The sequence below is a fragment of the Octopus bimaculoides genome, chromosome 1 (assembly GCF_046866305.1).
Source record: "Octopus bimaculoides isolate indiv1 chromosome 1, ASM4686630v1, whole genome shotgun sequence".
Taxonomy (NCBI): Eukaryota; Metazoa; Mollusca; class Cephalopoda; order Octopoda; family Octopodidae; genus Octopus; species Octopus bimaculoides.
Window position 1 is genome coordinate 173,900,098 of NC_142928.1, and position 72,089 is coordinate 173,972,186.

At 34.2% G+C, this 72,089-nt stretch overlaps 3 protein-coding genes across 6 annotated transcripts in view; 1 reads left to right on the forward strand and 2 right to left on the reverse strand.

The window, feature by feature from the left end:
• Window positions 1-6,592: 6,592 nt before the first annotated feature.
• LOC106874524 (large ribosomal subunit protein uL18) lies at window positions 6,593-16,403 on the reverse strand. Its single transcript, XM_014922288.3, has 8 exons — window positions 16,275-16,403; window positions 15,661-15,730; window positions 15,414-15,529; window positions 11,964-12,098; window positions 11,621-11,823; window positions 10,629-10,806; window positions 10,256-10,344; window positions 6,593-6,733 (listed from the first exon to the last, which is right to left on the reverse strand). The coding sequence occupies exons 1-8, from the start codon at window positions 16,275-16,277 to the stop codon at window positions 6,637-6,639; spliced, it is 891 nt and encodes a 296-aa protein (XP_014777774.1). The 5' UTR covers window positions 16,278-16,403; the 3' UTR covers window positions 6,593-6,636.
• A 153-nt stretch (window positions 16,404-16,556) lies between these two features.
• LOC106874523 (uncharacterized) lies at window positions 16,557-57,805 on the forward strand. Of its 3 annotated transcripts, none has more exons than XM_014922286.3 (29): window positions 16,557-17,004; window positions 18,795-18,942; window positions 20,104-20,195; window positions 22,191-22,319; window positions 23,311-23,377; window positions 24,097-24,197; window positions 25,415-25,515; window positions 26,147-26,349; window positions 27,120-27,265; window positions 27,988-28,100; window positions 28,983-29,203; window positions 30,303-30,554; window positions 33,567-33,701; window positions 35,403-35,597; window positions 38,597-38,764; window positions 39,052-39,194; window positions 41,509-41,672; window positions 42,963-43,060; window positions 45,033-45,148; window positions 46,712-46,811; window positions 48,058-48,174; window positions 50,370-50,513; window positions 50,664-50,861; window positions 52,243-52,386; window positions 53,368-53,580; window positions 54,264-54,436; window positions 55,411-55,517; window positions 55,716-55,782; window positions 57,360-57,805. In XM_014922286.3, the coding sequence occupies exons 1-29, from the start codon at window positions 16,886-16,888 to the stop codon at window positions 57,475-57,477; spliced, it is 4,092 nt and encodes a 1,363-aa protein (XP_014777772.1). In that variant the 5' UTR covers window positions 16,557-16,885; the 3' UTR covers window positions 57,478-57,805. The 3 variants fall into 3 exon arrangements, with proteins under 3 accessions (XP_014777772.1, XP_052828577.1, XP_052828581.1); XM_052972617.2 differs by lacking the exon at window positions 57,360-57,805 and adding an exon at window positions 56,892-57,238; XM_052972621.2 differs by lacking the exon at window positions 20,104-20,195 and having other exon boundaries at window positions 16,568-17,004.
• A 1,517-nt stretch (window positions 57,806-59,322) lies between these two features.
• LOC106874525 (syntaxin-binding protein 1) overlaps window positions 59,323-72,089 on the reverse strand; it is a 77,097-nt gene continuing 64,330 nt past the window's right edge. For both annotated transcript variants that reach the window (XM_052972671.2, XM_052972670.2), the window contains 5 exons: window positions 66,850-66,963; window positions 65,061-65,146; window positions 62,167-62,321; window positions 61,979-62,057; window positions 59,323-61,001 (listed from right to left, as the gene is read on the reverse strand). In XM_052972671.2, coding sequence (XP_052828631.1) covers window positions 61,993-62,057; window positions 62,167-62,321; window positions 65,061-65,146; window positions 66,850-66,963 — 420 coding nt within the window. In that variant the 3' untranslated portion in view covers window positions 59,323-61,001; window positions 61,979-61,992. The remainder of the gene's footprint in view (window positions 61,002-61,978; window positions 62,058-62,166; window positions 62,322-65,060; window positions 65,147-66,849; window positions 66,964-72,089) is intronic.

The window sequence follows — 72,089 nt, forward strand, 5'->3', positions numbered from 1 at the left end:
GCCTTTCGTCTTTCTGACATCGATAAAATAAGAACCAGTGGGGTCGATGTAGTCGACTTACCCCACCCTCAAAATTGTTGGTTTTGTGCCAAAATTTGAAACAAATGTTGGATCTTGCAGGCATGAAGTGGATTCGATCCACCATAGCCAAATTTAAATTAACAGTTCAACAGAACTTTGCTCACGGTGGAACAATGGTTTTTCTCTGACAGCAGTTTTACATTTGCCAGATTGCTTTTAGCTCGGCCGAAATAATGTCTTCACCACTTGATCCTTATAACTTCTTCTACTTCACCAAAAGCTAGAATAGAGATATCACAGTACCACCAACGAAGCCCATTGTTCTCAACGATATGTCTATCTTTCTGGATAGTTATAAAAGCAAGAACCAGTAGTCACTTGGTGACAATTGAGTGAGTCAGCTCGTGACAACTCAATCAGTTAGGGAACGGACTGTTAGAATCATGATCACAAGCAAGGCAGATACTAATGACAATAGTCAGATAGGAAAATGAAATTTACTGTCAGCAATTGTGAGACAACGTCCATCAACCCTACAAATTTCACTAGCTCTATATCTGTTCTCTTACAACATCATTCTATCGCTATCGGTGGCTTATTAAGAGAACCTGTACACAAAACTATACAAAGAAAAATTCTACCACATCTAACTTTCTTTCGCGTGCTCTCAGATTTTATAACCTGCCCGACGAGGCAAGGTATTTTCAACGTAACAGTAAATAAATACTTTTTTAAAACTTCATGCATTGTTCATCTTTCACATCCTACAACATGCCGTTATAACAACAAATTTTTATCGCTACAACTGCTGACTCTGACGTTTCATATTATTGTGTACCTAATTAATTTTAAGTGTTACAATTAAATTTCAACCGATACAAAAGTAATCTTTAACCGTTACACAAATATTACGTCATTTGCCACTTAGTTTTCTCGGTCCATCAATTACCATTTGCCTTTCTCGGCCCATCTTTTAACACAAAACATTATATCGTTTATTTTCCTTAGTTATGTAATATATAGCAACACTACTGATATTTTTGATTGCTCAGTGTTTAACCTCTCATTTCCTATAATCCTTAATATATTTTAATACATTTATACACTCATTCATTTATATACGTGTACATGGGTTTATATCTCTATACTAAAGTTTTAATTAGAAAGAGACAAATTTCAAGGTCGATAATACTCCTCATCAAAGCCAACATATATCTAAAGCCATCATAAATGTGTGAACATATAACATATAAAAGCATATATATATGTAGTGGATCTTGCAGGCATGAAGTGGATTCGATCCACCATAGCCAAATTTCAAGTTACAGTTCAACAGAACTTTTCTCACGGTGGAACAATAGTTTTTCTGTGATAGCAGTTTTACATTTGCCAGATTGCCTTAGCTAGGCCGAAATGTCTTCACCACTTGACCTTTCTAACCACTTCTATTTCACCAAAAGTTAGAATTAAGATAACAAGACCACCAACTAAATCTATTGTTCTCAACGATATATCTATCCTTCTGGATAGTTATAAAAGCAAGAACCCCCCAGCAAAAATCAGTTAGTCGGCTCGTGACAACTCAATCAGTTAGTTAATGAATGACAATTCAAGTCAGAGGCAGCTACCATCAGTTAGGTAGCGGAATGCTAGAATCATGTTCACAAGCAAGGCAGCTACTAAAGACAATGGTCAAATGGAGAAATGAAATTTACTGTCAGCAGCTATGAGACCCAACTTCCCATACCTTCTCACTTTGTCTTCTCTGCACATTACCATATTTCTCTCTATGGTTTACTACTACAATAAGAACACACAGGCCTAAATCAACTTTTTTTTACTTCGCACGCTCTAGGATTTTTATCACCTGCCCGTCGAGGCAAGGTATATTCGATGTAATGGTAAATAAATATTTTCTTCCCAACGTCAATCACTGTTCTTTCATCTTTGCATAATGAAGAATCTCAAACCTTTAACAAATCAATCACAACTGTAACAAACTCAATTTCAACCGATACAAAATAATCTTCATCATTACATATACACATTATAGCATAATTCCGTGCTCAAATCAAAGTCGGATGAAGAATTGCATAAATACAAATCCAAAAAGAGAAGTCCTCAAACGAATCCAATAAATACGAAAGAAACTTACGGCCGTTTCCAGGAATGTGCGAAGTGTGTAGGTAAATCCTTTTCAACTTCAGTAAGGATTTACCTACACACTTCTGCAACAACTGCAGCAGAAGAAAGAGGCCAGTAACTATCTCGCCCATGTTTGCAAGTATGAAAACATCATTAGGATAACTAATGAACTTGAGGAGAGAGATTAAATAAAAGCTGATGCATATCTATTCCCGAGGAGCATTACTAAATTCTATTTATCTGAAAAAGAAAATTTTAAATGCACCAGTTCATTGAGCAAGCAGTGCATGTGTACTTGGCACGAAAGACATAAGCTATAGAGGGATTAAATCATTTAACCGATTAATGTCCGCCTTCCATGCTAGAATGGGTGGGACGGTACCACAAGAGCCGGCCAGCACCAGACTTCTGTGACTGCTCTGGCAGGAATTTTACAGCTGGACGCCCTTCTTAACACCAACCACTCAGCAGAGTTTACGTGGCACAAGCACAAGCGAGGTCAGTTTTGGCAAGGTCTTTAAGTTGCATGCCCTTCCGAACACCAACCACTTTACAGTGTGGACTGGATGCTTTTAAGTGGCACCTGCACTGACAGGATCACCAAGTACTTGCAAGACATTAAAAAAAAACTTTTAAGAGGGAGGAGGTAATGAGGAAAAGGTTATAGTGTGACAGATACAGGTGTCTTGCTGTAGAGGAAGTACAAGGTTACCTGGCCAGAGAAAGAAAGATCAGGAATGAAGACAGAAACAGGAGTGCTACCGCAAATAAAATACATGGTTACCCAACCTGAGGGAAGTGCAGGAGAGGGGGAGAGAGAGTGAGAGACAGCAGGATAGAGATGGTGGCAAAATCCCGGACATACTCACAAGGGACGGGTATCAGAATATAAATGAGATGGTTCAGTAAAGGAAGAGAGATAGATAGATGGTGACAAGTGCCATAATATAAGCAGCAGGGTATTGTGAAGGAAGTGTGATTAAAGAGTAAGTGGCAAAAGACCTGGGTACATAGAGTTGGAGGGGCTACCAGATAGCAATGATACAGAGGAACAGGATTGGGGAGTAAGAGCTAGGCATAGTGTATGAAGGAGGAAATGTGAGAAAGAGATGTAGATTGATTTGTTGTGATAGGGTAAGCGAAAAGTTTTCTTGTTACGTGTGGGTGGAACGACCAGCGGGGGCTAGCAGATAGCAATAATACAGTGAGACAGGGTGTATGGGTGGAACACAGAGGTTGGGGGCTAGCAGAGAGCAATCATATGGTGGCACAGGGCCAAGAGGACAGCATTGGGGAGAGGGAGGTAATAATGTTACATGAAGCGGAAATGTGAGGAAGAGAAGAAATGTAGAGACATAGTTTGGTTTGTTGTGGTAGAATGTGTGAGCTGTTAAGTGTGGATAGGACACACAGTGCTTCTGTACAAATATCCAACCTGTCTCTTATAGAGAGAAAGAAAAAAATAAGGATACACATAACTGAATCTAATACACCATAAGTATAAAGAAGTCTAACAAATTAAAAATATTTATTGCATCTGAGTGCTTCTACAGCAGCTTCACCTCACCGGTTCCTTAAACAAGGTCCATAAAATTGACCACGAAAGACATTTAAAAAAACACTTAGCATGGAACACTGAGAAGTTTATGACATCCCACTTTTGAAGGCTACCTCCATGCAATTCAAGAACAGATCCCCACCACCACCACCACCAAGTAGCTGCAACATAAAAGGCAGAAGACATTGACAGAAAACGAATGTAAGCTGTGTAAAACTAAAACTGAAGACATCAACCACATTATTGCCAACTGCGAGACTGTCTTGTAGATATCTTCTATCAGGCATGATGTGGAACAGAATAAAAAAAAGGAAATACCAACAGACTGTTAACTATACGGAGAACAATGGGCAAAAAGAATATAGGTGGAAATTAAAATTTAACTAAAACCACCACAACCAGTCAGATATTGTTGTTAGGGGCAAGAAAAAAAAATGCTGTTGTGAAAAGCAGGTATCCTCTAGACACCAGTGCGGTTAGAAACGTACATGAGAAAGGCACCTGTTGCCCATGGATAAGGATTTTGCAAATCCAATATCCAAGGTACACTTTTCAGTTCCATACCACTTACCTTTCTCACAACTTGGAACTGTTCCACTTTATACCCATACTACATTCTCAATACTGTCCCTTCCACCCACATTTTACGTCGATCACTCTCCTGAGCCACCAAATATCTCATCCACCTTGATATAACTTTCAATTTCCTCATTCACTACGCTTTCTCCACTCTCGCAACCTACCCAACCACCTATCTTTCTCTCCGTCATCCGTTCCATCTACTGTATCATTAGGATTCTGTCGCTTTTTACCACCATTCTTTCTGCACTATTAATCCTTTCCTCCAACCCATGTGTACCATTGGTCACTTTCTGATATTCAACACCTTATTTCTACAGTTGTCCCTATTCTTTCTTATTCAACACTTGTTCTTCGTTACATTCATCAATCACTCTTCCATATTCTTTGCAATCTCCCTCCACCTACATTCTCTGTTCTTACCATTATTTTCATCTTTCCTGATCTATTCCCAACTCTTCTAGAATGCGAGTCGGCACATAACAGCAACAAATTCTGTTAAAGTCCTTAGTCTCCCTCTTCATTGAAGCCACTTAATCTAAGGGGATCTTATGGCAACCTCATTTGTGCTGGTGTCACGAGAAAAAAAAAAAGCACACGACCTAGTTGGCTTTAGGAAAAGCATACCAAACTGGATATGACATCAATCAAACAATACTTCTTGAAGCTCTTCTTGTTAACTATTGTTTTAGCATAGTGGATGTTTTGTTTATGAGAATAAATAGTACCACCACTTCAGTGGTATCAAGATACAAACTACCAATATCACAAATTTATCAACCTAAGACTACAGAAAATACTTTCTCAAGATGCCATAATCTACACCCCAAAATAGCAACTTGCTTGTGCTTACCTATAATTTCGTTGTGTCCTCCTCTTCACGATGACAGTTTTAATCATCTATTCAAATATATTTTAATACATTGTCACCAATTTATACTTATTTTCCGAAAGAAAAAAAAAAAAAAAAATTTCACCCATCTTTCCAAGATGCAGAGCTGAAAGGTACTTTTTGCTCCAAGAGTATCGACTGAAGATGCAGAATGTAAACATCAACACGAAAGTATTGGTAGGCAGTAGCTATGCAATTTAGTCAGCCGTTTTATATATCTCAATGCTGTTTGTGTCCGCAAATATATTTGGAATCCAATCACATGGACATGCATGTGCATAATTTCACCTCCCAACCACATTGTTTCATGTTCAGTACTATTGCATTCTGAGCTTGAGCTTTGCACATAGATTTGGTAGAGTAACTGAAAACTTATGTAGGTTTCCACTAACATTCAGGTAGTGCCACTTATCTCCAATTTCCATACCATGAAGAAATACGAGGTAAGTTGGCAACAAAAGAGTATAGTTACAAGAAAATCACCTCAGTGAATTCTGCTCGTTGCAAGTATGGAAAAGTAGACATTAAAACGGTACGGACATCACAGTTACTTGGAATGAAACCCATCAAGAAGTAGTAGTTCAGAGTAGTCTGCCTCAATTGGAGAGAGAGGAGAAAAAAAGTGTTTCTGTATCAGTTTTAATGTCAACTTTTCCATCATACTTGCATGGACCAAAGTAGGAGGCAAATTTTCTATGGAGGTAGTGAGAGGGATAACGGCTGTGAAGAAAGGGATGCCTGACCACACTACTTTATATGGAAGCTATTACATTTGTAATGAAGCAGCATTGTTACAAAATTTATTGCAAAGATAAAAATGATATTTAAATTTTTATTTTCATACTGGTATAAACACCATAAAAATTCAAAAATAAAATTGCATCTTTGGCATATTGCCTATCATTCACAGTGGCAAATGTACTTTTGATTTTACTAGCCATCTGAAAACAAATTTTTATTTTTTCATTCAATGCAACCTTCTCACCTACTTCCAATTTCCATCTTTAAACTTTCAAAAACCATTCACATATAGAGCAAATCAAAATACTTGCACATTTTGTTTAAAACCTCATTTCACTTCGCTGCTGACAGAGCAGTTTTCATAGTGCATTAAATACTGGAGTTTTAACCAAATTTAAGTTATGTCTTTTGGCCTAGTGCTTTGGCTCAATATAAAATTGCAAATTTATGCAAACAAAAAATTAATGTAATTGTCTTCCAGAAACACTGAAAAACTCATCTCCCCAGTTATTTTTATCCATCCAGCCACAGCAAAACTTGACTAGACTACCCCCATATATAAAAATCACATCTGGGCGTCATTTGTAGGGAGAAAAATAATTATAATAAAATTTTAAATATGCACAATGACTTGCTAATAAAATACAAATAAAATATTGATGCAGTAAGTTTTTATTGACCCCGGTCATAAGAAATAAACTTAATCATCATCTTTCTTGAGACTTTTCATAAATTCACTCTTCTCCTTTTGAATACGAGCCTTGCGCTGTTCCAGAGTAAGTTTCTTGGCATTGTGTCTGCAAAAACAATTGAAATACAGTTAATCTTAAAATTTCTAATTAAAACTTAGATCAGTTACAAAAACTAAGATATTCAGACTTACCAATTCATCTTTGTCATTAGACTGGCTATGCTGGGGGAATTGCCTTGAATTTTTTTAATTGAATGAATCAAACCTCTATTTTTTTTTTTGCCAAACCAGTACATTACAGGGATTTAAAACTCACCAACACCATTTGTCAAGGAGTGGTGGACAGATACACAACAGGCTGCTTTCTGTTCCCATCTACGAAATTAACTGATAAGGCTTTGGTTGCCCTGAAGCTATAGTAGAAGACACTTGTTCAAGGCAGCATGTGGTTGGGAAGGAAGCTTCTTAGCCATGCCTGCACTATCTCAATCAAAGAATATTTTAGATTACTTGTAACAGGTTTGAGATAATGTCATCGACAGTTATAACATGATTGGAGAATCATCAGAATAAATCAAACCCAATGAATCACCACGAATCAAAACACTTAGAAATTTCTTCTTTTGTTCTAATTCAAGTGTTCAGTTTGGCCATCATCGTTTAACGTCCACTTTCCATGATAGCATGGGTTGGACAATTTGACTGAGGACTGGTGAGCCAGATGGCTACACCAGGCCCCAATCTGATTTGGCAGAGTTTCTACAGCTGGATGCCCTTCCTAATGCCAACCACTAGGAATATAGCCTAATAACTAATATGGTGATATTAAACAGCTTTACACTACATTGATTTTAAGAGTAATTAAGAGAAAGTACGAATGCTTTAAGTATGATTCAAGTCTATCTTTAGTGTATTCTATCTCCACTTTTTCATGCTCATAAGTTGAATAGGGCTTTCTCTTTCTCTAAAAATCACAGTATCTCGTGTAGCAATTGTGTATCTTAATGAAGTAAGCTATCAACTGTACCAGTGGTACACCCTATAGTATGCTACACAAATTTTTACATATTCTTTTCCTCAGCTCATTCAGTCTGTATATGACCCCCTTGCATCTCTTGTAGCCATGGTTTACATTTGTATACTAAACAATTCACTTTTGTTACTATATTTCTAAATAAAATACACACCTTATGTAGTTCAATTAAATTCTAAAATAATCAAGAATTTAGACCGCTTTAACCCAGCCAAATATTGTTCTATGTTCAAACTAGCCAGATGCAGCCTTTCATACCTATCCTACAATGTCATTCTAAAGATAAGGAATCACATGAAAATCACAAAGCTACAAGATTAATTAAAAACAACGAATAAGCAGAGTAATCTGAATGCTAAAGGGTTAAAGCTTATAGACTTGTAACCTTTGGAATACAATTTAAGATTCTTAACCAAATCTTGTTTCATAATTTTTATCTTCAAGCAAATCTAATTACAGGAAAATTCAAAATATTAATTTTAATAGCCATTATTAAATGACTATAAAATTTGAGAAAAAATTGTTCAAAGTACTGGATTATTAAGTTGAAGTTCATGTATCATAATGGTAAAAAAGCACAAAGAAATAGGTGCACTATAACCCCCCCCCCCCCCCGAAAAAAACACAAAGTGCCGAGATTTGAAGAAAATTAGAAAAGGAAATAAATACACAGAAACATACAATGATTCACAAATCAAACTGTTACACATCTCACAAGTAAATAAAAATATGGTAAATTCAAAAATATTTAGTCCTTCCCTGCAGTAATTGATTCAAAGAAAAATTAACCTAAGTTTTGTTCCCTCGGGGGTTGTGGGGAGAGAAGACTAACCCAAACTTGCTTGACAACATGAAACTGGTAACCACCCTTTGCCCATAGTGAAACATTTCAGAAAATCAAAATTGGAAAGAATCTATAATTTGCAGTGCTTACGTATGTTCAATAATGGAAGACAATGTAACTCAAGTATTTACATGAAACATTTTCAAAATTTATGAGATTTGTGCTGAAATTAAAAATATCAGCAGGCTATTTCAGCCAGACTGGTAATGAAAGGGGTTAAGCATGGTCACTTCCTGTAAGCAGTATACTGTCTTTCCAGTTAACTGAATACTTTGCTTAAGTGTAGAGGATTCAATTCTAGGCTTTGCCTATACATATGGAGTTGTTGTTGGCAGATTCAGCTATGAGAGCTAAGTTACTGACATACAGTAGTCCTCATGGTCAGCTGGCCAAAACCCATTATGATTAGCTGAAGTATAACAAACTGGAGTAGGGACGAAGAGGGTTTTAAAAATGAGCCTTGCGACGTCCATTTGCTTTTGAAATTCCTTTAAAAATACCAACAGCATCTCGAATTTTGACAGTCATCTTCAGTAAGCTTGTACTGATTTGCTTTTGACAACTGGACTATATAACGAGTCTCCAAGATTGACAACTGTTAAGTATAGTAGCTTATTCTTTGCAGTCCACGTGATTAGAGCAAAAGCAGGAGAAAGAAAAGGAGAGGGAATGTAATTGTAATGCTTTCATGTGATTACTTGAAGGGAAAAAGGATAAGACAAAGAGAGATGTATCCATGAGATGGGAGGGGGGGGATGTTATATATATATTACATGGTTAAAGTTAAAAGGTAGAGGGGGAGTTAAAAATATAATTTTAGCAGAGGGGCAATGTTCTGATGGTGAGGTTAAAGGGAGTGGGAGCAAGAAAGATGGCGGGTGGATAGTTAGAAGTATCTAATTGAACAAAGCTTTTTTTATATCACTTAACACACAAGTGCAATTCCATGAATTAGTCACGCTTAATTATGTAGTACATACATGCAATTTAACTAAAAGCTGTATCATGTACAGGATTTGTTTCTGGGAAAAAGAGCAAATATTTTGCGTGTGCTGTGCTGTGTGTTAAGAATATAAAATTGCGCATTAAGTAATAATTGTATTCCAATTTCTTTCACTTTTCAATGAATAGCAAATATCTTAAAGACTATGCTTTCTTTTGGATAAAGTTTTCAGAAATAACCCAATAGGTTTACCATTAATTCCATGAAATGGTCACAGTTCCTGCTAGTATATGCTAATCTTAATTAGTTGTGCTATAAATCCAATGCATTACATTTATAACAATCAATTTGTTCATTCGAGAATGTTTGCCCTGGCAACAGTTAATGCTACAGCTATATGAATTGTTGTACAATACCACGTGCCCTGCAATGTATTTCCAGTATCTATCCCTTTTGGTCCATCTGCTGTTATTGCTTTACTATCTTTAATTGCACTTGCAGGCTCTTGTAACATTTTCCATAACTTTCTTAATGATGGTGCCAGCAAATGTCATTATCAAGACAGTTTTTTGCCCAATTATGTCCAATTCGCAATGACAACCTGTTTTAGCTTATTTCTTTGTTACATATACATGATATCTATTGCACCTCATTCTTTCCAAGCCACCTTCTATATCATTCTAACACTGTGTCACCCACCACCCAACTGAAACTGCCCCATTCACATACATGGTTTATGCCCTACAGTTATTTTTGAAGCTCAAACTGACAAAGGAACCTTTGAACAGTGGCAATAATAGTTGCTTACCTCTTTTTCACAACAGTTTTCTTAGGCGCAGTTACTGGTTCTGGATGAGAACGGATTGCTGCATGTGCATTTTTATACTGCTTTTCAATCTAAAATTTAAAAAAGTTTCATTTTAAGGATAGACAGTTGCATTCCAAGGAAACTATTTCAACAACCATAAAGTGCCATGCTTTTTTTCTCTGGCAATAACAATTGTTCTTCATGGATAATATCCTCTAGATTAATTTGTCTTTAAAGTACTCCAATTACAGGAATTAACAAATTAACATGACCACATCTACTTAAACCACCATTAACAATAAGTGCTTTCCACTGTATAAAATATATATTTTATGCTTAATGAAGTAAGAATTATAGAGATAACAATACTCACTGATTCGGGTGTTATGCCTAGTTTAATATAACGCGAGAACTGTTTTTTGTATGTTTCTTCATTTTCTTCTTGAAGTGTAGACATATAATTTGCGACATGTTTGCCAAAAATATGATCCCTATGCACCTCAGCTTTAAATTCTCCACTTTCCGCATCATAACCTGGGAAGCGCTTAACACTGTAATAAAATACATGAAGCTTAAATTTATCGTAATCACAAAATTCCCACGAAAACAGTGTACACAATGAATATGACTAATTTTTAAAAGAAACCCAGTTGGACCTAAAATCCATTGACTATTCTCACTATTCCATAAAATATTGGACCAATTATTATGCAAAATATAAAGTGGACAAAAATCAAGGCATTTAAGCAGCTATAATATTGGCTAATAAAATTGTGATATTTCATTCCACTGGTATGACATGGATACCCTTTCAAATCCACAAGCCTCCTATAGTAAGCAAACCAACACCCTACATGTGTTGTGTCCATTTGTTCTCAGTAGCTATTCTTATAAGCATATTTACCAATGTTGCCGGTTAGACTTAACACTGATGACAATATTAGTGCAAATACAATCTAGAATCAAGTTCATTAAGCATTCCTGTAGTACAAGTTTACTCATAGAAACAGGCAACATACTACATATGCAAATGTGCTGAAATATGAAGTTATGAAATTAAAGAGAAAAATTTGAATCATTCAAATTCATCCAATTCAGATGTTAGTCAACCCCCCCACCCCTGTAACTGACAATTTAAGAATTGGGACTGGATTTAAGCATTTTGGAATATTTCCACCTCCCCCACTGCATACTTGCAAACATCAACCATGCCAGTAGTCTGAGAGGGTCTGCAAGTTACCAGCACAGCCACTCCTGTGACTTAAGTCTTAAAGAGTTAGTTTAAGATTAAAAACAAATCAGACGTTTCAAACAAGTCGACCTCCACCCATAAAGTCTAGAACCTGTAACTGAAAAGATTCTTACTTGTGAGGTATCTCCATACCACCATCAACAGCACCTTTCATTGCTCCAAAGACTCTTGCACCAGTTGTAGTACGGCTGAGTCCAACGTCAAGAAATGCACGGAAGGCTCTGGGTTTACCTTCAATGTTCTCAACATTATACTCCTCTCCAGTCACATCAGTACAACCATCATAGATGGTGTCCAAGTTGAACTTTTTCAATATCTGAAAACAAATTTTGATGAATACATTAAAACTAAAATGATTGAAGGAAAAAAAAAAAAAAAAAAAAAAAAAAAAAAAAAAAAATCAGAAAATATTTAAATGTTTTTGACAACATACTAAAAAAACAAAAAGTAACTTACTCTTCTGGCAAGAAGAAGTCCTGTGCAATATGCAGCAGCATAGTTGGTCAGCCCTACCTTGATGCCATATCTAGGGAGCTCATGAGAGTAGGCCGCAACCACAATCACATCTCCCTCAATACGGGCATACGCTATCTAATAAAACAAAAAAAAAATTTAATTGTTAAAAATTCTATTTTGAAGTACTGATTAATTATAATAATTTTAAGAAATAAGACCAGTCAACATGGATGTTAGGACATTAGGAACCTATGTAAATCAATTACAATACAGTTCATACCAAAAAGTACAACTAAAGCAAAGTCTACATCAGTGGTTCCTAAAGTGGGCAGTGCTACCTCCATGGGGGAAGTGGAAAGATTCAGGGGGTGTTGAAGAAAAGTGGGACAACAATGGGATAACCGAAAGCAGGTGATGGTTGTAACAAAACTTCCAAAATAATGAATTGGGTTAAATGCGGTTTTGAACTTGCTGCAGAAGCTAGGAATGTGGCTCGACAGGCAAGGGGGCAGCAGCAGCCTGAAAATGTGTCAAAAACCAAGTAAAACGTTTCATGTTTTCAATATCTAAAAAGGTGACTCATCCGACATACCATGTTATATTTGACAATACTTGTATACATTCAGCAGCCACCACCAGGGGCATCTACAATTGCTCAATCCGCAAAAATTGCAATCAAATCTTCCAAATCTAACAATCTTAATCCTATTTAAAAGGTGTATATGTATGAAGCATCCAGTCTTGCTAATTGAAGCAAACAAAGCCACCCTTCTATATTTGTTAAAATAAACTGTCAACTAATTTTGGAAATTAAGAATTTAGTAAAATAACTCATTACACCGGTATCTGGAATAAATTTGATGGAATATATTGATCATGTTTACTTTGATCCGAGTGATATTACTAAATATTTCTACATGATTTTCATGCCCATTTTCAAAATGACAACCTTTAAAAAAAATTTATAGAAAGATTGAAAACTTCTAATTCTTAGCCAATCAAACCAGTCCATGCTTCTACAGCAACAAACAGACACTACAGTTATGATTGGCATTTCATCCAAAATTTCGACTGTAAATATTTTCATTAAATATTTACATTCTTAATATTTTAGCATTCAAACTGGCCAAAATAACTCGTTTTATATTGAAACGGGTCAGATCTGGCCTCTTACCACATCCTTTCAATTTCATTCTAAAACTAAGCAATAACATCAACATCTCCAAACAATATAATGCATGATTAATTTAATATAAGACAGAATCATCTGAATACTAAAGCATTAAAAGCTCAAAAGTCGAGTTTTCATGTCACAGCAAAGGTGAGGTGGAGGGAATAATGTAAGAATTTGAAAATGTTATTCTGCCCCTCAATTTTTAGGTTTCGGCATTTTCATAAAATGTTTATGAATTTGCGAGGACTAAAAAAATTCTTTGGTTAATTTTGCAAATCTTTTAAATCACAGATTAAAATAACAGCTAGTTCAAATATTTGGCTTAAATCCCAGCAGTAGGCCATCAAATGTGTTAGGGAGAAAGATCTTGAAAAACAGTGTTAGATGTGCTAAAGTAACAGCTCTTAAATTATGCATGAAATTGGTTTTGTTCTTGCATAATCATGAACTTCTGTGCAAAAAATACAAATTCGCAAAATTTTTCAGAAAATTCAAAAAAGCTACAGCATGTGTAAAGTAGGATTCCAATGATTAAAAAAGGTTTCTCTAAAAGCTTTCACTCATTCCTAAATCTCCCCAATACTTTGCCATCAGACAGAGTCATTAAGAACTGTCAATAACTAATGAAACAGCTTCAAGTATCATACAACCACTTCAGTACATCACAAAGGATACCAATATTTATGCAGTTCAAAACGAATTAAAAAAAACTTTAGTAACAGTGTATGCTACATTACAATAGTGCTCATACTATACTACAGGAGGAATTTGTAGTACATGTGAAGAGACAAGCTGGGCACAAATTACACTGCGTGGAATAGTTGTTTCAAAGAGCCAAATATATAAGTCAAGTTAGGCTTTGCTAAATTGAAATTATGCTTATGTATATCTAAGTGGAGATATTACTCTTATTTCAATATCAAGTTGTCAAATCATCACCGACATATACAGAAACTGATGTCTAGCAGGAACCACTGATAAACTAAGATCAGGAAGGATGCATTTGACAAGGTATAAAAATCAAAGATTCACTAAAACTGGATAGTCAAGAGTTGGCAGACTTTGGAAATTGCACATACTATTAATTACAACTGGTTCTAGTTTTTTTGAGTAATTATATAGGAGAAAGTAAGGATTGGCATACAAACTACCTTGCTTTGATTCAAAGAAATACACTAGAATAAGTGAAATGTTTGATTTTCTTTTAATCACAAATTGTACTTTCTGAAAACCTGTTTTTGTACATTAGGGTTCATAGCTTGTTTCCAAGTGTTTACATAAAGTCAACTGTTTCAGTATAAGTGGGATCCAAAGCTGATTAAAATTCATCTAGATTGTGGTCAGGCGTAAAAATAGAAATTGAATATTGCAATCTTCAATAAAGTAATATCTACAAATGTTTACTTGTTCTTAAAGCTGACACAAGTCCTACTGTAGATGGAAAAGGCATTTCTTCCTCACAGCAAAATAAACTATTGAAATGGTTGGGAAGAGAATCCAGCCAAAAACAATGCTAAAGCAGACTGGATTCTGGTGCAGTCTGGCTAGTCAACTCCTGTCAAACCACCCATGCCAGAATGGAAGAGGAACGTGAAATGAATTTATTTTCCTTAAACCAAGAACTATAAGTTTCTTTATACATTTTAACAATCATTTGCTGTAGTAACAATACTATAAGCATATTCGAATTTGGGATACAATGGTATGGGACAGCCGTGATACATGGATGTCTATTCAACCATGACCAGTCAGAAAACCATAAAAAAAATAAAGGATTTTAGAGTTAATATGCAATTATAAACCCATCACTGAACACATTTTAGAAACTAGCTACGAAATAACCTTATTACTCCTATTTATCACCACTGGAAGGAAGTTATTCATGAATATATTTCAAGTTTTTAGCCAGCACTGTCAGTCAGTTTATACTACATCAGTAGCTTCATTCATAAACATGTTACCGTAACACGTATGTAAGAATACAAAGAAATACCTTTCACAACGTTAAGTATTTTTCATTTATAAATTGGTATATAACTTTTAAAATAAATTTTCAACAATCTTATGTAAAACTTTGCATTGATATATATATATAGCTACCAAGTTATTGCTCGGGGAAAAAAGAGCATTATAATGGATTAACCTCGTGTACAATATAATAGTTAACCTCACCATTATTTATACTAACTACAGCGACTTTAAAATTACAACTGAATCCAAGTTCACAATGTTAAGCCTTTCAAATGGGTGGAGAATTCAAGAAAAGAAAAGTTCACCTGGCAAATAATATCCTTATTAGTGAAGCGAACTATCATTCGATATTTAGGTGTGTTGTACTTGTTTTTCTCCTGCACCACAAGACGTTTCCTCGCGAAGTAGTCAGTTTTTCCCTCTAGAAATAGAATTAAAAGTTTTAGCCCACTTTTCGAGAAGAAAAGGCGGTTATCTTGTAGACAAGTGTAAAAGATTAGCGAAGTATTACTATGTACATTTTGGTATGACTGGACTAGAAATTATATATACCTCTCCTCCTTCGGAATTTTACTTGAAACCTCTTGAAATAGGCCTTATTTTTTATTATTTTCACGAACACCTGAAAAAAAAAAAAAAATCAACCATTTCAAGAGTAAGTCTTGTTTAGGAATGTTGTAGAACTAATTACTTTATGAAGACAATTATTCAATAAAACTACTGTTGTGTATATATATACATATATATATATATATATGTATATAGATATATTAAAACAGAAATAATACTTCAATACAAATCTGTAAAGTTGCATACTTTTTAACGACTGATTTTGCCGTTGTTTATGGAGACCAACGTCACAGTTGCATTAATTTTTTGTCACATGCATATAAAAAAAAATTCAAGCTGGCACGATAAAAGAACCTGGAAGAACACTTCTTTTAAAATCTAAAACCAATATCAATGATTAAAATAAGTGAACGTCACATATTATAAACGCTGTCAACAACTTCCAGCGGGAGAGCAAGTGCGACTATTACACGTGTAGAAAATAAGCCAGGCGGTATCATTAATATATCGAAACCATCGAAGAGAATTTACTGAAAAATATCATTTAACAAGTTATAAGAATATAAAATATATTAAAATTTTTAGAGATTACTCACCATTTTGGTTTATTTTACAAGTCCAACAATCAGTGCCTTAATAATAGCATCAGTTGGGGGATGACTTACTATGAAAAAGGAAGTGGCTGGCACCGCTGCAGACAATTTAACAACTTTCCGGAAGTGCTTTATATAATATAATTTTTTGATATACATAATAAAATAAAATTTAATATAAATTAAAATTACCATAATTTAAAAAATATATGAGCGTTTATAAAAGTACTTTCACGTGATTTTGCTAATAAATATTAAAAAATAATTAATAACCAATCAAATGTCATGTCGTTGGTGCACTTAATTTGAATATATTTCATTGTAAACTTAATTTTCTGAAGTTGCTTGATGTATTTTATTGATTTTAAATTGTTTATATCATATTCGTTTGTTTGTCATTTGTTGTTTTTACCGTTCCATAAAAGAATTCCCCCTGTATTTATTTATCTCTAAAACTCAGTTTCAAAGAAAAACAAGTCACAACATGTCAACAAATATTCATTTCTCTTCACGTTTTCTCAAGTTTTCTGTATATTTTCATCAAAAGTTTCACAACGCTGATGATTAAACATTAACTTTACACGTAATAAGATGCTAACATTTGAATCTACATCATGGAATTGAGATTAAAAGAAGTTACACATCGTCTACAAGAAACAGAAAAATCTTTAGCAAATATTTATTTAATGGAGCAACAAGACTTAAAAGAAAAAGTATTCGGTGTTGATAATTTGTAAGTGCTTGTACATTTCTAGTTTAGAGTTCTTCAAAATGAAAAGGTATTGTTTGTAATTAAAAGATCGCACTCTATACGGTTCCCAAAATAAGTTGTCAATATTTTCTTTCTTTTTACTCTGTTGTCTAACTCCAATTTAAACTTAATTGGCGACTGTCACTTTCATCAATGGTCCTTGATAAAGCGACTACGTAGCTGTTGCTTCGTTGATTTATGTTAGATTTTGTTTTTAGTCAAGAGTGGTTAGTTAACTTAGGCAGTGTGCCTTCCGTTAAAGGATTTACGATCAAGAAGCAAGTGTTGTCATATTACAATATTTATAGAGCTAAATATTCTGTAATTAAAGTCGTATTGTGCCTTTCGAAGGTATTCTATGATCAGCCCACCTTTGTAAAGATACATAGAACTACTGTTTCCTTTAATATGTCTTGCTTGTTTAAAACGGTGGGGTGTGATTATATGGAGATTTCGCTTCTGTTTCTCGCAGGTCAAAGGATTCCAGAAGCTCATTTGGGCGAAAGTAAAGAATACGTACACCCAGTGTTTAGGGTTAAGTACTTTTGTTACGCCGAAAACTGTTGGTGTACGTGTTCTTTACCTCCGCCGCTCGTTTGTTGCTTGTTCTAATACCATACAAGATACAAAAATGAGTACTTAAAGCTGTTCGCTGTTTGTTTTAATTCCAGTATAATAAATGTGGTCAGTGTAACATTCATTAAACTCGGAAATGAATTGCCTTTACGTTGCGTTTAATAAATTTATATCGAGGAATGAAACTGATCGAATCTCCATTAAAATTATATAGATATTCAATTTTGTACTGCGTTGAAAAATTAACAGAATTATCTTTTTCAAACTCAGCAACATAGGAGGTTATGAAACTGAAGAAAAACCTTAATTACTACAGTCAATTTAGTTTTACAATTGGCAATAGCACAGCTTCAAATAGGTTAAAGTTCAATTTCTGTCGGTGTCAATTTCACTTTTCGTCCTTTTGGAGTCTATGCAATCAGCTATAAATCCCTTCTACAAAAAAACTAATATTTTACCAAATCAGAAAACATCTCACATCTAATCTAAGGGTTTGCCCGTGAAGTATACGCTATTTCATGCAATTAAAAAGCATTATGAGTAAAGGCATTCTTAAAAGGGTTTTGAGATTATTGGAACACCTTTTTAAAGAGTTGGCAAGATACTAAAGCGTGCCTACTCTCTCACTTGCTGTCCTTCCCAACAACACAGTTTGGCTCATAACACCACATGTTCTAAGAAATATTTTTTTTATTTTAAGAAGTAAAGTTTCCATTAAATCACTACATTTGTAGCTGGAATGTAAGGAGATAAAATAAATATCTTTAGTTTTACATCATATAAGACATAACTGCTTAACTCGATTTGACTGATAATAGATTCTATTTCATAGAGAAGAAAAATAGTTAGCATGGTATAGACAACTACCAGCCTGCTTGTCTTTAGTTGAAATCCACTTCAGGTTTTTTATTGTTTTAGGCACTACACTTCATTCCCAGGTTATTCACCTGTTCACAATAGGTGTCAGATCATCTTCAAATGTTATCTGAAATAACTGAAAATTTGCCTTTTCTATAAAATCCTCTTCACAATTGAATGGTAGTAAAGGCTTCCTATTCTAAGAACAATTGCTCCATAAAAGTCATCCCTTCCTTTTGTGTTAGCATGCAAAAATGGATATAAATATAAAAACATAAATAAGATTACTTCGATTTTTTGGACAATTTTTTATTTGTTTTAATTTATTTATTTAACAGATCTCAGGATTTTTGGTATAAAAATTCTTTGGACCAGATTAGATGGAATGACAGCAACAGTAATGTTTCAGAACAAAGTACACCAACTGACTCTCTTGGAATGGCCTTTAAAAACGATGACATGGTTGCAAGCACACCAAAAAAACATGTACTATAATTATTTGTTTATCATCATTAGCTTCTCTTTTTATATATGTCTATCTTAACATTTCACCTATCAGATTGCAGATAGATTTCACAAAAATGTTTTTTCAGTTTTAATGCTTATGAAGCTGGTGTTTATTGACATTTATTCTGTCACTTGATATAACATCATAACCTGCCACTGGAGTGCCTTTTGTCAAATATACTCTATTGCCAGTATTTGGACCAGGTTTCTAGTTTGAACATAACTTCCAGTTTGTAGATCCTGATAAAAGGTCAAGGACACTGCTTCTTCATTTTCTGACCAAACCATAAAATGTAAAAAAAACCCAAAAAAACTCCCAACTTAATTTTATTCACTTTAAACCTGGACAATTTTCGTGACAAACTTTCACCTTGATGGAGCTAATTTAATTCTAGCAATCTTAGAACTAACTTGCTAATAACACTAGCATAGCTAGAGTGTGTATGTGTGTACCGGTCCCCTCTCTCAGCTATGCTAGTGGCTAATAGAGAATATTTAATGACAATCTCAGAACACTTGCACTTTACACTACATTCACATATCTATTGGTCGTATTAAAGGTGTCAGGTGATATGAATGACATGACAGAGAATTGGTAGAGTTGTTTGAGAACTGGATAGAATAATGTCTTTCATTATTTGTATTCTGAGTTCAGATCATTGACTTGGCCTTTCATCTCTTTAAGGTTGACAAATAAAGTGCCAGTAGGGTACTGAGGCCATTTCACATACACACTTTTTCTCTCTGAATCAGTTATGTTTAAAAGGCCAAGAAAGGAGCATTCACATTGCAGTCCCCACCAATTTTTTCTCCACCACTCTCCAAACTTGCTAAGAAAGAATAAGTGAAACAGTATGCTATGGATATGTCAGTGATTTTACAGCTGAATGTCTTTCTTATCAGCTATCAGTATGACAGGGGGAACTACATATGTTTATCAGCATAACACCAACCCATCCACCTTAGCTACTGTCTTTTTATATTTCTGCATTTGTGTAATTTCACAATCATAGTGAATAAGATATATTCAAGAGAATATTTAATCATTGCACATAATCAAGACTGATTTTAAATTACATATTTTTGAATTCTGTCTTTTTTTCCTTTTCTTTGATTATGAAAAAAATATTTATTGAAAAGAATAAAAAATCAAATGAACCAATCAAGAATAAATACCAAGAAAAACTGGATCTGTTACAAACTGAATTGAAGATACAAGACCAGAGTTTGAGGTAAAATCTGTTAAACTTCAGAATAAATTTGCCAGTCTAAAACAGCTACATATTAAGTATTTGGATTTCAAATTAAAATGGCTTCTGTTATTGCAGTGATATCAACTGTAAAAACGGTTTAACTCCTGCATCTTTAAGTCTTCGTATTTAATTAAGGAATTATTATAATTAATATGTTCTGGTTACTATGTGCTTTTAGAAAGACTTGAAACCAAGGTAAACAAACTAACTAGGGTGCCTCTATATGATAGCTCAACTTGCTAGAAATTGCAGCCAAAGCTCTCAAATCATACCCTACTATTTTAAATGAAGAAGGCTAGATTAGACATTGTAGTTCTTGATGATCATTGGTAGACCTGAAAGTATACAAGAGCTGAGGTGAATCCCAGAAACAAAGTCTGTCTAGTCTAAACAAGATGTCTATTCAAATCAAACGATATATAATCAATTTGTTGCACAACTATTATTTATAGAGTGTCAGTTGAATTTTGACCAAGTAACTTCTTCAAATTAGTATTATGGAACTCTTTCAACTACAATTCTTTTATTCTTTTAGTGATTTCAGTCATAGGACTGCAACTATGTGGCAGCACCTACACAGACTTAGTCAAACACATTACCTTGTTGCATATTTCATTCTAGTACTTAGTTTTTTGATCTTCATTTGTTGAACTGCTAAGTTATGGGATGTAAAGGGACGCAACATAAAAATTTTTTTTTTTGACCAATGTAAACATAAATAGAATCATGGACCAACCCACCCACACACACATGCATATAAAATGTATATCAGCTAAAATTCAATATAAGTACACCTTACTTTTGTGTATTGTAAGAGGTAGTTAGAGAGTTCAAGAAGAACATCTGGCCATGAAACACTGACTCCAAAAAGTCCTAGCCAAGCCATGCCACATGGAAATATGCACATAAAAGCAATGATCATGATATATATAATCATCATCATCGTTTAACATATGCCTTCCATGCTGGCATGGGTTAGACAGTTTGACAGTAGCCAGCCAGGCAGAAAACTGCACCAGATTTCTGTGTCTGTTTTGGCAGGGTTTTTACAGCTGGATGCCCTTCCTAACACCAACCACCTAGCAGAGTGGACTATATATATATATATATATATATATATATATATATATAGGAGAGTATTGTAGTTCACTCTGCATTGTTGTGCCATTCAAGACATGTAATATATATATATATATATATATATATATATATATATATATATATATATATATACAAATAAAATATGAGTATATGCATATATATGTACATACCTTCATCTACATGTATATATAGATGCATATCTGGGTACATGCCTTTGCAAAAAAGCATGGACAAAATGATAAACAAGGTACAAAAAACACACAGGCCACATACAGAACATATCCTTCATCAGCTGCCACCATTATAACACTGGCGTTTCGAAGATATATATATATATATATATATATATATATATATATATATATATATATAGAGAGAGAGAGAGAGAGAGAGAGAGAGAGAGAGATTGGTAGATAGATAGGTGTGTGTGTGATGGGTTCCTGTACAATTTTCTAAATTCCACTCACAAGACATTGGTTATCCTGAGGCTACTGTAGGGGGCACTTACCAAAGATATTGAGCAGTAACATCAAACTTAGAACCACTTGGTTGTAAAAGGCATTTCTTAACCACAATCCACTAATCTTAAAATGCACTGCTTGTTATATTTTGTTGTATTCTGAGTTTAAATTCTATTCAACTACACTTTGCCTTTCATCCTCCTGGGGTTGATAAAATAATGGTTTTAGAATATTATTTTACTCTCAGTGGAAGCCTCTCTAATCTAAAACCATTGAAAGTGATGTCCTGACATGACAATAGCCCAATGACTGAAACCAGTAAAAATATAAATAAATAAAAGGACTAAATAAAAAGTTACTGAACCTTCTTTTACAAATAGTCATTGAAATAAAATTTCTGTTATTTCTACAGAGAAGCTGAAGAACGATATGAAAAGGCCCAGAAAAATGCAGCAGATGCTAATTCAGAAAAAGAGAACTTGCAGAAAACTATACACAACTTGAAAGATGAAATAAATCAAATAAAACAACGGAATTTAATGTAAGGATTTCCTTCATTTGTGAAGTTTCTGAATTTTAGAATCTTGTATTTTATATCTTATTTGTTACAAAAAGATATAGGATATTTTAAACATTTTCTTTTTGAAAGTGTTTTGTCAGATGTAGATCTGCAGTACATTTAGGACTGTATATTAGTTGTAAGTTTTTCAATTATTGAAGCATGGAATAAAGGAATCAGGACAGTGCACTGGAAAAAATCATTATTATCATTTTCATCTCTCATCCTCATCATCAGGGGAAGCCTCTATGTGGTTGTTCAACCTGCTGGAAATAGTAACCAAAAACTCCTCAAATTACACTGTGCCATCTTAAAACTAGAACACACCGGATAATGTAGTCTTGGATACATTGAGTGTAGGCATTGTGTTCTATTCATAATCAGAATCCTTACCTTGTGCACAAGCTTTACATTTAAATTGCTTTTCTATCGATTTGTAAATCTTGGTCAATGAGATGTATTTTCTTAGCTGATTAGAAAGGTCATCTAAATGCTTTTGTGCAAGTATTTATTTTCCAAATTGATCTGAAAACATATTGATGAAAGTCTATCTGAAATGTTAGAGAGTGATGTAGACGTGATATTGTACACCAAGTATTTACATAACTCTGTTATTATCTGGTAGCTGAGATGCAGTCTATATACACTAGACTTGTTAAGTCAACCTGCCTGTGTTCTAAATTGTCATATATATTTAATTCAGTTTCAGTTTGACACTGTCACACTCTCAACAATAATCTAGTTGTCTTATTGGTTTATGGTAAGTTAATTCTAATTTTGTAGTTATTATCTCCATACCAGATACTCTGTTAGAAGAAAATATCAAGTAATAATCTAAATAGAATATGTCAAAATATGACTCTTTTGTGTGATTCAAACAACGATTCAAAAAATTAATGACTTTCAGTTCTTGAGTGTAAGAACTGATATTTCTTCTTTTTAATTCATTTTTCCTCTTTTTTTTTTTATTTAGTGAAAAAGAAGATACAAGGAAACATTTTGAAAGCTACAAGAGAAATATAGAAGAGAAGTGTCATTTGGTTAGAAACTTTAAATATTTTAAAATATCATTATAAAGTTGCAGGTGTAGCTGTGTAATTGAAAAGCTTGCTTTCCAACGACATAGTTTTGGGTTCAGTCCCACTGTGTGGTACCTTAGGCAAGTGTCTTCAACTATAGTCCTTTGTGAGTGAAGTAGACAGAAACTGAAAGAAGTCCATCATATATGTTTGTGTGTTTTGTGAGTGTGAGTGTTTGTTTCTCCTTGTCTTGACATGAATTGATTTTTGCTAATGAATATCATTCATTTCCAATATTCTGTGAAAATATTTCTGGCCATAGGGAAATATTACCTTGCTTGAAAACAGATGAGGGTTTAGTTGTAGGAAGGGCAATCAGCTGTAGGAAAGCTACCTGAATAAACTCCATCTGATGGTAGTAACGATAATGATGATAAAAGGGTTCATAAGCAGTTCTTTCATAATAGAGCTGAAAATTGTTTCATAACACACACAAGGTAAAGTAAAGGAAATATCAGTAATAGCTACAATATCATTATTATTTTCATCATCAGTTTAATGTCTTTATGTCTATATACCTGTGCTTTTTACCGGCCAGCAATGTAGCCTCTTTCCATCTCAATTGTGGTCACCAATGTCATTTTTGTTAATTCTATCTTTTACTATAATTAGTTTCATTAATGTTCTTTGATTATGACATTTTATTTTTATATTTTCAATTATATTGATTTTCTTTTTAGCTGGAAAGCAAAATATTAAATTTGAATAAAGAAAGAGATAATTTGCTACAAAATATACATGAACTGGAATCAAACCTGAAGAAATATGAGAATCAGATAAGGTAAAATGGAGTTAAATTTAATATTAAACTGATAAAATTAGCACTCAACTTCCTTTTTTTAAAAGGATAGTATGATTTAAGTAAGATTTAGCTGCTATTTATAGCATGTCAGTGCCAATGACATTTTTCATAGCATTCAAGGTGGGATGAAATTATCCTCAGATTGAAGAGCTAGCCTAAATGCTTACAATGACGTGGACACTGCTAAAGACACCTACGTCTACCACCAAAGATTTAGTATCCTAAATATGACCATCCCATTTTTTCTAACATAGTATTTCTAAGACTGCATTATCCATTGTGCCCTTTCTTTAGATTATAAGATATGATATGAGGGGGATTTGGCTGCTTTTCATATATGCAGGTTAAATGACAATGTAGGAGCTCCCTAATTGGTTCACACACACACATATGTATGTGTGCATCGTGTTTCTCAATTTTGACCACATTAATTTTCAGACAATTTTTGTTGCTCTACACAAAAAGCATTTAAACCGGGCTCCAGGAAAAGTGGAATAAATTTATCAATTTTCAAATATTAAGAGACACTGCTGAGTATTGTAAAGTTGAAGATGTAAGCTCCTGGGAAGCAGACTCCACAATTTAGTTTTGAATTCTGGTTGGAATTGCTTTGTTTTTCTTGTATTATTTGTGTCCTTCAGAAACATGGTAATGTAATAAATCACACATCTAATACTTTATATCTAACTTTGGAAGACGACAGAAAGCTTCTTAAGTGTACTCTCTGTAGACATCTTGTAAGAGTCATAACAAGATCAATATAGAATTGAGATATGTATTTTAAAGGAAAAGGCGAAGATACTGAAATAGTGTTAGTTGTCTTCATTATTTTATGTCTATTTTTACCATACTAACAAGGTTGGATGTGTCTGCTCCAATACAGCATTTTGTTGCATGTTTCAGGCCTTTGCCATTTTCTTTATGAAGATCAACATTCTAAGATCAACCTTCACCATTTCTTCCTTTTCCAAAGATTCTTTCATCTTAATAATTCTTATTTGTTATAATTTGTGTGTATCTAGCTTATATGAAAACCATATCTTTGATCTGGCTTCAATTCATAATTAAAACCATTTGCCTAAAGTGTTTAATAACTTTAAAAAAAGCATATGGATTACAACTTCTGATTAACCTTTCTCCATAGATCTGAGACTTTGTATTTACATAATTGGCAATTATTTTTTGTTCTCATTCAGGAAAATTCACGATAAAAATGAACAAGAAATACAAGAAAAACATTCTCTGATAGATGAGAATGCTTTGTTGAAGAGAGAACTAAAATCAGCTAAATTTACAGGTAAATGAAATAAATATTTAAGAAAAGATAAATTAGTCACTGAAACAATAAGAATATATCTTGGGGAGTGTATAAATTTTCAAAATATAAATTAGATATATAAATTAGGCAAATAGGCGCAGGAGTGGCTGCATGGTAAGAAGCTTACTTCCCAACCACATGGTTCTGGGTTCAGTCCCACTGCATGGCACCTTGGGCAAGTGTCTTCTACTATAGCCTTAGGCCGACCAAAGCCTTGTGAGTGGATTTGGTAGATGGAAACTGAAAGAAGCCCGTCGTATATATATATATATATATATATATATATATATACACTTCTAATATAAGGATTAAATTTTTCAAACAAAGTTTCATCAGTGGCCAGCATATTAAAATACTTTTCAAGGTGAAAATATAAACAATTATATATAAGGACAAAAAAAAAAATTTCTTTGCCAATATGTTGAAGAATAGACTTTAGATTGTCTAACCACATACAATATTTTCCACTATAAATACACAGGACAATGGCATTACTTTTGCTTAAGTTCTTAAAATATAAATAATGATAAAAAATAATAATTGCCAGGGTGCTAAGGATTAATTAATTTTAATCTTTTTGCTTTTTCTATTTTCTATTTTTCCTTTTCAGCTTCAGTGATTGAATCAACGAGTTCAGAATTAGAGAATATGCGCCAGGAAAATTGTCATCTTCAATACAGGATACAGTTAAAGACACAGCAAGTTAAAGATAATGTAGCTGAGAAGGAATCTATAAAGGAAATCTTGCGAGAGTTTGTATGTCTTATCAAAGATGGATCCTCATCGAATAGTGAATCAAACCCTCCTCAACATGTATGTCTCTCAAAAGTACTGATACTTACATTTCAAAATGTTCTTCAATGTATTTTTTTTTATAATATATCTGCAATAGATATGCGGATTTAAAAAAATCATATACAACAAAGACTCTATCTATAATTTATTATCCATATCAGATAAAACATGAAGCAATTATAATATTCTTTTGACTGATTAATTTAATGTTTCTCTTTAAAGAATGTTTTTCATTTTATCATCTGATGTTACAGATAAATATGTTCAGATTTGCTTTCATTTTATACTTTTGAACATTCCATTTATAGTTAGTTTGATTCAATTAGAGATTTTTGCCTTCTAAACCTTCAACTTTTAAGAGACTATAAGTCCAGGTTAATAATTTTATGATATTTTTAGAGTTAGGGAAATCAACTTATCATTTGACTTGAGTTTCAGTAAACCTTTAGCATTTAAAGTGGCCATATTTGATCCAAATATTCTACCTATTTTATGTTGAAACTTGCCATATCTGGTCTCTTACATCTACCTTACACTATCATTCTAAAGGTATACAATCATATCATGAAATTTTCACAACTATGAGGCAATGTATGATTAATTCAAAACAGTGTGAATAAATATTACATTTAGCAGAATAATCTAAATGCTAAAGGGAAAGCTTGCTGACTCTCTCTCTCTCTCTCTCTCTCTCTCTCTCTCTCTCTCTCTCTCTCTCTCTTATGTGTGCACATGCACACACACACACGTACTGGTTTTCATTTTCTTTTCTTTTTTTATTTGTTTAGGTAACCAAACCTGAACAAAATGATAGTGGTATTTTGAGTTGGAGACCAGATTGCCAACAACCTCCATCTAAAGTCGTTTCTGAATTTGAAGCTTTACTACAGATTTCAGTTCCAACTGCATGTAGCTCTTTACTCACAGATATACAGTTAGTAACAAATTTACGACTATCTCTTTATCTATCAACAGAAATGTTTCATATCTCACAGGGAAATATCTCTTAGCTAATTCCGTCTGGTAGCCTTTATCTGTTTTCATTTATGATATAAATTCTCCTCTTTGTTGTAATTTTTATGGCTTAGTCAAAGGAGTAAGAGTAGTGCCCATCAATGTTTCTCACCACCTCTAGGGCTGGTGGAAGGAAGATAGGAAGAAAGCATAACTCATTGCTGCAGTAGGAAACAGCAGATCAAGATATTGACTTAACTGGAGACTTGATCTGAACACTTGCAATAGATTGGGCTCCACTAAAAGCACCCATAGACAAATGATAGTGATAAAAAAAAACAACAGATTAAATCTAAGTCTAAAGACAGGTACAGTCTAGATAGCAAGCTTCTAAGTTTCCATCTAATTTTACTCACAAGGCTTAGGTCAACTTGAGACTATAATAGAAAGCATTTGACCAAAGTACAATGAAATGGGATCATCACTTATAAAAATAGAAGTGCTTTTCAAGAAGCAGATTTATCTGAAATATTGTTTCAGTAGTTTTAGACATATTCTACATTTCTTATAATTGGAATGAAATTTTGACATTGACATTTTCTTTCCTTGATGTGTTTTTTTTACTTTTTGTAGCAGATAAATACTTGATATATATTGTTAAAATCTGAAGGAATATAATTAAATATTATTAAAACTCCACAGAAACAAATTTGCAGATAAAGAAGCTAAAATACAACAATTGCAAGCCTTTAACCAATCATTAGCAGCTTCAAAAGAAGAATGGTTGAAAGTAGAGAATCAAGAAGCTGATAATTGTAAGTTTCTTGTTTTATTGTGTTTTTTTTTTCAAACTGTAAGACTTTTAATTTGTAAAGGCTGTTAATTGGATTGTGTAATCAATTTCACCCTGGTAAGGATGTCAGTCTCTCATTGGTGGCATTCCCAGGAGATCTGGTTCTTTTGACTCCCAACTTTTGTGTGAATAAATACATGTCAGGGATTTGAAATGAACATTTGAGAGATTATGGTTAAATACAATATCCATCTGAGTTTTTCACCTCTGTTATATGTGAATATTTATTTTGGGGAAAGTAGGGTATAGACATAGCTATATGTTTAAGAAATTTGCACCATATGGTTTCAATTTCAGTATCACTTTTGCATTGCATATGTATGTCTATTTATTTAGCTGATGTAACTATTGTTGCCAAAAAACTAATCAACCAATACTTTCAAAGATAAGTACTTTGTGATACTTGTTCCATTCAAGCTACACAGACGGCTAAGAAGATAATGATGATGGTGATGTTTGAGGGCAGTGGATTGACAGAATCATTAAAGTATTGGACAAAATACCATGTGGTATTTAATTACAGCTCTTTACATACTGACGGCAAATCTAGCCAAGGTCAACTTTATCTTCCATTTCTTCAGAGTTGATAAAATAAAGTGCCAATCAAGTACTGGGTCCTACCAAATTTTTTGCTTTGTTCTTCTGTTAGAAATTATTACCATTGTTGTTGTTGCTAAGAACATTTTAGTGCAAGAAGTGCCTTGTGTACTGAGTTCCTATACTACTTTTGGCTTTCAACTGAAATCATTTTGCTTCATTTATGCTGTCATATCTTCCTTGAATACATGATTTTTTGTGCTTAGTAAAATCATTATTATCATTGCTGTTATATCTTCTTGTTTAGATAAAAGGAAAATAACAGAACTGAGTGAAAGTAATAATTACTTATCCAAACAACTGGATGAACTGAAAGAAAACTTTCAGAGTGTCAAATACCAGCTTGCTGAGAGTGAAGCTAAAGCTGAGAATTTAGATTTCTGCATCAGTCAACGGAATACACAGCTTGTAGAGCTTCAGGAAGAATTGAATAACAAAGAAAACAACATTTGCCAACTTGAGAAAAAGGTACATCCTTATTTTTGTTGTAAAATTTTATTAGTGAATTATTGTTGGCTTTGCACTATGGTAAATATGTTACTGAGACACAGATTTACTCTCTCAATGTCATGAAGTTGGTCTTAAGTTTCGTTGTATTATGGACTTTAGCACTTTGTTTTACATGTCTCTTCAGCTGATGAGGAATCTTTGCTCAAAAACTAATATTTGTGCCATCATAGGAACACTTCAACAAGTTCTTGTCATCCTTTTCATCATCATCATTTAACATCCATATTCCATGTTGGCATGGGTGGACAGGATCCAGTGGGTCCAAGGATTGTATCATGCTCCAGTGTCTGCTTTTGATTTCTACAGCTGGATGCCTATCCTAATGCTAACCACTTGTGTACTGGGTGCTATTTCATGTATCACCAGTACCCATGAAGTGAGATTACCATGCAGTTCACAAGACTACGACCTCCAAAAGTGGGGTTGACTTTATGCTAGGAGAGGAAGGATTAAAGTATGAGAGAAAGGGACAAAACAGGTTCTTGTTGTGGAAGAACTACCTGGCTACTAACATTTAGAAGAAGCATTATTATATGTCCCAGTCTTTATAAATATTGCTAAGGATTGAAAGGCATGGATATGGACAAAGGTATAGTTGTAGATGTAGGCATGGTTGGGAACCATGCTTCCCAACCATGGGGTTTTGGGTTCAGTCCCACTGTGTGATAACTTTGGGCAAATACCTTCTACTGTAGTCCCAGGCCAATCAAAGCCTTGTGAGTGGATTTCGTAGATAGAAACTGAAAGAAGCTCATCATGTGTGTGTGTGTGTGCAAGTATGCATGTCTTTGTGTTTGTCCTCTACCACTGCTTGACAACTGGTGTTGGTTTGTTTACATCCTTGTAACTTAGCAGGTTAGCAAAAGTAACCTAAAAATAAGTACCAGACTTAAAATAAGTTCTGGGCTGACTTGTTTGACTAAACTCTTCAAGGCACTGCCCTTGCATGGCCACAGTCCAGTGGGTGAAACAGGTAAAAGAAAAAGAAACCTTTTTCGCATTTTCTCCTTTTTTAAATAATGATGCAATTAAAAGATAAATTTTGTTATAATTTCAGTTACGTGAAAAATCACATGAAATAGTTACTCTTGATGCACAGCTAAGTGAAAGGATGAGAGATTTTAATGAACAGTTCAATAAGTACCAACAGTTTGAAGATGAGCTGAGATCATGTGAAGCTAAACTTGATCAAACACAGGCAGAATGTTCTAACTACAGGCAAGAAATGGAAGATATTAAAAAAGAAAAAGAAAAGGATTTGCAGTTATATCTAAAGCAATTTAAAGAAAAAGACAAATTGATTGAGTCAGTAAGCTTGTTCTCTCTATTCAGGACTTCCACTTTTTTATGTTGTGTGATTACTTATGTATCTTGGTTTATCTAAAATACATGCACAATATATGTTGAACCTGTTGGAAAATCAAAAGCTTACACAAGCAGATGTTTTGAGAAAACGAAGTTGGAATTTTGAAAGAAGTATTTATAAAAAGATAATTTCAGTTGTCTGAAAGTAGAAAAAATTTTTTTGGATCTTTTTTAAAACGGGGGCCACATTTTTCATTAATGTTTTACGTAGTGTTTTTGGTACTGAAAGACTTTCAAACTTTGTATACTTATCTATTTTGTGTTATAGAACAGAAAAATATTTTTGTATTCGAATTTATTTCATGTAAAAAATTGTCTTATTTCGATAATTTCAACCAATCACTGACAAGTATTCAGTTGTTTACATTTACTCCTTTGGCTGATTAAGCCATAGCTTCGTTTTATTTGCTTTTTTCATTTTAAATTTGCTTTTTTTCATTTTCTTTTTTTTTTCTTCGTTTTATTTGCTTTTTTCTTTTTAAATTTGCTGTTTTACCCTAACCCTAACCCTAACCCTAACCCTAACCCTATCACCAATAGAATTGTTTCAGAATCGTTTGTTTATGTAGTCGGCACTTAATGTATATCGGCTGAATGGATGTCAGTGATTGGTTGAAATTACAGAAATACGACAACTTTAACATGGAATAACTTAGGGATTTCTTTTTTTTTAAGAAGACTAAGAGAAAAAGATGTTTTATATGACACATTCTACCAGTGTTCCAAGTTTCAAAGTGTTTCGTTAATGAAAAATGTGGCCCCCGTTTTAAAAAAGATCCATTTTTTTAAATTAAGAAAAGTTTAATGGAACAAACACTCTCGCTTTCTCTATCCTGGGTTGGATGGCTTGACAAGAACTGGCAAGGCCAGGTGCTGCACCAGGTTCTGTAATTTGTTTTAGCCTGGTCCTTATGGCTGGATACCCTTCCTAATGCCAATCACTCCACAGAGTGTACTGCGAGCTTTTTTATGTAGCACCCACACCAATGCTTTTTACATGGCACCTTGGTTTTAGGATCTCAATTCTGTTGTGGTGAGCAGGTCTATTAAATTGAAATTGATCACTAGTATCTTGTTGATTTGAAGTGAAGGATAACTGATTCATAATTTTGTCATTTATGGGAAATACACAAAAAAAAGTGGCATGTAAAGTTCGATTTGATTGGAATTTTATTGATTTCTATTTGCTTTTGTTGGTACACTTTCTAAGTGAATATTCCTTTTTTTGTTAAGGCAGCGAGCTGGCAGAATTGTTACTGTGTTGGACAAAATGCTTAATGGCATTTCTTCCAACGTTACATTCTGGGTTCAAATACTGTCATGGCCAACTTTGCCTTCATCCTCTTTTTTTGTCTTGGGTGTGTGGTGGGGGTTATGATTAAATAAGTTCCAGTTGAGTACTCTCCCCAAAATTGCAGGCCTTGTGCCAAAATTCGAAATCAATATTTCTTTGTTGGTAAGAGTTGAAAATAAACTAGAAAAAGGGTTATTGGTGGGAAGTACAAAATATGTTAGATAAAATTTTGAAATTTTTGTTTTCAAGAATGTAATTTCAGATGTATGATAAATTTTTTTTTTTTCCAATCCTCCAAAATACTTGAGATCGGTCTTCACCTCTGATGACATCCAAAAAGCGATTTCATTTTTCTCTGCTTGTTCAGGTCTAGGAATTGATGGCCTTTGGCCTCAACATCTCAAGGATGGTATCTCCTTATCAGCCAGTGATGCCAGACTTGAGCTCTTGGAGAATTTGACTCAGCTTGTGAACCAGTTCTCTTCAGTGAATGTCCTCCCCTATATCTGCCCACTATTCTTCGGTGCAAAATTAATCAAGCTCACTAAATCCAGTAGAGACCTGCACCCTTCACCATCTCACTGCAAAGGTGTGCTTACAATCGGTCTCTAGATTATTGGAGGAGGAATTTTCCCTTACCCAGGTAGGAGTGGACACCAAGTTGGAATGTGAAGCTGTTGCCCATGCTACCAGAGCCTATGCCAACTTGCCCTCCTTGTCACCCAAGGTCATCCTCAAACTTGACCTTAAGAATGCCTTCAACTCCATTAGCCGCAATGCTGTCCTCAGCTCAGTAAGAGAGAAAGTCCCACAACTCTTTCAGTGACCAAAATCATCACCTCCACCTTGGGAGTCCAACAGGGTGACCCACTTGGACCCGCTCTATTTGTACTGGGTATTGATGACATCACCAAGATGGCGGTCGAGCTAGACCTCAACGTCTGGCATCTTGACGATGCTTGTTTGGGGGGACCTCCGGATAGGGTTCTCACCATTGCAAACATGATGGTTAGAGGGGGGGGGCTTAGTTGCCGGGGTCTCCAAGTAAACAGCTCAAAATGTGAGCTCTGGATCCTCAACCACCCAGCTTCTCAACATCAACCAACTATTGATCTTTTTGCAGAGTCCTTCCCTTCCATTGCAGTCCCTCCTCCATCGGCTTGGTGCTCTCTAGGAGCCCCAATCACTGACCTTGCCTTTGAGTCCATCTTCCAGTCGAAGGTGGCTGCCTTTGAACAATTGCTGAAAAATATTGAAGCTATCGAACCCCATCAAGGTTTTTTCATACTTAGGAATTGCCTCTCGATCTCTAAGCTTCTATATTTGCTCAGAGTCAGCTCACCTTACCGATACCCATCGTGCCTCCAATGCTTTGACAACCTAATCTTTGAGAGACTCAAATGCTTGGTCAATGTCACTCTCTCCCATGTCCTGCGATTTCGAGGCATTTTACATACCAATCAGTTTTTCAGACATTCGTATACTATATCTTACAGTATATCTCTCATCAATTTGAGAGAAATATGATCAATAAAAATATTGAATATAAAAGCAATATTTATCTCTTTTTGTTTAAGTTAGATTTACTTTTGTTTCATAAATTTATTAGGATCAACACTTTCTGAGATAAGTCTACTTATTTTAATCCTACAAAAATTTCAGCTTCAGAGAAAATCAGATGAACAACAAGTAGTTATGGAAGATCTTCTGAAACAAGTAGACATTCTGTCTGGGGAATTATTCACCAAGTCAGAAAGTTTCAAAGATCTGCAGTATCAAGAACAAGAAACATCACAGGTAAATACCTAAAAAGACTGACAATGTTAAAAGGAATAATTATACTTATATCTTTTTTGAATAATTAGTTAATCTGAGGAGGACATATAATATTCATAGACTTTTTAAATATTCCTAAATTAGTGAAGTAGGAATAATTGAGTTAGTGTGGCTAATATCATATTTGAATTGTTGGTGAGAAAATATTCTTAGGGGTCCAAGGGAATGAAATATTTAAGGAGAAGGATTAAATAAACTATTTAGTACACAGCCTAAGAATGAAACTCATTGGAAGCAAGGAGAGAAAAGAGAAAGCTACATTAGATGGGTTTAGTTAAGATGGTGTACAATGAGCAAATTTAGAGGTGCTAAGAACCATCATCATTTTATTGTCCATTTTTCCATGCTTACATGGGTCTGGAGCTATAGCAGAAAACATTTGCCCAAGGGGCTTTGTTGTAAGACTGAACTCAAGCCTATGTGGTTGTGAAGCAAACTTCTTAACTATACAGCTGTGTCTGCATCTAGTAACAAAATTCTTAAAAATTAGAATATTTAGCTTATTAGCTAATAGTTGTAAAGCATTAGTGAATCAAGGCTTACTCATCAGAACAACAACATTTTCTTAATGCAGTCTTGAAGGACTTGACAGGATAGTAATGTAATCCCTACCTTAAAATTCATGATGGTTCTAAGTAGTTACAATATATTCACAAAAGTCTTGCAGTTCATTCTACTGAAGTTAAACTGTTCTCTGTCAAATAACCCTAAACTTAAATTGGAAACATGCTTAAGTTTGAGTTTCACTACCAAGTGTTTGGTCAGAGTTTATGAGTGTTAATTAGTTCGTTGTTGTTGTTGGCACTCCGTCGCTTACGACATCGAGGGTTCCAGTTGATCCGATCAACGGAACAGCCTGCTCATGAAATTAACGTGCAAGTGGCTGAGCACTCCACAGACACGTGTACCCTTAACGTAGTTCTCGGGGATATTCAGCGTGACACAGTGTGACAAGGCTGACCCTTTGAATTACAGGCACAACAGAAACAGGAAGTAAGAGTGAGAGAAAGTTGTGGTGAAAGAGTACAGCAGGGTTCGCCACCATCCCCTGCCAGAGCCTCATGGAGCTTTAGGTGTTTTCGCTCAATAAACACTCACAATGCCCGGTCTGGGAATCGAAACCATGATCCTATGACCGCGAGTCCGCTGCCCTAACCACTGGGCCATTGCGCCTCCACATTAATTGGTTCTATCTGACAATATTAAGCATATGATCATGTGCCACTGGAAGAGTTTCTAAGTAGAGTGTTCTGTCCCCAAATTCAAATGTAATATCATACATCAATCAAAACTCATCTGTTATAAAAAAACGCAAAAAACTTTAGAATTTGTTCCTGAACCTATTTCCTTGAACACTATTTGTGATACAAACAGAATAATCATGAAAGCTAATCAAACAGTAAAGTTTTGTTACCCTCAGAATGTTAGATTTAAAAATGGAATATAAAATGATAGTGAGAAAATGCAGGGATAGGCTATATAATTACTAAGTTGTATGTAATAATTTAGGCTGATAATTATATGATGCATAGTGCTGAGTGATACTATGTATCATATAATTGACAAGCTGTTCTGAATAGTAGCAGTCTTTACTTATTTATTTTCCTTAGAATTGACAATGCTGTAATTGAGCATTTATGTTGTTGTTTTATTTATTTCTAGAAATTAATACAAAAGAATGAAGAATTAGAAAATATGCAGAAACAACTTGATTGTCAGAGTTCTGAGAGTAAAAATTGTATAAATCAAATGGAAAAAACAATTGAAAGTTTTAAGGCGCAGATGAGTTGTTACATTAAAGATGCACAGAAAAATAACAGTCAATATCTTGCAGAACTTGCCTTGAAAAATTCAAAGGTTGGTGTTGTTGTTGCTGTTGTTGTTGTTTTCTCTATATCACAGGCTCCTGGAGTCTTGAATGCGTAGCAAGCTTACTACCTGCAGCTTACTACCTGCAGCCTATTCGTTCTTTTCAGCTATCTAATACTTTCCTGATTATTCTGGCTGTGACAAGGAAGCAAACCTTTTGTAACAGTTCTACTGGGCACTCTATTCCAATTTCCTTTATATTCCTCTTGATGCCTTCTGATACTGTCTCCAAGAACCCAACAATAATTGGCACTATCTTCACCTTCTTCATTTTCCATAGCTGAGCTATTTCATACTTAAGAAAGCTGTATCTATCTATCTTTCTGACTTCTTTCTTGACTATTCGTGGGTCAAAGGGGCATGCAACGTCAACTACATAGCATATGTGGTGCACCTTGTCCATCACCAACAGGTCTGGTTTGTTATGCTCTAACACTTGATCTGTTCGGATTGGGAAATTCCAGAGGATTTTGCTAGTCTCTGACTCTGCCACTCTCTGCGGTTTGTTCTCATACCACATCTTGCCTCTCTCAAGCCCCCACATTTTGCACAGTTTCCAATGTAGCACTTTCACTACCTGGTTGTGTTGCCACAACTTGTGGTTTTGGGCAAGTGTGGAGCATTCATTCTTGATATGGGCAACGGTTTCATCCACTCTGTTGCAGATGCAGCACAGCGGAGACACTTGCTCATTCCTCAGGTTGACCCTCCGGCTCATGGCTAGATCTTGGTCCTGCGTTGCCAGTATAGTGCTCTTGGTCTCTTTTAGGATTCCTTTCATCAACCAATCCCAGCAACTTCTGTCGTGGCTACATGGAATTGATTGTGTAGTCCCTTCTTGTGTAATTCTTCTTCTTCTTCTTCTTCTTCTCCTCCTCCTCCTCCTGCTGTTGCATGGTTTCAACTGTGTCTTATGAGCTCCTGTTGCATAGTCTAGTGGGTTCACTTCCATCTTCCTGAGGTGTCTTTCGGCTTTTGGGATGGTTTTTATACATTTTGGAGCAGTTTATGAAAAACCCTATTATTGATAAATTATTGATAAATTATTGATACTTAATAATTAGCTCTTGACTAGCTGCAATTCTGAAATGGAATTTATAATCAAGACAATGCATATATATATATAGTGAAAAAGTAAAAAAAAAACACAAAAACAAAATAAATTAAACAGTGTATTAGTAAAGACACATGCCCTAGTGGTCAGGGTGTTGCACTCATGATAGTGAGATCATGTTTTTAATTCTCAGACAGCTGTGCATTGTGTTCTTGAGCAAAACACTTCATTTCACATTGCTCCAGTTCATTCAGCTGTAAATGTGATGGATTGGCATACAAGGATGAGATGGTGACTCAGAAAAAAACATTCAAATGGAGGTCTCACAAGCCATGTTTTGTATTCAGCAATTGAAAGGGTGAATAGTAAAACCTGTATTGTGATTCCCACTTGGTTGGGGTTCAGTCATGTCAGAGGAGGCTTACACTCAGGAAATATGGAAGGAAAAGTCTTTTACATTTTGAGCATACACTCTATGCACACACATAACCACAAACACACACACACATACACATATATATATATTGTGTGTGTGTGTGTGTACATATATATACACAAGAAATTCTGTGGATGTTCTTATAAAATGTGGCTGCCTGTCCAAATCTCTGAATCTCCTCCCCCAGTTTGACACAGGGATGATGGCTCAGGCTTTTGGTAGCTTACTGAACTCTGAGTCCTTCAGTGTAAAACCAAGAGTTAGGCTCTTGTACTGTTGAATATCTTTTTCCTCTGTATGGTCACATTGTTATGCAAAAGGTTGGAAAGGACAACAGAAGTCTCTATTAATGTGATAGGAATTCTCTCAACATCAAAAGGCTACAGGCCACTACCACTGTACTGTTGTAACTCAAACAATGGAAGCCCTGTGATCCATTATCTCAACAGTTGTTACAACTTATGAAAGAATGGGTAGTTAATGTCCAGGAAACTAAAGTTGTCTGCCAATAGTACACTGTACCACACTCACTCCTTCCCAATTTATCAGTACAACAGCAACAACTAAGCCCCACTAATTCAGGTACCTGGACAGTATCACTTCCAGTGACTGCTTATTGGATGAAGAGATTCTAAATCACCTCAAACAGGTTTTTGTATCTTTCTGAAAGCTCAAAGAGAGAATCCTTCTTTTTAAACATTTCAGCTTCCATGCCTAGGTCCTTGTTTACAGGGCAGTGAATGTTTCTACTCCCCTATAAACCACACAACAGCTAGCACATTAAGATCTTGGAATCCTTTTGCTACTGGTATCTCCAGAACATTCTTTTGGTCACGAGGTGCACAAAAATCTTTTGACAAATTAACACCAACATCATTGAACTTACTCTATACAGGCATTAATTGAGATGTAGTGTATATCTTTGATTCATGTCTCTTCCTTAGGGACGTCTACAGTGAGTACACTATGGTCTCCACTTGGCTGAAGGAACAAAGAGGTGGTTCAAAGACCAGCTGAAGACCATTTTGAAATGCAAGCAACATCAACTCTTCATTCAAAAGTGGAAGACATTGCTATCTGATACTTGCTTTGCTTTTATATAATTATAAACATAGTTATATACATATTGTTGACTTAATAAGAATTTTATAAACTTTGAAAGAACATAAAATAATTCTTTCTTTAAGTTTATAAATACTTATGACGTCAACAACATACGATTCTTTCTGCTGAGAATAAAGTTTCTAAAATGAATATAGAAATTTGAAGGGTTGCTTTGGTTGAATGGTAAAACCCCCTGTCCTGTTTACAGGAGGTATGGGTTCACATCCTATGGGATGTGATGAATATAGGGTAAGATATATATATATATATATATATGTCCTACTTTATATTCATCAATTATAAACTTTTTGTTTGTGAATAAACAAGATCTTATTGTTTTTTTATTTATTTTATTTTAATTCGTATATTGTGTGTGTGTATTTTTGCTACTAGGAGCAGTCTTTAGTCAACCAAATCAAACAGCTTGAACAGTCATTAAAAGAAAAAGAACAACAATGTAATAATCTGCAGCAGACACATGAAGAGAATCAGTCAATGCTAGACAAAAGTTATGAACTTATTTCGCAGCTAAAAAAATCTCAAGTTTCTACACTTAAAGAAGTAAGTTTATTGAAAATCATTCTTGCTCTCTCTCTCTCTTTCTCTGAAAAAGCTAGGGCTCACATAGAAGCTCTCTTGATAGCTTGTTTTTAGGTATCTTTGTACAATTTTAGGTATCTTTGTACAATTTTAGGTATCTTTGTACAATTTTAGGTATCTTTGTACAATTTTAGGTATCTTTGTAATAATGTGAATTTCACTATAAAAATTATAACATTTTTTCAGATCGTCAATGGAATTACTGTCATATTTTATATTGTGCCAGTTTTTCCTTTCTTTATTCCAAGATATCTAGACATGAAAAACACATTGTCATTGAACGCAGTAAAAGAATGGAACTGGAACTGATATTGAAGAACAAGTGTGACCAGCTCCAGAAGCTTACTAGAGAAAGTAATACAGATATTAAGAAGCTTCAAGATACTGTTCGGTATATGTTGTTTTTGCATTCATTTGTTAAGCAAACCTCACTCATAAACATCTTCCATTCACTGACCTATCATGAAAGTTGTGTTTTTTTTCTATACTTTTATTCGTCACTCCTTCAACATTCTTTGTCTCTTTGTCACTACAGTATTCTCCAATCATTTGAAATTATTGAATGTCCTCATCCTCCTTCTCAACCCAATCAGTTCTCTTGTTTTATTTCCTCTCATTTTCCCTGTTGTTGATCAGGCACCACACCTTTTATTTAACAGTTTTGTTCCATCTTTCTCCTTCAAAATTGCATCTTTATGAAATTCCATTTTACCTGTATTCTCTTACAATTTTTAAATTGCCAGCTTTAAGCACATCTATACAAAAATAGTATGCTTGCATTGTATAGTCCTTTTCTCTTTTGTTCATTTGATTTAATCAACCCTAATTGGTACCAGTCCACTAAAAAAAGCACTCAGTCCACTTTGTAAGGAGGTTGGTATTAGGAAGGGCATCCAGCTGTGTAAAACCAGCCATCATCACCATTATTATTTAACATTCATTTTCCATGCTGGCATGGGTTGAATGGTTTGACAGAAGCTGGCAAGCCAGAAGACTGCACTAGACTTCACTGTCTGTTTTGGCATGGTTTTTACAGTTGGATGCCCTTCCTAATGCCAACCACCTTACAGCGTGGCCTGAGTGCTTTTTTTAGTGGCAGCAGCAGCAGTGAAGAAGAAGAATCCAGAAAGATTTAAATTCAGTTATAAAAAGGTATATTCAGAAGTCATTCTGTCCAATTCACCACTAATTCTTCTACTTCACAATAAAAAAAATGATGATTATCGTTTCAAATTTAGGCACAAGGCCAGGAATTTTGAGAGGAGGGTGTTAGTCAATATCCTCAACTCCACTGTTTGACTGGTACTTTATTTTATCAATCTTTGCAAGGAGGAAAGGCTAAGTTGACTTCATTAGGAATTGAACTCTGAATGTAGAAAGATGGGAGAAATACCACAAGGCATTTTGTCAAACAGTCTAATGATTTTTTGAATCCACTGCTTTTAAAATAATTGTTTCTGATATAGGAGGAAGACCTGGGATTTAGGTGAGGGTCTAGTTGATCAAATCAACTCCAATACTTGACCAGTGCTTTTTTTTTTATTGTCCCACCCCACCTCAAGAGGTACAAAAGGCAAATTTAATTTCAGTGAAATAAAATAAAACACTGGAAGGTTTTTCTATACAATGTTCTCATAATTCTCTCAGTCCAATATCTTCATAATAATAATTGTTTTAATGCCTACTTTTCCATGCTCGTATGGATCAGATGAAACATTGTTGAGGCAGAGTTTTCTACAGCTGAATGCTTTTGTCGATGCCTATCCTCACCTGTTTCCAAGTAAGGTAATAATCTCTCAGTATATGAAACAGTTCAAACATGATTTCATGAAGGATTGTACATGCAACATCATTTGTACGAAAGATAAGGCTTGTGTTTACAGTCAGTGTGCATATGTCAAGGCATGATAAAGGTCTGGGCATGCTTTCACAGTTGACTGCAAACAAACAACACTGTATGTACAAACATGCACACATGTCAAGAGGGAGAATATGCACTTGGTCAGACATACACATATATATGCAATGGATTTTTTCCAGTTTCTGTCTACCAATTTCACTTTCAAAGTATCAGTCAACCCACAGCTGTAGTAATATAGTAGAAGATCTCAACCAACAACATCCATGCAGAGGGACAAAAACCTCAACTATATAGCTCTGAAGTGAACTTCTTAACGATACAGCCACGTCTGTGCCTTTTGTTGTCATCATTGTTGTCGTTGTTGTTTCTGACTCAGTGGTTGTGGGCGAAGGGGTTAGTCAGTTAAATTAACCATGATGCTTGACTGGTACTTTATTTTATCGACCACTTAAGAATAAAAGGCAAAGTTGGATTTGAAAATAAAGAACCAGAACAAGTGCTACAAAACATTTCTCTGATGCTTTAATAATTGTACCAATCTGACACCCTTATAATAATGAAAATGATAACGGATAATGGTTTCAAATTTTGACACAAGGCTAGCAATTTTAGGGGTGGGTGACAATAAGCTGATTACATCAGCACCAGTGCTCAGCTGGTACTTATTTCTTCAGAATCAAGAAAGAAAGTACGAGTGAAGCACTGGAGTCAATATAATTGACTTACTCCTCCTTCTCCTAAAATTATTGGTCTTGTGTCAAAAATTGAAACCAGTAATAATGATGATATTAATAATGACATTGGCAAAAGTATTGCTAATTTTAAGTATTACATCTTCAACCAGAGATCTTCAGCAAGCCAAAGACAACTTGACTGAGCACAGTTGTAATATTACTTCACAACTGCAGAAGGAACTGCAAGTTGGAGAGAATAGAAATACTCATTTGAACACTCTACAGGAACAGTATAACAAAAAGAATGAAGAGTTACAACAACTTATCAATTCAGGTAAAGTAATCTTGATGTTGTTTAGTCCCAATATGTGCCCTAATTGAGTTGAAATATGAACAAAGGCTTTTCAGCTATAAGTCCCTTGGACATGACTGTCTCAAGTCCTAAGACTCATAGGGTTGGTTACTCAGTCTCCATAGCATATAAGTGACCATGATCATGATAGTCTTCCTGAACAGGATGCCAATCTGTTACAGGATTATTCATTTACAGCTGAGTGGACAGGGGCAACATGAAATGAAGTGTTCTACTCAAGAACACAAACACACCACTAGTTCAGGAATTGAAACTGTGATTGCATGATCATGAGTGCAACATCCTAATGACTAGGCCACATGCCTTCACTCTCAGCTATAACTATCCATTTTTTAGTTATTAAGTATATCTATTACTACATTGCCCAATGTGTCCCCTTTTCATGACAGTAGGATGTGATTTGAAAAAAAATTTGGTTGCTATTTGTAACAAGTTTATTGACTGCATAATTTGTTCCTCGTTGATGCTATCATTGCAGTTATTACTAAAATTCTGTAATTTTTTTTTTCAAATGTGATCCTTTTCTTTAACTACCTTCCTACCAGAAACCACTCAACAATGATGTTAGTGTAAAACTAGAGCAAGCATGATTGGATACTTTGCTCAGACAACAGTAATAGTATCTGAACTAATGATCATGATCATTATGATCATCATTATTGTTTTAATGTCTACTTTTTCATGCTTGCATGGGTCAGATAGAATTTATTGAAGCAGATTTTCTATGGTCAGATGCTCTTCTTGTTGCCAACCCATACTTGTTTCCAAGCAAGGTAATATTTCCCTGTAGCTAGACATGCTTTTACAGAATATTGGAAATGAATGATGTTCATTTACATCAATCATGTGATGCCAAGACAAGGAGAGAAATAGATAGATAGAGAGAGAGAGAGAGAGAGAGAGAGACACACACACACACACACACACACATAATGGGGTTCTTCCAGTTTCTATCTACCAAATCCACTCGCAAAACTTTGGTCAACTCAGAGCTATAGTAGAAGACAGTTGCCCAAAGTAACACACAGTGGGACTGAACCCAGAACAATGTGGTTGGGAAATAAACTTAATAACACAGCCATTCCTGTTCCTATCATGTAACGAATAAACCAACCAACATCTTAACTTTAACATTACAACCATTTTTCTCTTCTCTCTATATATTTGCATCTTTTCTGAAACCAAAGAAAATAATTCATCTTTTTGTTTGTATGTAAATGTTTTATTTCTATGTATTGGAATATATTTCAGTTGATAAAATGAAAGAACAGATAAAATTTCAAGAGGAACAAATAGCTTTAACAACCAAAGAAAACAATAATCTTCATCAAGTTGTTGCTGCCCTTCAGGTTAGTCAATAAAAGTCATTAAATATGTAGTTCAGTATTAAATAAGCTCCTACCTTGATACAGAATTTCCTCTGTGTTTAGGGCATGTTGGGGAAATCTTTTACAGCATACTTAAGCTTAGTGTATGCTGTAATCTTTATTTTAAATATTTAAATATTTGTTATAAATTTGACAGTTTTACTTTGTAGATTAAGAACTACCATTCTGTTACTAATAGATGGAGATCAACATGGCCTGGGGAAGATGATGGCTTCTGGGTGAATTTTTAAGAGTATTATGAAATAGAACAAAGCTGCAAAACATTCAAGAAGTTATGGACAACTATCTTTTGTTCTGAAATTTTGTAGATCTCAGCTAAAAAAAGAAATCATCTTCTTCTTCTTCTTCTTCTTCTTCTTCTTCTTCTTCTTCTTCTTCTTCTTCTTCTTCTCTTCTTCTTCTTCTTCTTCTTCTTCTTCTTCTTCTTTCTTCTTCTTCTTCTTCTTCTTCTTCTTCTTCCTTCTTCTTCTTCTTCTTCTTCTTCTTCTTCTTCTTCTTCTTCTTCTTCTTCTTCTTCTTCTTCTTCTTCTTCTTCTTCTTCTTCTTCTTCTTCTTCTTCTTCTTTCTTCTTCTTCTTCTTCTTCTTCTTCTTCTTCTTCTTCTTCTTCTTCTTCTTCTTCTTCTTCTTCTTCTTCTTCTTCTTCTTCTTCTCTAGCATGCGATAGGCTGTTTGAGGGGTGGGGTTTTGATAAATTCAAGGATTACATCATGCTCCAGTGTCTGCTTTGGCACGGTTTTTATGGCTGGATACCCTTCCTTAATGCCATCCACTTTACAGAATGTACTGAGTGCTGTTATCATGGCACCAGTACTAGTTTGGTCACTATGCAGCTTGCAAGACTATGCTTCTCTCCAACTGTGTGGGGCTACAAAAGAGAAAGTTAGCTTTATGCTAGATGAGAGGTATGAGAGAAGGGGCCAGAGTAGAACTAGTGTCTTGCTGTTGTCATAACTCACATAATGGAAGAGTAGATGAGAGTAACTGGCATGGAGCTAGAAAAAGAGATAAAACATAAAATAGTAGTGATGAAGTTTTCAGGGCAGATCCTGGAGATAAAGATGGTGAAGAAAGGGACAGAAGATGAATAAAGATATATATGCTACAGCCATTACTCTGACTTGGATATGACTTAATGGCATACACCATACTTTTGCTAATTGTTTTAGGTACCTATATTGTCAGGAAAAGATATAGACACTCTCTCAATCCTCTCACCTTTGAGAACACCCAGAGGGAGAGAGTGCTACACCAACAGTCGGCTGGTACCCATTCAAACTGAATAGAATAGAACAACAGAAATTATTATTGAAGAATTTGCCAGATTTTTCATTGAAAGATGGGAGAAGGGTTACTTGAACAAGATAATTTCATAGATTTTATACTATTGATAAACATTGGATATATAATTTAACTAAGCGGAGATAAAATCAATGTGTTCACATGACGTACTTCATGAGACTCCAAAATGCCCTCTCAATGACTCCTACCGACCTCTTGTCTCAACCAATATGCTACTCTTTGTATGAGTTCGGCTAGTCCATGCTTCCAATCCCCCAAGGGTGTCACTGATTCTCACCACAACATCTTCACTTTTGAGATTGACTTCTGGTGTAGCTTGAATGGATTGTTTTTCTTTTTCTTTTTCTTTATGCAAATTTTCATCATTATTGGAATTATTGTTTTTATAGCTGGATACCTTTTCTTTTAATCACTTAAGTGTAGAAGGAAACTGATCATCAGTCAAAAAGGCTGTGTAATGCAGAGGCATTTTTCGTGTACAGGAGAATAACTTAATGACTGTAGAAGGTTTGAACTCCTAACTAGTGTTCTAGGATCTTAAACTCATAGGTATTGTCAGAAAAAATATTAGATATGCCCTTTTTGACATTGTTTCAGTGGTTTATTTATTTCTCTTTTCATTTCTGAAAACAGGCAAAAGTTAGCAATCAGAACTTTGAAAAACAAGAAAGCAAAAGAAATATAGAAAATTTAGAATACAATTTAAAAGCGAAAGAGGAACTTCTGGAAGACACAAGAGATGCTATAAAGTGAGTTGATTGCAAATATGTTTATAATTAAAGTGGATGAGAAACTGAACTACCACCTGAAGAGTCTGCAGGCCTCTGGATAAATGTTTACACCTCATTTAGCTGACAGGCATCCTATCCAGGTGGAGTTTTATCTCACATCTGCTTAGTTGCATAAATTCAGATTTAAGAATTGATTTTAATGAAAAAAATAACTTAATTTTAATCTAATGAAAGATAATTCAGTAGTTAGGGCTAAATTTGACAATTTTTTATGTCTCCTTTTCTCAGGAACAACTTGATTGATGCATTGTTGAGTAGTCAATGGCACTGAAGAGCATAAAGATTAAAGTTCTAGTTGGGAAAAAGTTAGCTGACATAGAGAACTGAAAGCTATCTGAATATTGGGATAGCTTTCCTGAGGAATGCCATCATCACGATTGCTGCTCAATGCTCTGTGAATACTGTGAAGCTGTAAGACATGAAATGGAGACTGCAAAGCTGTGACTAGCAGGAAAGGGACACAGTAGGCCTTCTGACTGGAATTCATCCAACAACTGATGAACAGGGCCTTAGGCTCAATTCAGACAGCTATGTGAAGCTACTGGAGACTGTTGTCAATCCCTGACTGAAGAGGTTGCTGCTGGAATGCCATATGTGTGGCAGCAGGATTTACTCTGGAAAGAGTCAGAAATGGTTGTCAGAGTGTTTCTACAACTTCACCAGCTCCAGTTTCTGGCCTCCTAATTCTTTCAATTGTAACCCCATGGATTACTATGGGTGGAAGAGAGTTGGGAAAGATACCAACCACTCTACCTGCAACACCAAGGCCAAGCTGGTGCCCAAGATCAAGGAGGTTTTCAAAGAGTTTCCCAGGGACATGGTGAGGAATTAATGCACCTGGTTCCAGAGCCATCTTGAGGCCATGGTGGAAGCTGAGGGTAGTTACTTTCCCAGCTATAATCATCATCATCATCATCATCATTTAACGTCCACTTTCCATGCTAGCATGGATTGGACGATTTGACTGAGGACTGGCGAACCAGATGGCTAAGGGTAACCTAGTTGATATTTTTGATCTGTTTAAAATATTTTTATTTTTGCATGAGATATTCTGTTTTCTTTGTCTTTTTACGCAAACTGTCAAACAATTTTACTTTTGTAAAGCTTCACTTAATATTCTTCATTATAATCTTCCATTTTAGTTTTTCACATTTCATATCTGCAACAACAGCCAATTATTACTTTTTACTTCTTGTTATGGGTTAATCAAAGGAGGGAGGGAAGCTCTCATGACAGTTTCCAGGGCCTCTGAGACAGGTGGAAGGAAGGTTGGTAGTTATCCTCAGACCCCAAACCTTACCTGAATGCTTGCAATACAGTGAACTTTGCTGAAGACATCCAGGGGTTAGACCATATATTAACTCAGAATAATCTCTTCAAATATTTTTTAGATCATGAATAAATTTATTGAATTTCTCAAGAAATTTTTTATATGATGGTTATGTTTTCATTTATATATTGTTGGAAGCAGTTGTTTTGAAAACTGACAACCAAATATTTACTCACGCCAATCCATTTTAGGAAACTCCAAACAGAATTAAATTTGAAAAAAGAAGAGAATGATGATTTACAAAGTACTATAAGAGAACAGCATCTACAGCTAGAGGAACGTGCTCAAAAGGTAAGAGTTTTCATGCTGACCTTATCTTACTTCATACTCGTACATATGAGATGACTGGGCTGATATCAGCCTGTCATTTTGTACTAGAAAGGAAACCAAAAAAACTTGATATCATCAACAATATATATATCTTTATCTGTCTGTCTGTCTGAATATTTTGCTTAGGTATAGTGATACTAATAATTTGGTATTAGAACTCAGTATGTATATGCTTCAGAAGAAAGTATTAGTTGAGTACAAAGTGTAATAAGGGATTATATAAATGACAAGGAAACAAGAAATTATGTAATGAACTTCATCAGCTTGCAGCTATGCCTGCTATAAGATGCAGTACATTCATAGTCGAGTGCTTATGTATCACCTGATAGCTTCATTGGAACTTCAAAAATGAAGTACAATTTTATTTTGGAAAGCATTTATTATCATCATTATTTAACATCCACTTTCCATGGGCTGGCCGGTTTGACTGAAAATCGGTAATCTGGGGAGCTGCACCAGGTTCCAATCTGATTTGGTAAGGTTTCTACAGCTGGATGCCCTTCCTAATGCTAACCACTCCAAGAGTGTAATGGGTGCTTTTTACGTGTCATTGACATGACACCAGCATTGACCACGACTACAATCTCTCTTGGCTTGACAGGTCTACACAAGCATGGTATATCTCAGTCACCTATCATTGCCTCACGTTAGTGGTCAACGTCATATATATATATATTATATATATTAGTACCTTCTGAAAACTCAGGAAGCCTACTACAATCAGTTGTCTCATCTTCTTTCACTGCTAATTCTGTAACAAAGCTATTTTTATGGGTCTGGATTGTTAGCATTGTACCCATTGCACAGAGGACAAGTGGATCTCTCTTTGAAGGCCTCTACCTTTCGACCTGTCTCGCTTGTGGGGTCCTACCAGGAGACTAAACTTTCTCTGGCATAGTTCCTGGGATCCCTGAGGCATACAAGATATACAATTACAATAAGGTGTCAATCCATGTGTATATGTATGTGCATACACAAACACACACACATCTGTATGTAGATGTTAAAAATAAGTTTATTATCTTAAAGCATGTTTGTAACTGGAAGATTTACTACTACAGTGACTAGATATTGAGTCCTACTCAGTCTGATCTTTTATGTCTGTGTATGTATGTAAGAGTGTGTGTGTGTACACATACACACATGTAATGATACATGGCATTTTTTATATTTATTTTACTGTACCCTACTTTTTGTTAACTTTTAGGTAGCAGAATTAGTAAAATCTATGTCTGATTACCGGATAGAAATGGAGAATCGTGTCAAAGATGGCAAGAACCTTCTTGATCAAGAACAGATTGATATCAAAAATAAGATGAAGCAGGTATATGATAGAATTTTCTTCAATAAATATCTCTAAATCTCCCAAATACTCATAAAGAGCCATACCCAGCACCACTGTTTTGTGATAAATAGCTTTGTGATAAGTTTCACTCTTGTTAGGATGTCAGTCTTTTTCAGCTGACCTTCTCGAATGATTTGATCTCTAGAGTAACTAGAGTTATGTAGAATTAAGTTCACTGTTCAGTAATAAAATGTAAAGCATGTGCAGTGGATTTGAACAGAGCACCCACGAATAGGTAATGCTATAACTAATTTGTTGCTGTTGTATATATCTGACTTAACCCCCCCCCCCCCCACACACACACATACATAGTGCAAGAATAAACTGTTGGACTCTTAGTAATCACCTACCAGCATGCTTGACATGGTTGTGTCTTTTGACCAATTATCCACTTTGTGTTACTGATCTGCTATAAATTTCATGTTGAAATTTCAGTTCTGTGATTCATGAACAAAGCAAATTGGATATAAATGAAGAGATGGTAAAACCCTCAACATTTTTGTATTGCTGCTGTACCTTGCTAGATTAACAACTGAGATTTAATTGCTTGTGGATAAATTCGCTCTCAACCATGCAAGCTAGCAACTACTTTGACAGAATTGTTAAGAGTGTTGGACAAAATGATTTGTGGTATTTCTTCTGGCACTTTATGTTCTGAGTTCAAATCCTGTCAAGGTCAACTTTGCCTTTCATCCTTTCAGGGTCATTAAAATGGTTACCAGTCATCTACTGGAATAGATGTAATTGACTAACATCTCCCCCTGTTATTCATACACACACATAAACAAAAAATTCTGGCCTTGTTTTAGAAACAGATTATGATATGAAAATAGAAACATTTAAATGACACTTCCTTGCTTACAGCAGTATGTTGTGTTTCCCCATTATACTTGTTTAGTATTAGTTTGGCAGGGCTTCTGAAGTTAATCTCCTACCTGTAATGTTGCCCATACCTGGTAAAAAAACATAAATGCCTGTTTTAAACACTAGATTCTTTAGTCATTTAACCACAGTTCAGACTTGATCAAGTACATCAAGTGTTCCAGTTGTGATCATCCTATCATTTTGTATATCCACAACTACTTTGTCTAATCTGTCTTTCCTTTTTTTTTAAAGATTGTAGGATGTGATTTAAAGGAGAGTTTTATTGCTATTTCTAGCAGATTAAGTGATTGTGTTAGTGCTTCCTCTTTGGTTTGTATAAGGATTAATGCTTTATTCTGGTGTGAAATTGAAGATAGATAAATCTTTCCCAGAGCAGGATATCCATTTATCACAGGTAACATTCACATACATAGAACTTTCAACAATATTATCAAATATTTGATCTTTGAATGGTTAATTAGCAACCTTTCACCCTATCACTTCTGTTAGCAACAGTTTACAATTTACAGATATTCATTGATTTACTTAAGCAGGAAAAGCAAAAATGTTAAATTAACTAAGATAACATTCAAATTTAGAACTGTGTATTACCAAACAATTTGTCAATTCAATTGTATTTTCAGTGTATTTCATTTTGTTTTTTGTTTTACAACATTTTGCGTTTGGTTGACTTTGTAGCCCTTCTTGTTTGTTTTAATATTTATCAAGGTGGACAAAAAAAAACTATATCCATCTAAAATGTTTTATCCCCAAACAAACTTAAAGCTTCTAATTTTTTTAATTGACAAATTTGAGTTGAATTTTGTCGTACAGCATTCTAGCATAGATGAAATAAGCACCTGTCATACACTGATGTTGATCTGATTGACTGTACCTCCCCAGAATATTATGTTGCAGCTAGAAATCATTATTATCATTGTCAAATTATAAAGGCTGCAGTCTGTCAGATTCGTTAGCACATAAGACAAAATGCTTAGCAGCCTTTCATCTGGCTTTATTTTGAGTTCAAGTTCTACTGAGGTCGACTTAGCTTTTTAATTTTTCAGGCATGATAAAATAATATCGGTTGAATAGTGGGGTTGATGTTATTGACTTAATACCAACCCCAACCAACTCCAAATTTCAGGCCTTGTGCGTATAGTCCAAAGAATTATTGCCAGATTAAGCAAGGTAGTATTTAGTTATGTCCCTTTATCTTCTGTGTTCAAATCTAGTTGCAGTCAATTTTATTATTTACCAGAAATGTCTGTCTCTGTAGCATCTTATATTTTTTCAAATATTTTGTCCAGATTGTTCAGTACAGAGAACAATACCAGAAAACTGTAGAGGGGTTGCAAAATACGACTTTGCTTCTTGAAGCCAAATCTCAGACATGTCATAAAATCGAATTAGAATTAGCATCAAAAAATGCCCTCATTGAAAATTCAGCAAAGGTTTGTAAATTCTCTATTTATTTTTATAAATTAGATACACATCACTTATTCATTTAACAAAACCAATGCATCTATGTTTTGAAAATCTTTAAATTCAATTTATGCTTTATAACAAATATATATAAGGCATGGATTTTTCTTGTTTTTCAGACAATTCAAAACCAAACTTTAAAAGAAAAAGAACTAGTTGAGTACAAAGCAGAGATCACTCAAGAACTAAGGTTAGCAAGAGAACAACTTCAGAATCAAACTGCTGACTTTATGCTAGTGCGGAGCCAGCAAACTAAACTACGCCATGAAAATGACAAATTACTACAGAAAATTGAAACACTTACTGCTACATTAAATGTAATTTTACTTTGTAATTTCTTTTCCATGTTATCCATGTAAGGTAGTTCTATCCATCTCATGTCAGTATAGAAAATGGACTTAAAAAGCAATGATGAGGATTTTAATGGGTCTGAAAATTTATATATTTGCCTTAAGTATTGAAGCAGCTTTTTCTTACACATCTACATTTTTATTAATGTTTGTTTGCAAAACATTGGTTACTTATTTTCATTTAGGTTGATTATATTTTTCATAAGAGAACAAATTTAATGCCGTTTTAAGTGTTTGAATTTTTACTATTTTGGTTACTGTAATCTAATATATTAACTATTCTGGCAGTGCTTTTCATTTTAAATTTAATTATTGACAAATTGCATTTAAAACAGTTTTCTGTAGTTTGAATTAGTGAACTTCAAGAAGATTACCTAAATCTAACAAATGGGAAGAATGTAAAACTAAACTGTGTTAATCATTTAGCAGTGGATTGATATTTTGACATTCAGAGTTAATATGTTATCACCAGCATCATTATTTTATGTTCTGCTTTCCATGCTAGTATGGGTTGGTTGGGTAATCAAGGTCTAAGTCAGTTCTTATTCAGGGTTACTGCCCTTCTAGATGATTTGGAAGTTCACATTTCACTCAAATGTTTCAGTTTTGAAATGGTTTCTATAGCTAGATGTCCTTGCTATCCCCAGCCATTTTGTAGTGTATGTGTGTGTATAATACATATTTATATATAGATCTATGTTTATATATATGTATATATATATATCATAATCATCATTTAATGTCCATTTCCCATGTTGGCACGAGCTGGATGGTTTGACAGGATCCTCTGTGTCTGTGTCTGTCTGTCTGTGTGCATTCTTGCATACATGTTTACATCCTGTAAATCTTTGCTTGATACAATTTAAACTACAACAATAATGTTATGTTCATATTTCCCATAAACAATATGCCCTGATGCTCTGCATCTTGTGAGTACAAGAGAAACATTAAAAAAAGTCCTTTACTTGGAACGCTTGGCAACAAGAAGAGCATCCAGCCTTAAAACACTAACACAGTATCTGACCAAACCCATCCCAGCGTAGAAAAGAATATATAAAAACAAAATGAAAACAGTATGCATAAATACAGAGTGAATTGGCTGAGTAAATTCTCGGCTATTCTGTCTGTCAGTAGTTGAGAATCCTAAGACCTTGCACCTTCACTGCACTACCAAAGATATTAAATTGATTCCAAGATAGATGCCATTTGTAGAGAGAAAAACTGTTGTCTTTGTTTTAACTTCAGATTAATTCATTCATCTTTTTAGGTTGCTAGTATCTTGTCAACAAATTTTTTTGAGATACATTAGTTTCTTGATTCTTTGATGTTTTTTGTTTACTAAACATAGACAAAACAAACAGAAATCTCTAAGTTGACTGAAAATGTAAGTATTTTACGTCTTGAGAAAATTAAATCTGAATCAAAGATGTCCACTGAAATAAAACAGCTTCAACAAGAAATTAAAATGGAACAACAAACCCATTCTATGGAGGTTAGTATTTATTCAATGACAACATTTGTATATAAAAACATTTACTCACACACATTAGTGTTGTCCATTCATGAAGTTAACTTCATTCTAACTACTATGTATGGTAGCCTGGTGTTATCTCTTTTTTTTTTCTTTCTCCTTTCACCTGTTCTTTCTACTGAAAAGTATTAATAGTTTAGTGTCTTTAATCGACTATAGTTGCTTAATATTGTTAACTGTTGGTGTTTTTAGTCAATTGTCATCAGGGCCTCTGAAAGAAATTTGGCAAGGTGGAACAGAAGTGCTTTCAGGCCTCTGGAGGAAGAGCCAAATTCAAGAGGCTATGAGGTTTTAACCAGGCAAATACCTATCCTTGGTTTTCTGTGTCCCAAATCAATGTACTGGCTGAATCTTCCTTCTTATAAGCACTAATTGTTACTTATTTTAAGACCTTAAAAAAGTGTGCCACTTTTGACGGCATGTACATTAACATTCTTTCTTTTATTTTGTCAATGATACTTGATCCCATATTATGACAGCACAAGAAGTTTCATATAACACCATATCTGCTGTGTGATGTAAATGCTTTCCTGTTAAAAAGTATAACTAAAATGATTGTAAATATGAATAAAAGTAAAATCTTTATATTGTAAGATTTTGAAGAACACTAATTAAAATAAGTTCATAACATCCATTTAATTCAGATGTTTAACTCTTTAGCATTTAAACTGGCCATATCCAGCCCAAATATTCTACCTGTTTTATGTTCAAACCAGCCAGATCAGGCCTCTTAGACCTATGCTATATTGTCAGCCTAACAATAAACAATCACTTTGTATTAATCTTGAAGTTACAAGATAATACATGATTAATTCAAAACAATGTAAATAAACAAGCAGTACATTTGATAGAGCAATCTGAGTGCCGAAGGGTTAATGGTGTGACTGTTTTAATTGTAAGAAATGACACGAAAAATATCTACATACTATTTTATCTTTCTAGTTAGAACGTCTGAAGGAGACTAACTTACTATTGCAAAAAAACAAAGAAGATGTTTCCACGAAGTTGAATGAATCTAATAAAAAGCATCTGAAGGCTGTCACTCAACATGAGAAAGATTTGAATTCTCTCAAAGCATCTTTACATCTTCTTGAAGATGAAGTGAAAGTCCAGAAGGAAGCTGTAATATCAGGAAATGAGACTATAGTTTTAAAGGTATTGTTTCGAATACATAATACACTTTATTATATGATGGGCTTCTTCTCAGTTTCTGTCTAATTCCACTTACAAACTATTGATTGGCCTGGGGGTGTGGTAGAAGTCAAGGCCCTGTGAGGTGAGAGTGAACTCAACACCATGTGGTAGCAAAGTGAAATTCATAACTACACAGCCATGACCACACCTATGTAGGCATGTGTCAATAGCATTCTTTTTATGAAGTTGGAACCTGGAGTATGAAGGCAGAGCTTCAAGATTGATTTAATGGTACATACACTGAGCTTCTCTTGAGGGTTCCAAATATCTCATGGTGTGAGTACATAACTAAAGAGGAGATTTATGGACACATTCCACCCATCTCTACAATGTCATAAAACATATCTATTGTAGTCACTTGAAGAAGAATATGTTTTTAAATCCGTATGAAGGCAGAGCTTCAAGATTGATTTAATGGTACATACACTGAGCTTCTCTTGAGGGTTCCAAATATCTCATGGTGTGAGTACATAACTAAAGAGGAGATTTATGGACACATTCCACCCATCTCTACAATGTCATAAAACATATCTATTGTAGTCACTTGAAGAAGAATATGTTTTTAAATCCGTCTTTTCAGTAATAAATTATTTTATAAATTAATAAACATAATAGATTCTGATTTTGTTTTTGTTTATTTACAGGATATTGAAATTTCTAAATTGAAATCAGACTTAACAAATATGGAAAAAATTCTTTTGAGTTTAAAATTTTTACAATTTGGACAAAATAAGGTTCCTCAGTTTCAAAATCAGGAAACACATGACAGTAACAAATATCAAGCTGAGAATGAATCTTCATTGACATCTGAAAGCCAGTATGTATCATTAAATATCAATTACTTTGACAAAAAAAGTTATTTTGTTTGCTTTCCTCTTGACAAATTTGAATATTTACATGAAAGTTATTGGTAAGTATGAGCTTTCAAACCCATGACTGAGATTATTGCAAGTATCAGATGTTAAGATTAGAGACAAGGTGGCCAACAGAAGTAGAATGGTCATTCAATAATCAAGATGCTAAGCTATTGATCCAGATATCCTAAGTTCTAATTCTGAAATTGGTTCATAGCTATTCACATTATGTCATCAAGGAGTAAAAAAGAGACTACTTCTATTTCATGGTTGTTTGTTATTAGCAAATATATCCAACTTCGTAATTAGGTGTGGAAGAGGTGTACTAACCAAAGTTTTTTTTTTTTTTTTTTTTGCACAGTTGAACTTAAATTCCTTCAAGAGTAAACAACAATAAACAGACATCTGAGAGAAACAATATTTTTCAACCACATACATCATTGATAAGCTCATATACTGGCATTCTGTTGGTTATGATGATGAGGGTCCCTGTTGATCTGATCAACAGAACAGCCCCTCGTGAAGTTAATGTGCAAGTGGCTGAGCACTCCACAGACACACATACCCTTAACATAGTTCTCAAGGAGATTCAATGTGACAAAGCTGGCCCTTTGAAATAAAGGTACTTCTCATTTTTGCCCTCTGAGTGGACTGGAGCAACATGAAATAAAGTATCTTGATCAAGGTCACATGTCGCCAGGAATCGAACCTTATGATTATGAGTCGAATACCCTAACCACTAATCCACACACCTTCACTAGGCTCAGATACACACATTTTCTGGTGACAGTGGAAGCTGAAAAGGATAAAAAGACAACTGTACTTACAAGTACAAAAACTGAAGGAATTTTCATTTTTACTGTATAATAGAATATTTTTTCTTTCTCTGGCTATTTCAAACTATTAGGGAAATATATATCTTTAATTTTTCTTACAGCAAGGAAATTATTGCTATTCTAGAAAATGCTGAAACCAGTGTTGACAATGAACCAAAATTTTATCCTGGCTTTTCAACAGTATCCAATGATGTTGAGAAAAATACAGGTAATATATATTTCACTATCTGAACAGATTTTAAACTGTGGATTCATCTTCCAAAGCAGCAACTTTAAACATAAATAAGATCAGTCAATGTCTACATTTGTGAGATTTTGAACAAGTATTCTTATCTACAAAATGTAAGGATATTTTTCTGTTACAGTTGTAAAATTAGTGTTGATTTTTATGATTTTAATTTTCCAGAAGCTAAATCATCAGATGTTCAGCATACTGAAACCAACGAGGAGAGAGATATCGACAGACAAAAATAGTAAGCAACACTTTTATGATGAATCATTATATCTTTGTGAATGTTAATTTATGAAGCTAAGCTGAAAAGTTCATTGTCTGACCAAGATGCTTTCATGAAATGTCACCAAATGAGGTTTATTTTACTACATAGTCCCATTTGTAGTCCACACACTTCTTCGGTTAGTGTTGCAGTGCTTGGATTCCATTAATGAAGAAGCTTTCATCCAGTTTGTCAAACGATTCATCAACAGATATGACCACTGTGATACTAGTTCCCGGCCAAGTGTTTTTTTTTTATGTTGGGGAACAGATGATAGTCAGATGAGGCCAAATCAGGAAAATAGGGTGGTTGATCAATCAGTTCAAAGCCATAGTCATGCACAGCAGCCATTGAAACCAAGGATTTGTGTCCTGATGAAACAAGATTTCTTTTGTCAGTTTTCCTGGGTGTTTGGTCTTGATAGCTTTTTGTAACTGCCTCAGCAAGTTGGCAAAGTACTCTCCATTGATGGTGTGGCCCTTTTGAAGATAGTCAATAAACACAGTGCCTTTTGCATTCCAAAAAACTGAGGTCATCATCATCTCTACTGATGAAACGGCCTTGGCCTTCTTTGGAGCAGGTAAGGAGGGGTGTTTCCTCTGCATGGTTTGTCTCTTTGTCTTTGGCTCAAAGTGATGAAACCAACACTCATCCTGGTTCAAGGAAACCAGCTGGATCTGCCTCGATAATATCAAATTTTCCTCATGATGTTATCAGCCTCGTACATTTTTGATCAAGTTTCAGAAGATGTGGCACCCACTTTTGTCATGTCAAGTTCATTGTGCAGAATATTCTCAACTCTCTCACGGGAGATGCTAATGGCATCGGCTATTTGATTTATAGTCAGTTGTCTGTCATCCATCAGCATGTGAACATGATCAATGTTTCCCTCAGTGGTGTCAACTGCAGGATGTCCAAACCTTAGGTCATCTTCAAAACTCTCCCTTCCCTTCCTAAACTCAGCTGCCTACATTTGCACTGTTGATAAAGCATCATCCCCTAATGTAGCATGAATGTCTTTGGGGGCTAAATCCCTTTTCTGCAGGTACTTGATAACACTATGATGCCAAATTTTGTCCATTTTCTAGAGAATTTGCTACCAGTTACTTTTGAAGTCTTCTTTGAACAGTCAGATGTCAGTTTACCTGGAAAGAAGCAATACTGTTATTAATAAGAAGAGATGAAATTAATCCATGCAAGATTTCACAGCTCTACCATCACTCCTTCATAATCAACCCATGAATTTTTCAGCCCACCCTTGTAAGATTATAGTTTTAAAGCAAGTTTAAGTTTAAGCAACATAACATTCACTGATGAGAAGACTAAATAGTAACAGTAGAGTCAAATCTATTATATAATTCATTTTGACAAGGACTTCAATTTTCACCAGGCTAGATGAATAAGCAATCAGCTGAAATAAAGAACATTAAGTATATTTGTAGTTGCTGTTATTAGAAATTACTTTAGTTTCTAAATATCTTCTAGATTTTACTTCTGTAATTGCAAGTACTTAAAATTCTTCATGGTTATTTCTATTTGTTTTAATCTCTTTGTAGCATAGGCTTGCTGCAGCAAAGAATAAACACTAATAAGTTGTTACAACAACAAGTGGACAAGCAGCTGCAAGATATGCAGCAAAAGTCAGCAACAAGGAAAGTTAAGACACAAACCTGAAGCATAATCTTTCTAAAATGAATCAGTGTTTTTTTTCTAACATTTTCCACAAGAAAATCCAAGAGAAACTTTGAAAGCAGCTGAGATATAAAGTCAGAAGGGATAATTTACAAGATTTGTGTTATCTATTGGCTGTTCTGTCATGGTCTCAGGATGCAGACCTAAATGCAGCCTAACTCTCTAAGCACTTTCACTCCGTCCTCTACTAAATGTGTAAAAAAATAACATCTAAAACAACCTGGTAGTTGTTGAAGTGTAAATAAGAGCCAAATATGTCGGAAATGTATAATTAAATATCACTAACAGTGTATCAAGTATATTATCAAAATGGTAGTTTTCTTTTTGATTAACTTCAATTTATGTCTGAGATTATCCTGGATTCCTTCTTTCTCACTTTTGTCTATTGTAACTGAGTGAAGCATTTCATACATGCTTTCAAATCTACATTTTACCAATTATAGTAAAACTATAAGTTCAATCCAAGGTGTAACAGTCATGAGCTGTTGCAATTACTATGTGCACCTGTCTCCCAGTGTTAAAGGCTGTCTAGGTTGGTCATACCTCACCAGAGACAAGAGTTTGTATAATCACAATTGAACATATTTTGATAAATTACTCTAATTTATCAACTAATGATTTATACAGTGAACCTATTCAAACCCTACAAACATGGATAAACAGATCGTAATGATTATATATGTTTATATATAAATACATAGATATTTTTGAAAGGCTGTTTGTTACGGCCAGTTAGAGAGTGACCATTTGTTTCACATCTATAAAGCACTTAGCTGTATAGGAGATGTGTCAGACTTAAATGATCAGAGGCAAATAACCTCTTACAACTGGAAGATGGAAAACATCATCATTTGGTAATTTTGTAAACAAAAAATTCCCAGATGTTTCCTCCTTTCAGCTGTAGTGAGGTTATATGTTTCTAGCCATTTGAGTCTGACAAGTTGCCTATCATGCTAAGTGCTGTATAGGCGCAAAACCACTGGTCACTCTTTGGCAGGCCATAACAAAAACCTTCTAAATATACTACCGCTCTGTTTTAGAGTGTGCTTCTTTTTCGGATATATGAATTACTGACACACACACACACACATATATATTTAAGATCCAGGGATTGAGATGTAGGAAGAAAGTTAGCTTCAAGCAATCCATAGTAAATATAAAAAAACAACTTTCAGAGACAATAATTGTTTATTGAGATGGTTGTGGGTTTTTTTCCATATCGAACATGACAAACTGAAAATAATTCTTTTTATATTTCACAATGCGAATAAGAATACAAGAGTTAAGGAATGGAGTAGATAAGATCCAGGCTACATATGTATCATAGTGAGCGGAGCCTCAGAAGTGGTAAATATCCAAGTGAGATTTATACTGCAGGCTACTCTTCAGGCCAAGGATTCTGATTGAATCTTCCATGTGTTAACATGCGACAATGTAAACTTTCATTTAATCACAATATCCTTGGCCTGAAGAGTATACACCTCGCTTGGTGTATATTTACCACTTCTGAGGTTCTGCCCGCTATGAAACATATGTTGCCCAGATCTTATCTACTCCATTCTTTAATTATTGCATGTATATATATATATATATATACATATATATTAGTAAAAACCACAACATCTGTAGCCAAATATAAGGGGTTGTTTTATTCAGTTAATAACTGGAGGATTGAGAAAAAAAAAGGCTTAATTTTGATACTAAACACCATAAATATTCCTAACAAACACTCACTACCAGAAAAAAAATAATTTCAGTCAGCAATAGTATGATAAATGTAATAAAGACTTTATTTATATATTAAAGAAAATCAACACAACTCTGAAAAATATTTAACATTTACTTTATTATTTCTAATAGAGAAATCCAACAACATTTTTTAAATTTAATTTTTTTTTCTTTAAATAAATGTGAACAGTAATATAAATTAACAAATTTAGCCACAATTTCTTTTTATCTTGTTTGCAAGTGATTAACACTTCTATGTGAACACGATATCAATATAAGCATGTTTCAATAAAATATAATAACCAAATTAACGACAATACAATTAATATACACATATATCACAATGTACTATATACAAACAAAATTGAAGCATAAATTACAGTTAGATAAATGTTAGGCATCCATCATGAGATTTTAGATGAAGAGGAAAAAAAATAGCCTTCTAAATTGATATTTTAGTTGTAGAAGCATATAAGAGTATTTAAAAATATTTGATGGTTCAGCTATTAACAGTTGAATCGTTAAAATCTTCCAACATTTAAATAGAAGAGAAATTGATTACTTCACAACAGTAAATGGTAAATGTTAATATGGCAAATACTTAATTGAAATAAAGTAAGCTGTAAACAGTTGAATATGCTAGATTGTTCAACCAATGATGAAGACTAAGTGAAAGCTTACAAGGGATTTTATAGTAAATATTTCAAATAGCTCTCAGTTTGGAGTTGTAAAATGTACTGACTCCATAAAAAAGTTTATTCCTTAGCTAAAAGAGAAATATCTTTTTGAAAGAATTGAGAGAAAACTAAAGATTCAGATAAAGATTTTCAATTTTAGAAAAAAGATTTTAGATTATGTTTCAAGTTTGAAATTAGTGCATGCTATACTATTCATTAGTGTTTTCAGAGCAAACATTACAACATTTAAATCTTAAAAATCTTATTAAAGTGCCAAATTTGCTGTAAATATTAAATTGAAATGCTTCTCATCATTTTAATATGAGGCATTTACAATTAAAAAAACTGTAAAAAAAAAAAATTGAGTAAACCATTTTGTATCAATCAGATCTAAAATTTAAACCAGTTAAAAATTCAATAAAGACATATGTATTTCTTTAAATTACAATGTGTCATAGATAAGAAAAAGTTATCCAAAATTTAAATTAAAATAAAAGAACCATCAAAATATATCCAGAAAAAAAAAAAAAAAAACTTTCTTAAAAGTATTTAGTTAAATACCTGTTTTGGGGGGGAGAGAGGGAGATTTCTTTTTTTTTTTTTTTTTTTTAGGGATACAAAACATCATTTGCCTTTCAACAATTTGAAAGGCAAATCATGGTAGTGTGAAAAAATGTTTTTAAAGAAACATTTAATATATTTAGTAAAAAAAGAAAAAAAAATTAAAATAATTTACTAAGGTTGTAATTATGACTAGTTCATGTCCAAAAGATGCCCCTGATGAAAATCAGTCAAATAGGCATCTGTGTGACCTCATCAGGTTGCTACAATAATGTCCATCTTGATATAAATTCATGCACAGCCTGGTAGAGAAATGAAAAGAAGCATTGCTTCTAATAAGTGAAAAACCATGTCTTACATATTGTGGATCATGCAATAGTGAAAAATAATGGTAAAATTTACAAAATTAATAGACTAAGAAAATTCCCTTTCTAATTGTCGTAGAATGCACTAACAAATGAATAGGAATGCCAACATAGAATGAATGTGAAAGGTGCTGCTTGCTGTACACCATGTGAATTTTCAAATGATTTTCCAAATCTGAAAACAAATAAAAAAAATCTAAGTAAAATTCTTGTAATACATCCATCTTTGGTAAGTGTTTTTCTACATAAGTGACAATAACAAAATGCTATTTATATTTGAATGAAGATTAACTTAATATTTATTTTGAAATTAATATCGAATAAAAGTGTATCTTTTACTTGTTTCAGTCATTTGACTGTGGCTTTTGGTTGAACAAATCAATCCCTGGTCATTTTTTAATTTTTTTATTTAAAGCCTCATACTTATTCTACTGGTTACTTTTTCAATACCTCTAGGTTATGGGGATGCAAACACACATACATAGATATATACTTTTATATATATGTATGTGTATATATATATATACTTTTATATATATATATATATATATAAAAATCAAAACTGCAACAACAATCTGGAACTCAACTGATGATAGAAAGCTCCAAATGACCTGTCCTTTTTTTGTATTGTCTAACTGTCCAGATGTTTTGTTGTTGCCTGTTACATTCTTGTTCCATTTTTTGTTTTGTTTTTATATATATATATATATATATATATACACACGTGTGTGTGTGTGTGTGTTGCAAGATTCCTGATGTAAAATCGTGTGTTGAAACATGTATTTTGGCATGCTCTTCTTTTTTTTAGTCAAATATAGTGTGTGCATTTATTTGGCAATAAAAAATAAAAATGACCATTCCGAAATACAACACACGCACACACACAATGGGCTTCTTTCAGTTTCCATCTACCAAATCCAGTCTTAAGGCTTTAGTCAGCTCAAGGCTATAGAAGACACTTGCCCAAGCTGCCATGCAGTAGAACTGAACCCCAAACCATATGGCTGGGAAGCAAGCTTATCACACAGTCACGCCTGCACCTATGTATATTCACAAAGCTTGTATATTTTCTATGGAAAATGAACAAAATATACATAAATTACAGACAGTGATTTACCACACAATATATAAATTGAGATAGTAAAAACTCACAGCTAATGCTTCAATTAGGGATTGCTAATCTTGCGGAGATCTCGTAGAAGACCTTCTGGTGTTAGGATATGGGTTGCACCTGAAATTCATAAATGTAGATTTATAAGAATCAAAAATACTGAAAATCAACTATTATTAAAATCCAACTAATTTAAGGAAAATCATTAGAATATCAAATGGTTACAGACCCAGAATAACTTCCCAGTTCTTGACAGCCTGTGTCACTTCATAGGCACTTCGCATTTCGGAATAAGCAATACCACCCACCACAAATATTATCAGGCGAGGACCGCTCTTGTAGCTTGCTTGACCTTTGTCTTTATGCCAGTGTCCGTAACGGACACTACAAAACAAAGCAAAAAAAAAAATTCATCAGAAAAGTTTTCAAAAATGATTTGACTATACAAATTTTAACAAGAAAATCAAAAAACACTTAATGGAATATCATCATCATCATTTAACGTCCACTTTCCATGCTAGCATGGGTTGGACGATTTGACTGAGGACTGGTGAAACCGGATGGCAACACCAGGCTCCAGTCTGATTTGGCAGAGTTTCTACAGCTGGATGCCCTTCCTAACGCCAACCACTCAGAGAGTGTAGTGGGTGCTTTTACGTGTCACCCGCACGAAAACGGCCACGCTCGAAATGGTGTCTTTTATGTGCCACCCGCACAAGCCAGTCCAGGGGCACTGGCAACGATCTCGCTCGAAAATCCTACAGGAGCCAGTCAGGCGGTACTGGCAACGGCCACGCTCAAAATGGTGCATCTCATGTGCCACCCGCACAAGAACCAGTCCAGGGGCACTGGCAACGATCTTACTTGGCTTGCCGGGTCTTCTCACACACAGCCCATTTCCAAAGGTCTCGGTCCGTAGTCATCGCTTCGGTGAGGCCCAATGTACGAAGGTCTTGCCTCACCACCTCAGCCCAGGTCTTCCTGGGCCTACCTCTTCCACGGGTTCCCTCAACTGTTAGGGTGTGGCACTTTTTCACGCAGCTATCCTCCTCCATTCTCACCACATGTCCATACCAGCGCAATCGTCTCTCTTGCACGCCACAACTGATGCTTCTAATGTTCAGCTTTTCTCTCAAGATACTTACACTCTGACGGGTATTCACATTGACATTACACATCCAACGGAGCATACTGGCTTCATTCCTTGCGAGCTTACGTATGTCCTCAGCAGTTACAGCCCATGTTTCACTGCCATGTAGCATGGTTGTTCGTACGCATGCGTCATACAGTCTGCCTTTTACTCTGAGTGAGAGTCCCTTTGTCGCCAGCAGGGGTAAGAGCTCTCTAAACTTTGCCCAGGCTATTCTTATTCTAGCAGCTACACTTTCAGCGCACCCACCCCCACTACTAACTTGGTCGCCCAGATAGCGGAAGCTATCGACTACCTCTAGTTTTTCACCCTGGAATGAGATAGAAGTTGTTTCCTGTTTGTTTGCAGTCTTTATTGCACCTGAACATCTGCCACAAACAAAAACTAACTTGCTAGTTAACCTGCCTTTGATGTTGCTGCACCTCTTATGTGTCCATAGCTTGCACCGGGTACATCTTATAGAGTTAATACCTACTCCTTTTCTACATACTGAGCAGGGCCATCTACCTGAAGGGGTTTGTGTTTTATCTACCTTCCTACTTATTAGGATTTTGGTTTTAGCTAGGTTGACTCTAAGGCCCTTCAATTCTAGACCTTGCTTCCACACCTGAAACTTCTCCTCTAGTTCTGATAGTGACTCCGCAATTAGGGCAAGGTCATCAGCATAGAGGAGCTCCCAGGGGCAACCTGTCTTGAACTCCTCTGTGATTGCCTGGAGGACTATGGTAAATAATAGGGGGCTGAGGACGGAACCTTGGTGGACCCCTACCTCTACCCGGAATTCATTGCTGTACTCATTTCCAACCCTCACCTTACTGGCCGCATCTCTGTACATGGCTCGCACAGCTCTCACTAGCCATTCTTCTATCCCAAGTTTCCTCATTGACCACCAGATAAGGGATCGGGGGACCCTGTCAAAGGCTTTCTCCATGTCAACGAAAGCCAGGTACAGAGGTTTATCCTTGGCTAGGTATTTCTCTTGCAACTGTCTCACTAGAAATAAGGCATCAGTAGTGCTTTTACCTGGCACGAACCCAAACTGCATCTCATCTAAATTGATTCGCTCCCTAATTAGTTGGGCTATGACCCTCTCTGTAACTTTCATAACCTGATCTAACAGCTTGATGCCTCTGTAATTATTTGTATCTAAAGCGTCCCCTTTACCTTTGTAGCAGTTGACTATGATGCTGCTACACCAGTCATAGGGTATGACTCCTTCGTGTATCACCTGGTTCGTAATACGGGTGACTAGGCTATAGCCAACACTGCCAGATATTTTGAGCATCTCTGCAGTGATTCCTGATGGGCCGGGGGCTTTCCCGGTCTTCATACTCTTAATTGCTTTATCTACCCTGGTACTATCAACTCGGATAGCTGGTCCCTCTATTGGGTCGACATAAGGCAGGCTCTCTTTCTCCCATTCATTCTCTTTATTAAGCAATCTATCGTAGTGGCATCTCCAGACCTCTTTCTTTGCATCCTCATTTAATGCAAGCGTACCATCATCCATGCGAACACATTTCTCTCCTACAACATCACTATTCTCTCTCCTACACTGTCTTGCAACCCGAAATACCTCGAGTCTTTGGTCCTCACGGCGCAGAACATTGGCAAATCTTTCCTTATCTGCTTCCCCTCTGGCTAAATAAACCTGTCGCCTAGCCTCCCTTCTGGCACATTGGTACAATTCCCTGCTACCACCGTTCTTCCAGTCCTTCCAAGCTTGTTTCTTTTGTCTAATAGCCCTGTCTACCTCCTTGTTCCACCACCACGTTACTCTGGGTTGGGAGGGGACCTTACACCACCCACAAATCTGGTCGGTGGCTTTCAACAGGTTGTCCCGCAGAAATAGTGTATTTATAATTTTATTTTAAATATAGCAGTAATGTCTATATAAAATGTGTTTTGAATTAAAGCTATATGCATAAATGCTCTCTAATTTGTAGAAGATAAATGTACAATTCAGAATTTACCTTATTGGTTGTTGACAACTTGGTCTTGGTCCTCCACCACTAAAGAATGGGAAATGTCGAGTATCTAGCTTATCTTCAACTGCTGCCTAAAATGATAAAAAACCTTGAAGATAACAAGCCACTCTATACATTAAAATATGCTTAAATGAAAGCAAAGTATGAATCCATTTTGCAGAATCAATTTTACTGACTTGAATAATATATATGATTTTTTTGACCAAATATGTTTCATTTGAAAAGAAAGCTACGATTCCAGTCAGATTCCTATTCCATTTTTATTACACTATTAATATTGAGTATATTGCATGGACACTGTTATGCCCTTCTTTGAACTCACTGTATATGTCACTTTATAACGTGGACAAGGTTATAACAATACAAATATAAATCAGAAACAACATGTAACAAACAATATCTCTTCTCAACGACGTCTACGACTGTCTTCACAAGTGCCTGCACACACCACACTGTCACTCACTGACAGTGGGCATGCACCTTTATACAGTTTAGGACAATTGACTTGCTATCCCACAGGTATCAGGATTTCACCACAGCATCTCCCCTTTCATTGGAAGTTAATGTTTTTCTTTTATTTATTATCTTTATTACCACCCCCACCCTTTTTTTTCAATTCCCCGGGAAGAAATTGGAATATTTTTTTCGTTTTGGGTCTACTTGTAAAAGTTCTGTTTGCATTCTTTTTCTAGTCACTGAACTTGTTGATTTGATTATTTCTTGAGGTATCAGGACATCAAAAATGTCACAAAGAAATTCCATTGGATCTTCATGTCTTATTCTTTCTTCCATAAACCTTTTTTTCAGTTGGTTTAGGTGTCTCTTGTGTTCCCATGTATGACCTTTTACTATGTACGTTATTTTTCCTAAACATTTACTTCTTCCCAACTTTCCTTTCTGTTTCTGTATATTTAAAAAAAAAACCTTGTCACTGATTTTGAAGTATTTCATCTTATTTTCGGTGTTTCTCTCCATTTTTTTCTTTTCTTCCTGGTAGTAATTTGTCAAACACTGACCTGACTTTCCTGGCAAACAGTTCAGCCAGTGGCATGTGAAAAATAATCAGCCTTTGAAATCACAGAGGCAAGTAGCTGAGTACCTTCCGAGCATTGGACCTGATGGAGGCAAAGTGGCTCGAATGTTGGGCCTCACGGAGGCGAGGTGGCTGAGTTCCTTTCAAGCGTTGGGCCTCATGGAGGCAAAGTGGCCGAGCTGTTGGGCCTCAATGGAGGCAAAGTAGCTAAATTCCTTTCAAGTGTTCGGCCTCGTGGAGAATTTATTAAAGAGGTGTTGTGTCTATGGAAAAAAAGTTTAAATGATAAAAAAAAAAAAAATCAAAATTCAAAATTGACTGACATCTGTTCTTAGAGAAAGAATTGCTTCTACTACATCTTTCATAGAAATTCTTTAATCTGATGATTATTTTCAGTGCAGAAAACAGTCAAATTTGTATCTGTGAAATAGGAAATTTTAATGCATCATATCAATAGTTTACATTTAGCTAGAGTCAGAGTCAGTACATTTTCATCAACTTCAAATTTAGCTTCCAACTCTGATTACACAATCCAATTTGCTCAGCAATGAAAAATTATGTCATTTGTAGGATTCTATCCACACAATCTCCCAGTCTGTTAAAACATACTCTTATCACCTTTCAACTGAGCTACTGGGATCTTGCTAAGTACTCTACATTGTAGGGTACTGTCAAAGGACAAAACTTCAGATACCCGTTTCTTACTAATGACATTATTAAAACCAAAAATACAAAGCATACCTCCATGATATCCTTTATATATGGTGTCCATCTCGACATTTGATAGGTATGATCAGCTGTTCTCTCTTTTCGGTTGTTAGTGTGGTAAGGCTGAGCAATCTTTCTTCGCCCTCCCTAAAAATAAAATATAAGATCCAGTTGATTAGCTTTCCTTGACTTGAGAGAAATAAGCAGTTTATGCTGCAGAAACCTGAAGATAGAAAAGGTCTACTGGGAATAGTGATAAGCCTAATAATCATTTTCATTAGTAAATTATATTAGTTTGTATAAATTTTCATTTATTATTTTTTAAATTCTCGTAATACAAGGAACTGGTATCATGTTTTAGTTGTACGTGCTACATTTTAAGGATATTCTGTTGACAATAAAGACAGGGTGGCAATAACTACAATAAAAATCAAATGATAATTTGATCATTTACTTGTATACCATACACCTCTACTAAACAAAGAGCTACTGATTCTTTTGAACATGTTATATTTAAATGTTGCAATGTTTTCTACTACACACCTTCAGTCTCTCAGACAGAATCATTGTGATTTTGGTCAGAAAATAATGCATTTTTAATCATATCTGACAATACAGATTAGTATTTTATACTGACATCTTAAATTTTAAATATAATCAATGACAACACCTTTGTTAACTAAATTTAGATAATATCTAAATCTATCAAATAGACTATTGTATATAACATAGGAAGGGAATAAAATTTAACACTAAGAGATTATATAACCAATCCCACCAGAAAACATAAATTTTAATAAAATATTTTTCATAAGTCTTACAACTGGAGTTGCTACTACTTGATGTCTTTGCTATCAAATTTTCAGTTCCAGCTAAAAAGCTTCACATTTATATAAGAAATAATTTTTCCTAAATAATTTTTTGATTTATAAAAGTTTTACAGCCTGCTCCTAGAACACAATATAGTTCATGGTAAATAGTTATGGAATCCAGTCAAATTTCTGAAATTGTACTTTTGAAATTGTTGCAAATGACACAGACTGAAGTATCAGTTTGTTATATAAAAAAAAATTAAAAATCCATAAATGTCTGATAAATATATAAAGAAACTTTTTAAAATAGAGTAAAAGAATTTTTAAAAAATAATAGTCTAAAAGTTATGTAAATTTTACTCCAGTGTTTTATAACAATGTGAACCAACAGATAATTTAAACATTGGTGTGTGTGCTACTTAAGCTCCTGCAATGTAAATGAGAATTTGGGTAGATCATAAAATCATCAGTTTGTACAGTTAACTAGAAACATTTCATTAATCTGTATACAACAGAATGTAATAGTTCATACTATATAAATGTTCATTCCTATAGTTACAGAGACTGAACTAACATAAGTATCATAAAATTTGCCAGGATATCTTAAATTGTTTTGAAGAGAGAAAAGTTAAAGGATTAAAATAGTCTATCACTTCAGGAAAGTGTAATAAAACTCTATGGTATTTCTATGTATTGCTGAATTATCTAAAACCTTCTGAATACATTATATAAATTATTCTCATGTTAATTAGGAAAGAAAATAATTAAATATGGGTTTGATATAAGCTGTGAATATTTTTTAGAAAACTTATATCAATAAAATATTTTACAACATAAATAAATTATTAAATGCTGCAGTTAACCTACATAAGATGCTAAATACTTGTCTATAAATAAATAAATCTAACAAAAACTCTGTAATTAGTCTTTGAGAGGCAGTAATGACTAAGTATGGCTAATATTTAATCCAATAGTAGTTTGTAGCTATTTTATAGTAATGGTGATATTACCAAAGTATATTTAAAATCTGTATCACTGTTAGATTGGTAGAACATTTGAAGCATGCAAAGCAACAACATATTTATGAAGAAAGATAAAATCAAAATAAAATGAATTATATCTATCATACACAGTGGAAGTAAAAAAAAAAAAGCTTAAAAGGAATATGATGAAAATAAAAATAAATTTAAAATTTAAAGTAAAAAAATTGTCCAGTAGTCTTTTTTTTTTTTTAGTAATGAAAAATGGCATGTCCAAACTAGCTACTTTATATATTGACAAAAGCATAAATCAGTTGGTAATAATCCAGTCATGCAATAACTTTTTTTTTCTTTTTGTAATGTGAGAAGTTTACTAGCTGATAACATAACTGCCTTCTAAATGGTAAAGTAGAAATGTTCTTTATTTCCATTGAAAACGATTTCAAGTGCTAAGGTAAGAACTACTTAGAAATTGAAATGAAAATCATGGAATATATTATAAACCTGTACAATATTCAGTTGGTGTGTGGCATTTATTTGAAAACATGACTGCAGGGTATCTTGACAGATTTTATTATTTTTTTTTTTTTCAAGTTAAGATAAAACTTCATTACTAACCAATCCTACTGGGGTCAATTGTTATTTAGACAATAATATTCTTGTATCATATTAGAGAAGCACAAAGCTTTAAAAAAATAAATAAAAGTAGTAGATACATGTTTAATATCTATCACATACACTTGATATTGAATTAAATTTTTCTTTTGGCTTCATTTCTCTAAAAGTTATCCTCTAAAAATATTTTGAGCAATCAGCAATGAATATCCTGACTAATACCAGAAATTATTATCATTGGAACTAGATTAAAATAATATAGCAAACTGACTTAATTTTTCTTTGTGAAATTTGTTTCATTTTCTTATTCATTATGACTAGGACATTATTAAAAGGCTTCATTTAGCACAGTGTTTCTCAATGTTCCACCTTAGGTTCCTACCTTAAGAACATCAGTTTTACACTAAATCATCCCACTTAGAAAATTGAAAATTAAGAAAGTTAAAAATTAAGAAATTAATAAGAAAACATTTTTATTTCAGCAAAACATACCCAACATAGAATTTGCATAATTTTCTTTTTTTATTATTTACAATTCTAGTGAACTGAAATTGTGTCTATTTCAATATAGTTGGAAATTATAAGAATCTATGGTTGTTAGACCAGAGTGAAAACATTTAGTTGTGTATAATTTTTAAAATTCTAATATAGAAATTAAGATTTTTGGAAAATATCAAATTCTTCACTGTGATGGGTAAAGTGAGAGAGTGTATTGAGAAACACTGCTTTGGCAAGTTCGATGGTTTTGGATAATGGCATGCAAAAAATAGTCAATATCATTTTAGGAAGAAAAAAAAAATATTGCATACAAGTAAAAATCCTTTTTAAGTCAAAAGAGAATATAAAAAGAAAAATGAAGGAGATATGAATTGGTTTTGTTGATGTGGAATAATTAACAGCTTCAAAATATGATTAAATCAATTTTCAAACAGGGAGCAACAAATATGATGATCGTGAAATATAAGTATTAAGGGACAAGAAATTTGACAAATAGTACATAAATGAATACCTTAAAAACTACATAAAGCCTTAAGTTCCAAATATCATCATTTTATGTCTATTTTTCCAAGCTGGCATGGACTGAATAAGTTTGCAAAATAATATCTTTCCATGTTTCTTGTAGCTATGATATCTATGAGTGCTACCATCATCTGCTCAGACTCAACTACTTGTAACCAGCGCTTTGGTTTATCTGTAACTCAGGTGCATTTTACCATCAGACTATATCATTTTTATATTATACACACCATCCACTTACAAGCCTGAACTTGTTGAGTTAGTACTCCTGCTCACAATCAATGTCTGATGTTTAGTAACTTTCTATATTCATGTACTCAACCCTTCCAGTAACATTTCACATGTAGCAAACTTGTTCCTCTGCAATTTCTGCAGAACTTGAACAATAATTACATCTGCTTAACTGCCATAGGTCACAATATATATCATGTTTTGTACCTTGTATTGGGAGAGAAAAGTTGTCATGAACTGACTGTAAAATATCTGCCATCTCTATCAAATCATAACCAACATGGAATCAGTAGCTTTCTTCTACCATGTTTAAGCGTTTAATATTTGATACTGATTTCATGTTTATTGTATTCATAAGTGCCATTAATGACATATCTTTTATAGTTGGTTGCTATTCAGTACTTAAAAAAAAGTTGAAGATGACAAAGATAACTGCAGTCATGTGATACCATAAGGTTTGCCTATCAGTTTCAAATTGTACACACCACAAATACAAAGATTTCAATCTAGAAAAAATTAAATGTCAAAGAAAATAAAAATCAACAAAACAAGACAAATTAAAAGGAGAATAAAAAAGCGTCTAAATGCAATTTTCATGACTCCAATTTAATGTCCAATACAATTTAAAAAAGCTAACATCAAATTAACAAAAAAAAAAAATTCTAGAATGGTGTTGACAGTCGTACCTGGATAAAAAAAAAATACATTCTCTATATGCATACATAGGATGTATACATTTACCTCTTTCTCACATGTACATAGAGACACATTTAAAAGCAAATCACAGAGGTTTATTGAAAGGGAATGACATTATCTGGGGTGACAACTGTGATAGCATCAACAACAGGAAATTAAGTTATCCAAGTTACTATAAATATTGCAAATAAAGAAAAATAGTATATTGATCTATACAGAGAATAAATTTGGGTCAAACTAAAGAAACAAAGAAAACATGAAAGAAAGAAAGAAAACATGAAATAAACAAAAAGGAAGAGATAATAAACTGAAGTTTGATGCAGTGTTAGAGCAGTAACCGTATTATATGTCAAGTAGTTTCCTATTTCCAACATTGCATTCAATCTATCATGTATGAGATTAATTCTACAAGAAATAATATTGACACTTTATCATTAAATTTACTTCTTGTGGTAAATATTTATGATGAATATCAGCCATCAAAAAAATATTAAAAAATTTCAAAAAGAATATATTTTTGTAGTTACTTGATTCTACTTAAGCATATACATAAGATGTATGTTTGAGTGTCAAAGTTAATGCTTTACAATGGAAGTGGAGGGGATCAGATAGTTCAACCAGTAATGAAATTTAAAACAATAGTAAATTTTATTTGAAAGTAATAACTTTAAAATAAAAGTTAATCAGACTACATTAGCTTCACTGATGCCAAACCAGGAAAATTATTCACATAACTAATATTAGGTTTTGGTAGATATATTAAAAAATTGGGAAAATTGGAAAAAAATAGCCAAAGTTAAAGATCAGTTATCTTAAAATATACAAAACCTATATGCTTTTAAATATAGCCTCTTAACTCTTTCATATTTAAGTAACTTAATAAGCTCATATATAAAACTACCATTAAGTAAGAAAATTGACC

Bases quoted from the DNA above. Each gene is read 5' to 3' on its own strand.
- LOC106874524 (XM_014922288.3), bottom strand. The intron at 15,530-15,660 runs GTATATATAATT...TTCTATTTCTAG, and splicing joins AAAATTCCGAAGGAGGAGAG to AGGGAAAAACTGACTACTTC. The intron at 12,099-15,413 runs GTGAACTTTTCT...TTGTTTTATTAG, and splicing joins ATAAGGATATTATTTGCCAG to ATAGCGTATGCCCGTATTGA.
- LOC106874523 (XM_014922286.3), top strand. From the start codon at position 16,886: ATGGAATTGAGATTAAAAGAAGTTACACATCGTCTACAAGAAACAGAA. The intron at 25,516-26,146 runs GTAAATGAAATA...TTTCCTTTTCAG, and splicing joins AAAATCAGCTAAATTTACAG to CTTCAGTGATTGAATCAACG. The intron at 54,437-55,410 runs GTATGTATCATT...TTTTTCTTACAG, and splicing joins TCATTGACATCTGAAAGCCA to CAAGGAAATTATTGCTATTC.